We start from the raw sequence: 72,089 nt of genomic DNA on the forward strand, positions 1-72,089 counted from the left end.
ATGTTACTGCTATGATTTTTGTCTTGGTACTTATCTCATTCATTATGTTTATTATCCATTAATCTATTTATTTTATTTTTTATATACATTTTTTATCATCCATGTATTTTTCCCTATGTGCATATGTGTGTATAGGTATATATATATTTTTTTTGGACGATATAGATTTGATGTCATGTTTTATGTGTGTATGTATATGTGTATATATGTATACATATATATGTATACATAAGATACACCCTCCCTTTTATACAGGTGTATATTTATTATTTTATTTTATCAGTGTATGTCTCGGCAATTAGATTCATGCGTATTTTATTCATTTATCTATTTATATATTTATCCTCATAATCTATTTGTCTGTTATATAGGGGAGCACAAATCTAGTGTTTTCCCAACACATGTTTTCTCCGTTTTTTACCGAATTTTATTTTAGACTTGATAAAGGGGACCCTAGCACCCCGAAATGCGTTGTCTTACGAATAAATGGAATACTGCTGAAATCAAAAACATTGTCTTCGACCGGTTGTTCCGTGCGCCCTCTGTGGTCCACACGCTCTACCTAAGGTCTAGCGTACTCTTCTTCTTGTCTTGCCAATGGACGGAACACTGCACGTGTCACAAGAGGCCTGTCAGGTCAGAGGTCAAGTAAGGTCAGGTCACTGGATGACATCACAAGGGCTCTGACGGAACACTCAACAATGGGGCCGTGACATCACAATCAACAATGCATAGATACCTTTTTTATTTATTTATTTTTTTATTTTTTTTCTCTCTCACTACTCTCCATTGACTTCTTATCGGTCATTCTGCTAGGCGCGCTTTGGCACCAGGAATTTAGTGCGAAGAAAAGGCGTGGCCAGAAGTTGTGGGCGGAGCTATGCAGATACGAAAAACACGAAGTAGAGCATGCTGCTGATTCCAGCGCGTAGGACGCACGTTTTGGTTTGTGAGAGAGAGAAGCCTCCCGGACTGTGTTTGGGGCTGAGGCCTGTAGACTGTTGCCTTGAGAAGTGCTCTGCGTTTGCGAACAGCGGCCCCGTTGTCGAGGCCGAGCGGGTTATCGCTTCTCGGCCTTTTGGCTGCAATCATGGCTTGTCCGGACGCAGCCAAGGCTGAGGTTTGAGAAGGCGATCGACGGAGGACGGACGGCGGTCGGACGACGGTCGACACAATGCGCCAAGATGGGTGTGATTATACGCCCTGCTGGGACCGGAGAATTCCGGGTCCGTAACGCATTCGGGATCGACATTGAGGAGGAGAAAAAGGAGAAATTCACCCTGAAACATCTTGTTCAAGAGGTACTTTTTAATATCTTGCATGTGAGGAAAGAGGATATTCTTTGTCTACAAGATCCTAGAAGAGGGCGCTATACTCTGGTCTTGTCATGTGTGCAGGCCTGTCAAAATTTGCATATGTTCCTTAAGGATCATGAGTACAATCCTGAGTTGGATGGCTTAACATTTACATTACTATACAATAATAGTGTGCCGTTGGTTGTTTACATGTACAACCCTATGTGTCTGTCGAATGCATTCCTACAGAGATTCTGCGCGGATATTAAATATATCCATAAGGTTTTAAACTCTGAATTATTATGGACAGGAAAGCATAAGTTTTTCGTCAGATTTAAAATCGATCCGACCTGTGCTGGGGGTATGACATACCCACCAGAGTCTTTTGCTATCGGAAGAGATAGAGGCTTGTTATTTTTTGAAGGTGGTCCGAGTTTCTGCCGAAAGTGCAAAATTTATGGCCATACTGCGGACAATTGCAGAGAGACAAGACTTATATGCTCCAGTTGCAATCAAGAGGGTCATTTGGCTGGGTCCTGCTCTAACCCCAAAACATGTAATGTGTGTGGGAATGCAGGGCATAGTTTCAAAGAATGCCCTATGAACCCTATGGCAAAAAAATCCTATTCGGATGCTTTGAGGAGGGACCCTGGAAGTACCTCCAGGACTCCCGTTGTGGAGAGACCTCAGCCTTCTGGCGCCGACTGTACCACAGCAGGTTTCTGTTGTGTCTGAGACGGAGGCGCATGAGGGGATGGAATTTACCCTGGACTCACTGTTTAACGTTCCTTCTGATGAGGTGACAGGGTTGCAGGGCGAGGGAGAATCGGATATGGCAGTGACCGAGTTCTCGGCCACGGCGGACAGCGAGGACAATGAAATTCCCTGTGGTCAAGCAGAGGTTCAGGGGGATCTCACTAAAAGATCCCTTGCTTCGGAAGATGAATGTGAGGAGATGGCCTTGAAGAGACCCAGGAGTGTACTGTCACCACTCAGTGATAATGGTAGCCTGGAGGAGGAGAGAACCTTCCCTTCAGATTCCCCTAATACTCACCTTTTTTTAGACAGAGCAGGGATTGGGGACTGTATGCAAGGCTTCCTCCCTCAAGGAGAGTTAGGATGATATCCAGATGGCGGGTTGGAAAGTATATAATAAGATGGTGTAAGCTATGGAAAGACGACTTGCCTTTCATGTCCTATCCGTAAATGTGAGACTGCTGACGGCTAGGACAAGAAGAGTGGTGATTTTTCAGTCTTTAAAGGCGGAAGAGTGGCCTTATGGGGAATCTGTGTGGTCTGGGACGAATGATAATAGGAATGATGGGGTGGGAATTTTGTTGATGAATAGAGAAATGAGTGTAGTGTCCTATACAGTGGTTGAGGCAGGAAGATGTTTAGTGGCCGAAGTAAAATATAAAAATTGGAGGTTAAAAGTTGTAAATGTGTATGGATCAACAAAAAAAGAGGAGAGAGTGAACTTGTTGGAAAAGTTGAATGTGTTTTTGTTAGGGAGAATGCCGATTGTGTTTGTGGGGGACTTTAATTGTACGACTGAAGGGGAGAAGTGTGATATATCTGGTAAAAAATTAAATCAACTAATTAAAGATTTTTCCCTTCTAGGTACGGCAGAGGCAAGTTTGGGGAAACCACCACCGCATACATATAAAGCCGATAGAGGGGGTATAGTCTCAAGGATCGATTATGTTTGTATTTCTAAATGTCTTAAGTGTATAAGTTATGTTCAGAATGAAGTGTTTTTTTCAGACCATGTTTATCTGAAAGTCGGTGTGGAAGGTGAGTTGAAAAACATATATGGGTGTGGGGTGTGGAAAATGAATACGAGTTTATTGGATGATGAAAGGGTAATGTATGCTTTTAAGAAAAATTATATGTTTTGGAGGGAAAGAATGAATGATTTTGAAGATATTTTGAAGTGGTGGGAATGGACTAAAGGGAGAATGAAAATTTTCTTTCAAAAATGGAGCTATAAGAAGGCTAGAATGTCAAGAAATATGTATAATGAGTTGAATTTAAGATTGGATTGGTTGAGAAAATTAGGTGGGTTGGGTGTGGATGTAGATGATTTAATTAAAAAGGTTAAAGAAGAGCAAAAACAGTGGATGAGGAGGAAAGGGAAAGAAATTATTTTTCGTGCAAAAGTTGAATGCTTGGAGGAAGACGAAAAGTGTACAAGATTTTTCTTTAAAAAAGTGTGTGGGAAGAAAGAAGAAATGAGTGGAATTTTTAATAATTTAGGGATAAGTGTGGATGGGGTGGAGATGATGGAGGTGATAGAGGATTTTTATTCAACTTTGTATGGAAGAAAGCGAATAGATGTTGGTTTGATGAATGAAATGTTGAAGAATGTAGAAAATAAACTAAGCAGAGAAGATGGAGAGCTTTTGAGTGAAGAGATTACTTTGGATGAGATAAAGAAGATTTATTTCTTTTTGCTCCAAATACAAACACCTGGAATGGATGGGTTACCTGTAGAATTGTATGTTAAAGCATGAGAATGGATGGGTGAAGATCTTTGTAAAATATGCAAATTTATGTGGGAGAATGGTGTTCTGGGAGAATCAATGAAAGATGGTGTGGTTGTGTTGATTTTTAAGAAAGGTGAGAAAAAGTCCTTGAATAATTGGAGACCAATTACTTTATTGAATGCGGATTACAAGGTTTTTAGTAAAATTTTAGCAAATCGTATGCGTGAAGTGATTGGTAAGGTGGTGCAAGAAGACCAAGTATGTGCTGTGCCTGGGAGGAGTATGTCAGAGAACTTGTTTTTGTTAAGAGATTTGATTGGGGATTGTGAAAGTAGAAAACAGAAATGTATGTTGTTGTCAGTGGATTTTGAGAAGGCGTTTGATAGAGTAGCGCATGAGTTTATGTTTGAGGTGTTAAAGAAAATGGGTTATCCCGGGAATTTTTTGAAGTGTGTGAGGTGTTTATATGATGGAGTGGGATGTAAGATTTTGGTGAATGGGAATCTGAGTAAAAAAATTAGAGTACAATCGGGATGTCCATTGTCCCTAGTCTTATTTATTAGTGTGATTGAGGTACTGATGTGTATGGTTAGAAAAGATAAAGTAATGAGAGGTTTGTTAATTCCAGGTAGTATGGGAAAGTATGTGAGTGTATTAGGTTATATGGATGATATTGTAATAGTGAATGGAAATATGGCTGCTATGAGGAGAGGAAGGTTGATTTTGGATTTGTTTTGTGGTGGATCAGGATTTAAAGTGAATTGGGGCAAATGTTCCTTTAAATGTTTTGGAGATGCTGAGATTAAAATGGATGATGTGAAATGTGAAGAAGGACCAATTAAAGTGTTGGGAGTTTTATTGAATGATAAATTGAATGGGGATGAAGGATAAATGGATTGCAGGATAAAACTTACCAGGAAAGGTTAAAAGACCTTAATATGTATAGCTTGGAAGAAAGAAGAGACAGAGGGGATATGATAGAAACTTTTAAATACATAAAGGGAATCAACTCGGTAAAGGAGGAGAGCATATTTAAAAGGAGAAAAACTACCAAAAGAGGACACAGTTTTAAATTAGAGGGGCAAAGGTTTAAAAGTAATATAAGGAAGTATTACTTTACTGAGAGAGTAGTGGATTCATGGAATAGCCTTCCTGCAGAAGTGGTAGATGCAAATACAGTGAATGAGTTTAAGCATGCATGGGATAGGCATAAGGCTATCCTTCATATAAGATAGGGCCAGGGACTATTCATAGGATTCAGATATATTGGGCAGACTAGATGAGCCAAATGGTTCTTATCTGCCGACACATTCTATGTTTCTATGTTTCTATGAAAGCTGGGATGAATGTGGGAAAAGAGTAGAAAGAAAGTTGAATTTCTGGAAGTTGAGAGAGTTGAGTATGACTGGTAAAATTCTGATTGTAAAATCTGTGGTTTTGCCGATTATATGGTTTGTGTATAGTGTGTATCCTCGGAATTTAACGAAGTTTAAAAAAGTAGAGAAAATGATTTTTTCCTTTTTTTGGGGGAGTAGAATGGAAAAATTGAAGAGAGTGTTTTTGTATAAACTAAGAGAGAATGGGGGTTTGGAATTTCCGAATTTTGAGATTTTTTTTGGTTTATGTTATATTAAAACCTTTGTGGTTCTAGTTGGGAAAGAAAGAAAGTGTGCGTATATGATGAGGTACATGGCAGGATGGATGATGTATGGTTTGAGATGGAAGAAAAGAGATGCGAGAGTGCCGGTGGCTTTTGCGTGTCCAAAATGGTATTCGGTGATTGAGGTGTTCATTAGGAAGCATGATTTGTTAAGTGTTAAGATGTGTGAGTTTAAAAATAAGAATTATGTTTCGAATATTTTAAGGAGGAATGAGGTTGCGTGTGATATTGTAAACTTAAGGTCATGGGAGGCAGAAAATGTATGGAAGAAATTGTCAATTAAAGGCACTACGAATAGACAGAAAGATATTGTGTGGATGGGTTTGCAGAATATATTGCCGGTGAGAGAGTTACAGAAGAAAAGAGATTTGGTGAGATCTGAGGTGTGCCCAAGAGATGGTTGTGGAGACAGTGAAGGTGTGAGTCACTTGTTCTGGGAGTGTAAGTATGCAAAGGAAGTATGGGATGGAATGGGAAGATTGACAAAAGAATTGACTGGGGTTACACAGTTAAATTGGAAAGTGCCTCTGTTTGGTATGGGTGCAAATGGAAGGCAGAATACTAGGTTGTTATGGTTTATTGTGGTTTGCATGATGGAAAGTCTATGGGATGTGAGGAATTTGTTGGTCTTTAACCTCTTAAGGACACATGACGTACCGGTACGTCATGATGTCCTGGTACTTAAGGACACATGACGTACCGGTACGTCATGAATGGTTCCGATCACCGCCGCTCGGCGGGCGGTGATCGGAACCCGGTGCCTGCTCAAATCATTGAGCAGGCACCTGGGGCAAATGCGCCGGGGGGTCCTGTGACCCCCCCATGTCGGCGATCGCAGAAAACCGCAGGTCAATTCAGACCTGCGGTTTTCTGCGTTTCCGGGTTATTCGGGTCTCTGAAGACCCGATAACCCGGAACAGGATGGTGATGGTGGTGTGATTTCACTCCACCAATCACCATCCAGCGATCCTGAGTGGTGATGGTGACATCACCACTCAGGATCGCTTTCTGATTGGTCAGTGGGCGGTCCGGCGGCAGATTCAAAAGAGGCAGGCGCTCCTCTCCTCCTCCTTTTGTGTTCCGGAGCCGGAGGAGAGAGGAGCTGCCTGCACGTGTCTGCTGCCGCTGCCTGCACCCGATCTGTGCCCCCAGGACCCGATCTCTGCCACCAGCACCCCCCATCAGGTACATAGGGACAGCTAGGGAAAGTTTGGGTTAGGCAGGGAAAAAAAGGGAAAGTTAGTTTTTTTCACTTTTCATTGCATCACCCTAGTTAGGGTGTCTGGGGTCCACAGCACAGCTGTGTGACCCTAGACCCCCCAGGGGTGCTGCCACTTGCCCCCCCCCCTGCCCCCCCCCCCCCCCACTTTTTTGGGGTGCAGGATTTTTTTTTTTTTTTTGTGTACGCTGACTGTGGCCGGCACTCTTAGTGTCCGGCCACTGTTAGCGCATCGCACACCCCACCGCTGATCAACTTCGGACGGTTGATCAGCGGTTTTGAATTTTTTTTTTCCACATTTTTTGGCCTTTTTTTTAGTCAGTTTATTTTTTTATTTTTTTAGTTTTAGGGTGAGTTCGTGAACACCCGTGCCCCCACACACACGCACACAAAATAAAGAGTTACACACACGCACATATACACGCAGACACACACTCCCCTATGGCCCGCCGGACGTTCTCGGCCGAGGAGGCATACGCCCAGCTTGCCTCCGAATCCGAGAGTCCCAGTGAGGATGAGGATGACCCCACATTCCTGTTGTCATCCGCATCCTCCTCATCATCTAGCGATGATGATGAGCCCCCAAGGCGGCGGAGACGCCGCCAGGCGGAGCAAGGGGACCGCCATGTTAGGGACCCTGTGGCCCAGCCTAGTACGAGCAGCTCTGGGGCTCGTACTGGTTTCCCGGCCCACCAGTTAAATCCACCGGAGCACCCTGCCGGTGAATTTGTCTGGTGTAGCCCAGAGCGATACGAGCCCGTGATTCCTGATTTTGTAGGCCAATCAGGAATCCAGATTTCCACAGTGGGCTACACTGAATATGACTTTTTTCGTCATTTTTTCAGTGACCCACTGGTAAATCTGATGGTGGAGCAGACGAATCTGTACGCCCAACAGTTCGTCGCTCAACACCCGGGCTCCTTTTTGGCCAGGCCCGGTGGCTGGACGCCGGTCAGTGCAGCCGAAATGAGGACATTTTGGGGCCTCGTGCTGCATATGGGCCTGGTCAAGAAACCCAGTGTCAGGCTGTACTGGAGTGGGGACGTCCTATACCAGACCCCACTTTACAGTACAGCCATGACACGCTCCCGGTTTGAGGCCATTCGGAAATGTCTGCATTATTCCGATAATGCAGCATGTCCCCCCCGAGGTGATCCTGCCCATGACCGTCTGTACAAGATACGGCCGGTCATCGATCACTTTGGGGCCAAATTCATGGAGGCCTATGTACCTGGAAGAGAGGTCGCGGTTGATGAGTCTCTCATTGCGTTCAAGGGGAGACTCATTTTCCGCCAGTATGTGCCCACCAAGCGAGCGAGGTATGGCGTGAAGCTATACAAAATTTGTGAGAGTACCTCAGGGTACACTTACAAATTTCGTATATACGAGGGGCGAGATTCCCGGATTCAACCCCCAGAATGTCCCCCCACTCTGGGTGTTACCGGGAAACTTGTGTGGGACCTTATGTTCCCACTGCTGGATAAGGGTTACCACCTTTACGTGGATAACTTTTATACCAGTATCCCCTTGTTCCAGTCCCTTGCCGCCAGATCCACGTTCGCTTGTGGGACCGTGCGGAAAAATCAACGCGGCCTCCCTGCCCTCCCCCTCCAGGTACCTATCCCCAGGGGTGAGACCCGTGCCCTTACCACTGGAAACCTGTTGCTGGTCAGGTATAAGGACAAGAGGGATGTCCTTATGCTGTCCACAATTCATGGTAACGGCATCACCCCTGTCCCTGTGCGAGGTACCGCGGCAACGGTCCTCAAGCCCGATTGTATCGTCGCCTACAATCGGTATATGGGAGGAGTTGATCTCTCTGATCAAGTCCTCAAGCCATATAACGCCATGCGCAAAACCCGGGCATGGTACAAAAAAGTTGCGGTCTACTTGGTGCAGGTTGCCATGTACAACTCTTTTGTACTATCCCGAAGCGCTGGCAGCACAGGGACATTCCTCCAATTCTATGAGGCAGTCCTCAAAGACCTGATCTTTTCGGACCGGGAAAGAGCAGGCCGGAGTACCTCGGGAACTGGAGGCGCCCGGATCGTCCCTGGCCAACACTTTCCAGGTGTGGTCCCCCATACTGGAAAGAAGGGACGAACCCAAAAAAGGTGCAGAGTGTGTCACAGGAGGGGGATACGGAAGGACACCACAACTCAATGTGACACGTGCCCCGATCATCCGGGCCTCTGCATTATTGGTTGCTTCAGGGAGTATCACACTTCCATGGAGTACTAAATTTATATCCCAATTTAGGACTGACATGGGATAAAAAAAAAAGGGTTCTCAGACTTGAGACACCCAAAAAAACTATAATTTATTAAAAGTAGACATATTAGGTATCGCCGCGTCGGTAATAATCTCCTCTATAAAAATACCCCATGATCCAACCCCCCCAGATTAACACGGTCCAAAAAAAAAAAAAAAAGTGCAAAAAAAGATTTTTTTTTGTCACCAAACATAACAAAAAATTTAATAGCAAGCGATCAAAAAGTCATATAGCCCCCAAAATAGTGCCAGAAAAACCGTCCGCTCGTCCCGCAAAAAATGAGCCCCCACATAAGATAATCAGATAAAAAATAAATAAAAAAATGACACCTAGACTTTAGAGATACCAAAAAAATGTTTGGGTATCAAAAAGGATAATATAGTCAAAAACCTAAATAATTATAAAAAAAGTAGACTTATTAGGTATCGCCGCGTCCGTAAGAATCTCCTCTATAAAAATATCCCATGACCCAACCCCCCAGATTAACACGGTTAAAAAAAAAAAATGAAAACGGTGCCAAAAACTCCATTTTTGGCACTTTTTCATTTCAATCCGTTTTTTTCGGTAACAAAACAAGGGTTAACAACCAAACAAAAGTTAATATTTATTACCCTGATACTGCAGTTTACAGAAATGCCATATTTGTGGTCGTAAACTGCTGTATCAGTAAAAGGGAGGCCGCAAAAGGAAAGGACCGACATGGTTTCTGGAAGGCCGATTTTGATGGCCTTTTTTATTGACACCATGTCCCTTTTGAAGCCCCCCTGATGCCCCCCTAGAGTAAAAACTCCCTAAAAGTGACCCCATCTAAGAAACTACACCCCTCAAGGTATTCAAAACTGATTATACAAACTTTATTAACCCTTTAGGTGTTCCTCAACAGTTAATGGCAAATGGAGATGAAATTTCAGAATCTCAATTTTTGGTAACCTTGCCTCACAAAAATGTAATATAGAGCAACCAAAAATCATATGTACCCTAAAAATAGTCCCCCAAATAATGCCACCTTATCCCATAGTTTCCAAAATGGGGTCACTTTTAGGGAGTTTCTACTCCAGGGGTGCATCAGGGGGGTTGAAACAGGACACGGTGTAAATAAACCGGTCCATAAAAATCAGCCCTCCAAAAACCAAACGGCGCACCTTTCCCTCTACGCCCCGCTGTGTGGCCGTACAGTAGTTTACGGCCACATATTGGGTGTTTCTGTAAACGGCAGAGTCAGGGCAATAAAGATACAGTCTTGTTTGGCTGTTAACCCTTGCTTTGTTAGTGGAAAAAATGGGTTAAAATGGAAAATTAGACAAAAAAATCTAATTCTCAAATTTCATCCCCATTTGTCAATAACTCTTGCGCAACACCTAAAGGGTTAACGACGTATATAAAATCAGTTTTGAATACCTTGAGGGGTGTACTTTCTTAGATGGGGTCACTTTTAGGGAGTTTCTACTCCAGGGGTGCATCAGGGGGCTTCAAATGGGACATGGTGTAAATAAACCAGTCCATAAAAATCAGCCTTCCAAAAACCATACGGCGCACCTTTCACTCTACGCCCCGCTGTGTGGCCGTACAGTAGTTTACGGCCACATATTGGGTGTTTCTGTAAACGGCAGAGTCAGGGCAATAAAGATACAGTCTTGTTTGGCTGTTAACCCTTGCTTTGTTAGTGGAAAAAATGGGTTAAAATGGAAAATTAGACAAAAAAATGAAATTCTCAAATTTCTTCCCCATTTGCCAATAACTCTTGTGCAACACCTAAAGGGTTAACGACGTATGTAAAATCAGTTTTGAATACCTTGAGGGGTGTAGTTTCTTAGATGGGGTCATTTTTGGGAGGTTTCTATTATCTAAGCCTCACAATATGACTTCAAACCTGAACTGGTCCATAAAAAGTGGGATTTTGAAGATTTCTGAAAAATTTCAAAATTTGCTTCTAAACTTCTAAGCCTTGTAACATCCCCAAAAAATAAAATATCATTCCCAAAATGCTACAAACATGAAGTAGACATATGGGGAATGTAAAGTCATCACAATTTTTGGGGGTATTACTATGTATTACAGAAGTAGAGAAACTGAAACTTTGAAATTTGCTAATTTTTGCAATTTTGGGGTAAATTAGGTATTATTTTGTGCAAAAAAAATAATTTTTTTGACTTCATTTTACCACTGTCATGAAGTACAATATGTGACGAAAAAACAATCTCAGAACGGCCTGGATAAGTCAAAGCGTTTTAAAGTTATGTGCACTTAAAGTGACACTGGTCAGATTTGCAAAAAATGGCCTGGTCCTTAAGGTGAAATAAGGCTGTGTCCCTATGGGGTTAAGAGGGAGTTGTTGTCTGTACAGGAGTGTGTGAATCTTGTGTTATCTAGGTTATTTTTTTGTGTATAGATGGGATAGTAAGTACGGTGGTGGTTTAGATAGTGAGGGTTTTTGGAAAATAAAAAAATGGAAATTTCTGCTAAATAAATAAAAAAAGATAACCATGATGATGTTGTGATAAGAGCTTGTTACAGTTCTGGTGATGTCTTTCAGATATCGAGACTATGTATTTGAGAGCTCGTATTATTAAACTGAATGGTTTAAAAAAAAAAAAAAAAATCTGTTCTTATCAGTTTAATATCTGATACGTCCCCTATCTGGGGACCATATATTAAATGGATTTTTCGAACAGGGAGATGGAAAAAGAGCTTGCTCTGTCCACTCCACGCCTTGACCTGGTATTGCAGTACCCCCAGGACCGGTGCACCCTTTCGATTCCAGTATAAAAAAACAGAATGAAATTGAGTGATGGATTTCAAGGATCCTTCCAGCAAGCGAGTGGAAAGTTGCTGTGCCCTGCTGCTGCCTCAGGAGTCTGCACTTCAGCTTCTCCTTCCTCTGTGAGGGCTGTGCTGTGCTGCTTTCTGCATCCCTGCAGCTGCATCTAGCCTGCTGTCAATCTCTTAATTGCATCACCTGTGTGTGGGTGGGTTTGTTCCAGCACCAAGCAACCCAGCCAGCCAGTCAGTCACCTCTCCTCACAGTCCAAATCCAATTAAGATTGATGGCTTAATTGTTGTGTTCATTGGCTTATTACCTGAATGAAGTGTTTGGATATCCCCTGAATGCAGTTTTTGGACCTCCACTCACTCCACGCACCTTGGTTTTGATTTGGGCCTGTTGTGCACACCTGGGCAGTCTGCTGAGTTGTTCCTTAGAATTGACCCTTTTGTAGCAAGTTTGCTTGATGTAACCAATTTTGCTTCCCTAGTGCTTTATTAAATAAGTAAAGCTTGTTTGCCTGTGTCTCCCTCTGGTGGATCTTTTAAACTGGGTGACTTGTAGGCTAAAATGTAGTCCAGCACTTCCTATGTATCAGCAACAGCTGGGCCTACCTTGTCTGGCCAATGGACGGAACACTGCACGTGTCACAAGAGGCTTGTCAGGTCAGAGGTCAAGTAAGGTCAGGTCAGTGGATGACATCACAAGGGCCCTGATGGAACACTCAACAATGGGGCCATGACATCACAATCAACAGTGCCCTTATTTTTTATTTATTTATTTTTTATTTTTCCTCTCACTACTTCTCCATTCACTCCTTATCATTTTTTCTGCTTGGCGCTTTTGGCACCAGGAATTGCGTGCCAAGAAAAGGCTTGACCAAAAGTGTTGGGCGGAGCTATGCAGATAGTAAAAACACGAAGAGGAGCATGCTGGTGATTCGAGAGCGTAGGACGCACGTTTTCCCTGGTTTGTCAGAGAAAGAAGCCTCCCGGACTTTGTCTGGGGCTGGGGCCCGTAGGCTGTTGCCTTGAGAAGTGCTCTGCAATGGCGATAAGCGGCCCCGGTGTCGAGGCCGAGCGGGTTATCGCTTCTCGGCCTTTTGGCTCAGATCAAGGTTTATTGCCTTGGTCTTGTCTGGAGGGTCGGTCCGTGGATTTTTTTTCGACGGTGGAGTGGCGATCCGGTGCCTTGGGCATTGTTTTTTTGTGAAGATGGCGTCCATAAGGAATACTATTCGTCTGGTTGTGTCCCCGGAACAAAGGCAGAATTTGAAGCTGGTGCATATCTTGGATAAAGTTCTGATGGAATTGGCTGGTGCAGACCTGGAGAAAATCTATTGCATTCAAGAATCACCATCAACAGGTAATTACAATGTCTCTTTTTATAGAGAAGAATACTGCCTAGAAGTTTTCCAGTTGTTAAAGGCGAATTCTAGTCATAAAAATATGAAACATATTACATTGAACCCTCTTTTTTCTACCATTGAAAAGCCGATAATCGTCCATATGTATAACCCTTTTGTGGAGAGACAGTTGGTGAAGGCTTTTTTGACTCGGTATTGTTCCTCTATCAAAGGTGGTATTGAACAAAAAAATGTCTATGGAGTCTTTAATGGTGATGTAAAATATTGGGTCAAGTTTTGACCTGACCCTGAAGGCATTGGTGGTATTATGCAACCCCCGGCAAATTTCTCTATTGGAGGGAATAAAGGCTATCTGAGATATTTTGGTCAACCTACTTTTTGTCGCTCTTGTAATCGATATGGACATACAAGAGAAACTTGTGGTGTGGGAGTGATATGTAGGAACTGCGGAAGAGCGGGACACGAGGTCGGGATGTGTCCTTTTCCGCGTAACTGTGACCTATGTGGCAGCAATGAACATGTGTGTAAAAACTGTCTGAGTATTACGCAACAATTTGTGTTGGAGAGGCAAGTGCGTGGAAGGCAGTTAATCCGGGACATGCAGGCCAGAGATAAAGTGGCCGCAGACTTGGTTGCTGAATCCAGGCTTAAGGCCATGAATAATGAAGAGGTTTCTGGTACAAATGCAGGACGGGTGGTTGAAGAAATGGAAACTGTTGAGGCCCCTGGGTCTGAAGAAATGGTGGTCCAACCTGTTGTTGGGGCTGAGACGGGGGTTGCTACTGATGTATCTGCTATGGCTGCACTAGCTGAAGTCTCCAGTGTTGTGGAAGAGTCTGGATACCGTCAGGAGGTTGTTGAGGAGAGCCCTGAAGGGGTGTCTCAGGTTATTCCTGATTCTGAGAGAATAGAGTGGTCGGTGTCGGGGGAAGAAGCTGAGGAAGCAAGGATGCCGTGTGCAGAGAATGCAGCTGTGTTTCACAAAGTTGTGTCAAAATCTGGGGAAATCCGCCCAGTGGTCAAGAGACTGAAAAGAAGTGCTGTGGGTGTGGCTACTGTGTCAAACCCCTTTTCTGTCCTGGATCCAGATTTGAATATAGAATCCTTGTCACCTGAAGACCTGATTTGTGCTCCTATCTCTCCTAGTGAAAGTTTTCTGAGCGAGGAGGGGGTGGCAGAGTTGGAGAAAGTACTACAGTTTCCTGATGGGACTTGATGTTTTTTCCTCAAGTATGAGTTTTTTTTCTTTTTCTGTGATTTTTTTTCTATGGGTTTGAGGGTTAAGATTGTATCTCAGAATGTGAGATGTTTTCAGAATAGTAGTAGAAGAGTTGTTATTCTGGATTTCTTATCCTCAAAAGGGGCGATATTGTGTGTGTTCAAGAGTGTGGATTGAATAGACAACCAAAGAAAGGGGAATGGAGTTATCTTTTTCTTTGTTAAATAGGAATGATGGAGTAGGTGTGCTTATTCAGAATAGGGATATTCTTGCCAAGCAAAGTGTCATGATAGAAGAAGGGAGATGTATATGCTTGACTTTTTCTTTTGGGGATTTTCAGTTTAAATTGATAAATATGTACACGCATGCTGTTAAAAATGAGCGTTTAGCCCTTTTTCAAAAGCTACCTTTTTTTTTACAGGGAGATATGCCTGTTATTATAGTAGGAGATTTGAACTGCATCTTGGATAAGCAAGGGAGGGCCAGTACTTATCGGTCAAATGTGGATGTCACTGGTAACTACTGGACGGGTTTAATGCAGGATTTTGGTTTTAAAGATGCAGTAGGTAGTAAGCCTGCGCCTTTTACATACCATGCGGATGATGGTTTGACCGAGTCAAGATTGGACTTTTTTTTCTTTTCTAGGGCTATAAAAGGGGGTAAAGTCCTACAAGAGAGGGTGTTTTTTTCTGACCATGAATGTTTGGTGGGTGTTTTTGATTTTGATTGTTTTGCATGTGGGAGGGGTGTGTTTTGTTTAAATGTGATGTTTTTGCAGGAGGAAAAAGTAAGATTGATGTTCAGTCAGAAATATAAAAGTTGGGTAGGTAGAAAAGAGCAATTTGGAAGTATTTTGCTGTGGTGGGAGTGGGTAAAGAGTAGGATCTCTGTTTTTTTTAAGCGGCTAGGTTGTAAAAAGGCTAGAGAGAAAAGACAGCGGTATGCAGATTTAAATAAGAGATGGATTTTTTTGCAGAGATGTAAGATGATAGGGCTGGATGTGAAATCTGAGGTGGACAAAGTGAAAAGGGATATGGATGAATGGTTTAGGGAAAGAGGAAAATAAATTATTTTTAGGTCGAAGGTTGAGATTAGAGAGAATGATGAGAAATGTTGGCGTTTCTTCTTTAAGAAAATGTGTGGAGGGAAACAAAATATTAAGGAGTTAGTGGATGAAAGTGGAAATGTAGTATGTGAGGAAGATATGTTGAAAGTTGTCAGAGAGTTTTATGAGTCTTTATATAGTGTTAAGGAGTGCGATATGGAAAATGAGGATGTGCTTGGTATGATTGAGGATTTTGTACCTGTTAGTAAGTGTCTGAGCCTGCTTGGGGAGGTGACTGAGAATGAAGTGAAGTGTGTGATTCATAATTCACTGCCAATAATAAAGCGCCGGGACAAGACGGAATACCTTGGGAGTTCTATAAGGAATATTGGGATATCGTGGGTAAAGAGATAGTGGAAATTATGAGGTTTTTGTTTGCAGGTGGAGAAATGTCAGAGGGAATGAAGCAGGGAGTGGTAGTTTTGTTGTTTAAAAAGGGTGATAAAAGGTGTTTGGGGAATTGGCGTCCGATTACCTTACTAAATACGGACTACAAAATGTTTGCTAAAGTTCTTGCAAATAGAATGAGGGATGTGGTGTCGCATGTAATTAAGGAAGATCAGGTGTGTGCTGTGCCGAAGAGGAAAATTCATGAGAATATTTCATTGATTAGAGATGTAATTGATGATTGTAAGGGTCGGAATGAAAGAATGATTGTGTGTGCGCTTGACTTCGAAAAGGCGTACGACAGGGTAGCTCATGGTTTTCTGTTTAGTGTCTTGAGGAGGATGGGATTTCCAGGACAGTTTGTGTGTTTGCTTGAAAAGTTGTATAAGAATGCAAGGAGTAAGGTGCAAGTTAATGGTTTCTTTACGGAATCTTTTGACATTTTGTCAGGAGTACGTCAAGGATGTCCCTTATCACCAGTTTTATTTATTTGTGTAATGGAGCCTCTGCTTAAGTTGATTAGGAAGGATAAAGTCTTTAAGGGGTTTTTGATTCCGGGGTTTGAGGGGAGGTCTTTGAAAGTGTTGGGTTATATGGATGACGTGTGTGTCATGTGTAAGGATGTGTGTGATATGGCTAGAGTGAAGTTGTTGGTTAAAATTTTTTGTATAGTGTCGGCATTTAAGATTAATTGGGAGAAGAGCAAATATAAGTTTTTTTTTAGTCAGGTCTCAATACAGGATGATTGTATAGAAAAAGTGGATGATAGCATTAAAGTGTTAGGGATTGCTTTTGATGAAGAGTTGCAGGCAAAGGAAAGTTGGGAGGAGCTTGGAAGTAGGGTTGCAAAAAAATTAGAGTTTTGGCAGTTGAGGGAGCTTTCCTTTACAGGTAAAGTGCTGGTGGTGAAAAACGTCATTTTGCCCATGATTTTGTACATAGCTATTGTGTTTCCACCGAGCGGAGTGATATTTAGGAAAATTAATAGATTGTTGTTTTTGTTTCTATGGGGTAGTAAGATAGAAAAAGCTAGAAGAGATATTCTCTTTAAGAGGAAAGTGGATGGAGGATTAGCTTTTCCAAATTTGGAGGTTTTTATTGGGTTAAATTGTTTGCGTTTTTTTGTGGAGCTGATCTTGAAGGATTCAAAGGCTGCAGGAATGATGAGGTATTTGGCCGGGTCAATGATTCGTCGTTTAAAGTGGGACATTCTTAGTAAATGTAAACCAGTGGCTTTTTCGCCAACAAGTAGGTATTTGTATATAGAGAGTTTTGTTAAGAAGTTCCGGCTGGAGAAAGTGGAAATGGTGAAATTTGTGTCAGAGAGAAAGATGTTAAAATGGGTGTGCGAAAAGTCAGGGAGCAGAGAGATTTATTATGGATGTCGTTGCATGATGTGTTGCCGGTTAGAGCAGTGCAGAAGCGGAAAGGGATAGTGCCATCAGAAAGATGTCCGAGAGATCGGTGTGGAGATGATGAGGAAGTTAGGCATGTTTTTTGGTCCTGTAATAGTGTGCAGAAAGTATGGTGTAGGTTGGGTGCCTTGTGTGAGGAGTTGACTGGTTTGAAAAGGTTAAGTTGTGATATTGTATTGTTTGGTTTGTGTAGGCTTGGTCGTGAGAAGGATAGAGTGTTGTGGTTATTTTTGACATGCGTGAAGGAAGTATTGTGGGATACGAGGAACTTATATGTATACAAAAAGGAGATTTTTGAAGTGGATGATTGTGTAAGGTTGGTTATGAGTAATTTGTATTTTTTTTATAGGTTGGATTTAGAAAATGGGTTGGATGCAGAAGGGTCTTGGAAAATTTTGAAATGGAGATTCTTGGTTTAAATGTTAAATTTAATAAATTTGTACCATGATGATGAGTTTGAAATGATTTGGTAAAATGGTAGTTCCTTGGTTTAAGGAATATTTCCCGCTGGTGAATCATTTCAACCTGAATGGTTTAAAAAAAAAAAAAAAAAAAAATCTGTTCCTATCAGTTTAATATCTGATACGTCCCCTATCTGGGGACCATATATTAAATGGATTTTTCGAACAGGGAGATGGAAAAAGAGCTTGCTCTGTCCACTCCACGCATTGACCTGGTATTGCAGTACCTCCAGGACCGGTGCACCCCTTCTATTCCAGTATGAAAAAACTGAATGAAATTGAGTGATGGAGTTCAAGGATCCTTCCAGCAAGCAAGTGGAAAGTTGCTGTGCCCTGACTCTGGAGTCAGTCCTGCACTTCAGCTTCTCCTTCCTCTGTGAGGGTTTTGCAGTGCTGCTTTCTGCATCCCTGCTGCTGCATCTAGCCTGTCAATCTGTTAATTGCATCACCTGTGTGTGGGTTTGTTCCAGCACCAAGCAACCCAGCCAGTCACCTCTCCTCACAGTCCAAATCCAATTAAGATTGATGGCTTAATTGTTGTGTTAATTGGCTTATCACCTGAATGAAGTGTTTGGATATCACCTGAATGCAGTTTTTGGACCTCCACTCACTCCACGCACCTTGGTTTTGATTTGGGCCTGTTGTGCACACCTGGGCAGTCTGCTGAGTTGTTCCTTAGAATTGACCCTTTTGTAGCAAGTTTGCTTGATGTAACCAATTTTGCTTCCCTAGTGCTTTATTAAATAAGTAAAGCTTGTTTGCCTGTGTCTCCCTCTGGTGGATCTTTTAAACTGGGTGACTTGTAGGCTAAAATGTAGTCCAGCACTTCCTATGTATCAGCAACAGCTGGGCCTACCTTGTCTGGCCAATGGACGGAACACTGCACGTGTCACAAGAGGCTTGTCAGGTCAGAGGTCAAGTAAGGTCAGGTCAGTGGATGACATCACAAGGGCCCTGATGGAACACTCAACAATGGGGCCATGACATCACAATCAACAGTGCCCTTATTTTTTATTTATTTATTTTTTATTTTTCCTCTCACTACTTCTCCATTCACTCCTTATCATTTTTTCTGCTTGGCGCTTTTGGCACCAGGAATTGCGTGCGACGAAAAGGCGTGACCAGAAGTTGTGGGCGGAGCTATGCAGATACGAAAAACACAAAGTAGAGCATGCTGCTGATTCCAGCGCGTAGGACGCACGTTTTCCCTGGTTTGTGAGAGAGAGAAGCCTCCCGGACTGTGTTTGGGGCTGAGGCCTGTAGACTGTTGCCTTGAGAAGTGCTCTGCGTTTGCGAACAGCGGCCCCGTTGTCGAGGCCGAGCGGGTTATCGCTTCTCGGCCTTTTGGCAAGATCGTGTGTCTTGTCAGGGGTGGTTTGCGAGGGTACCCGACTCCTCGGCCTGGAAGGGGGGCACTGGTTCATAGCCAGTGTCTTACCTCCCTGCTGCTATAGGGGAAGCGGATTAGTCCCGAGTTTACCTGTGATAGCGATCATGAGGATCAAGTACGCCGAGACCGGGGAACCCTGGGTCAAGTATGGCTTTGCCATTGCTATTGACGAGGACAAGAGGAGCATCTTCACGACGCAGTACCTGGTGCATGAAGTTCTGTTTAAGACTTTGGCTTTACGGAGAGAGGACATTTTATGCCTTCAAGATCCTAGAGGAGGTAAGCAAGTTTTGGTCCTGAATTCTTCCGCTGCCTGCAATAATTTCTACTTGCTTCTAAAAGCTAATGAGAAAAATCCAACCTTGGATGGATTAACCTTCATTGTTTTATATAATGAGGATGATGTGCACCTAGTTGTGCTAATGTACAACCCGCATGTAAGAAGGGAATACATAGAAATGTTCTTGCGTAAATACTGCTCGTACGTAAAATTCTCTCACCAAATTAAAAACTCAGAAGGTTTGTGGACAGGCAAATACAAATTTTATGTGCGTTTTGCCGAGGATGTGGATGGGTCGGGTGGTATGCGCTACCCTCCCCAAAGGTTTGCCATCGGGAGAGATGCAGGTCTCCTCTTTTTTACGGGTGCCCTGAAGTATTGTCGGCGATGCAGACAGTATGGCCATACCCAGGAGGGATGTACTGATCTTCCCTTCTGTGTAACAAGTGTGGCAAGTCAAGACACCTGGCTGCTTCATGCACAAACTTACCGGTGTGTAATGTTTGTTGTGGAGAAAGTCATGTTTTTCGTAAATTCCCTTCAAAGTCCGGGGTCCATACATATGCGGATGTCCTTAGGAGGGATCCTGTGGGACCCACCAGGGCGGGGGGCAGTGAACCCCGTGCCTGAAGTGGAAGAGCCTGAAGTAGAAGAGCCTGAAGTAGAAGAGCCTGAAGTAGAAGAGCCTGAAACAGAGGTACCTGCAGAGGAGGAAGGCGGGATTGAGCTTTCTTCAGCAGATGACATCCTTCCGGAAATATCCGAGATTATGGCTGGTCTATCGGGAGTGGTTGAAGGTGAGGGGGAAGTTTCCCTCGCTTGATCTCCTGGAACCCCGGTTATCTGGACTGGAGCTGCAACAGAAACTGAAGAAGGAGAAGGTCAGGGTGACTTTTCTTCATCCCATCTAAAAGTGGCGGAACTCCGAAATGACAGAGATTGACTCCTCCAGTAGGCGGAGAAGACGCAAGCCCAATCAGAACAGGTGTGTATGCAACATCCCAAATCCATCATGCTCATTTTTTAGACCCGATAGGTGTAGGGATCTTCACGTCAAGCTACCACCCACAAGGAAATATAGGATGAGAAAGATCTGGGACCGCTGTTATTATGTTTTACAAAAGATCAATGTATGGAAGCCAAAACTTCACTTAATGCGCTATCCTTAAATGTATTAAGGGTATTAAGCTCTAAGGCGAGACGGATAGCAGTTTTTGATTTCCTTAAAAAACAAGGGGCAGATATTATTGCCCTCCAAGAGTGTGGTATCAGTGACCACTCATGCGAAAATGACTGGACAAATGGTGCGTCAGTTTGGACTGGTTCTTTAACTAATAAGAATGATGGTGTAGGGATCCTACTTAATAATCCAAAGCTTAGTTTTGATAGCTACACGGTGGTGGATATAGGTAGATGTATAATTGCTGTGGTGAAGTATGGTGTATGGAAGATGAGAATTGTGAATGTTTATGGGTCAGTGCGAAAGGATGAACGACTTGACTTGTTTGAGAAACTAAAAGTGTACTTGACTGGAAGAATGCCAACAATTATGCTGGGTGACTTCAATTGCGAGATTGTGGGGGAGAAGAAAGACATCACTGGGAACAAATTGAATCAAATTTTGACAGATTTTTCTTTTTTCTGATGCTGCTGTGTGCTTGGCAAAACCTCCTTTAACAACGTACAATTCAGACAGAGGCAATATCAGTTCTAGGATAGATTACCTTTTCTTCAACAATGGAATAGAATGTAAAGAGTTCACACTCAAGATGGTCCCTTTCTCTGATCATAGGGCTCTATTTTGCCGTTTGGAATGTGTGATGAGGAAGTTACATGGAAATGGTGTATGGAAACTTAATCTAAATCTGTTAGAGGATGAAAGTGTTATGACTGCCTTTCACTTGGAATATGAGATGTGGAGGAAAAGAAAAGATGAGTATAGGGATGTGTTAGAGTGGTGGGATTGGGTTAAATCTAAAATGAAAATGTTCTTTCGTAAAAAGGGATATAAAAATGCAAAAAAATTGAGGAATGAATATAAAGATTTGTGTGCAAGGTATGACTGGTTAGTAAAACTTAAGGTATTAGGTGTAGATGTGAATGACATATTGGATGAGGTTAAAAAAATGCTGTTACTGAGAGGAAGGGGAAAGAAATTATTTATAGATCTAGAGTTGAACATTTAGATAAAAATGAAAAATGCACTAGTTTTTTCTTTAAGAAAGTGTGTGGTAAGAAAACGGATATGGAAGAAGTGATGAACAAAAAAGGGGAATGTCTAAAAGGGCAAGAGGTGATGTCTGCAGTTGAAAACTTTTACCAAGATCTGTTTTCGGTTAAATGGATTGACAAGACTCTTATGGGTGATGTGTTGAAGAATATGGAGATGCGTCTTAATGATGAAGAGTGTGGTGTTTTGTGTGAGGAGATCACTGTGGATGAAGTTAAAAAAGCGGTTGTGGATGCCAAGAAAAATAAAATGCCTGGTTTGGATGGTTTTCCGATTGAGTTATACGTAAAAGCTTGGGACTGGATTGGTGAGGATGTGGTTGAAATTTGTAAGTACATATGGAAGCATGGTAAGTTGAGTAAAAGTATGGAGGAAAGTGTGGTTGTGTTAATTTACAAAAAAGGTGATAGGAAAAAATTGGAAAATTGGAGACCAATTTCACTCTTAAATGTTGACTACAAAATTTTCAGTAAGATATTGGCTAATAGGATGAAGAAAGTGATTGGAAGTGTGGTGCATGAAGATCAAGTATGTGCTGTTCCTGGAAGATGTATGTCGGATAATTTACTTTTGTTACGTGATGTGCTTGGAGATTGTGTAAGTAGGAAGCAGAGATGTATGCTCTTAATGATTGACTTTGAGAAAGCATTTGACAGGGTTGCGCATGAGTTTTTGTTTATTGTTTTGGAACGAATGGGTTTCCCTAATAATTTTTTGAACTGCATAAAAGGTTTGTATAGGAATGCAAAGAGTAGATTTTTGGTGAATGGATGGCTGAGTGAGGTGATTTGGATTAAATCAGGAGTAAGACAGGGGTGCCTAATGTCACCAATGTTGTTCATTTGTGTGATTGAAGTTTTGTTATGTTTAATGAGGAAGGACAAGGTTATGCGTGGAATGTTGATCCCTGGTAGTATGGGTAAATCGGTGAATGTTTTGAGTTATATGGACTATGTTGTGATTTTGAATGAAAATATGTCTGCAATTAGGAGAGGAAGATTGTGTTTAGACTTATTTTGTGGAGTTTCAGGTTTCAAGGTAAATTGGAAGAAATGTACCTTTAAGTGTTTTGGAGATAAAAGTATCAAACTTGAGTCTGTAAGGAATGAGGAAGGTGCTGTTAAAATTTTAGGAATCTGGTTTAATGATGATTTGAAGGGGTATGAAAGTTGGAATGAGTGCGGAAAGAAAATAGAAAACAAATAGAATTGTTGAGATTGCGTAATCTCACTCTGGGAGGTAAAGTGTTAAAGTGTAAAGTGTTAATTATTAAGGCAGTGATACTTCCAAATATTCTGTTAGTTTTTCAGTTTATCCGGTAAATGTGAAAAAAAAATAGAAAAAATTATTTTAACTTTTTTATGGGAGACACACGAATGGAAAGATTGAAGAGAGAGCATGTGTATAAGCTAGTTGAGAATGGTGGTCTGGAGCTTGTTAATCTTTATCTTTTTTTAGGGGTAAGTTACATTAAGTTAGCAGTGGTTTTGGTAGACAGGAAAAGGAAAAGTTCTTGTATGGTGCGATATATGGCAGGTTGGATGTTTTATGGTCTAAGATGGTATGTGCGTGATGCTAGAGTACCCGTTGCGTTCAGGTGTCCGGTATGGTATGTTATGATAGAGAAGTTTATTAAGGAGAATGACTTGTTATCATTTAGTATGAATGATTTTAAAAAATAGGATGTTGGTGATGAAGAAAATTAGGCAGAAGGAGATAGTGTGTGATATTTTAAGTTTGAGGTTGAATGAAGCTGAAAGTGTGTGGAAGAAATTTGCTAAAAGGGTGTAACAAATCGTCAGAAAGACATTGCGTGGATGTGTTTTCACAATATCTTACCGATGCGTGAGGTACAGAAAAAAAGAGATTTAGTTAGATCGGATGTATGCCCACGAGAAGGGTGTGGTGAGTGTGAATCTATTATGCATTTGATGTGGGAATGTGACTATGCACAAGAGGTATGGGAGAAACTTGGAGTTTTGACAAAGGAATTGACTGGGGTTGCAAAAATTAATTTAAGGTGTGCTTTGTTCGGAATGGGAGCATGTGGGAAATTGAAAACAAGAATGTTGTGGTTTATTATGTTATGTGTAATGGAAAGTTTGTGGGATGTCCGTAATTTGATTGTTTTCAAAAGGGAAGAGGTATCGGTTTGTGAATGTGTGAAGATTGTGTTGTCAAGGCTTTATGTGATCTATCTATGGGATTGTCAGAAAAAGGGTATGGATGCAGAAGGTGTTTGGAAGCACTCAAAATGGCGTTTTCTGGTGAAAATCTAATTTAGTACTTTTCTCGAAATAAAATATAACTGCGATGATTAGTTTGGTAACAGCAGGAAGAGTATGAAGCCAGTTTTCGATCTTGCATACTGTATTGCTGATATTTAACCCTGAGCGGTTTTAAAAAATAAAAATAAAAAATCTGTTCTTATCAGTTTAATATCTGATACGTCCCCTATCTGGGGACCATATAGTAAATGGATTTTTCGAACAGGGAGATGGAAAAAGAGCTTGCACTGTCCACTCCACGCATTGACCTGGTATTGCAGTACCTCCAGGACCGGTGCACCCCTTCTATTCCAGTATGAAAAAACTGAATGAAATTGAGTGATGGAGTTCAAGGATCCTTCCAGCAAGCAAGTGGAAAGTTGCTGTGCCCTGCCTCTGGAGTCGGTCCTGAACTTCAGCTTCTCCTTCCTCTGTGAGGGTTTTGCAGTGCTGCTTTCTGCATTCCTGCTGCTGCATCTAGCCTGTCAATCTGTTAATTGCATCACCTGTGTGTGGTGGGTTTGTTCCAGCACCAAGCAACCCAGCCAGCCATCAGTCACCTCTCCTCACAGTCCAAATCCAATTAAGATTGATGGCTTAATTGTTGTGTTCATTGGCTTATCACCTGAATGAAGTGTTTGGATATCCCCTGAATGCAGTTTTTGGACCTCCACTCACTCCACGCACCTTGGTTTTGATTTGGGCCTGTTGTGCACACCTGGGCAGTCTGCTGAGTTGTTCCTTAGAATTGACCCTTTTGTAGCAAGTTGCTTGATGTAACCAATTTTGCTTCCCTAGTGCTTTATTAAATAAGTAAAGCTTGTTTGCCTGTGTCTCCCTCTTGTGGATCTTTTAAACTGGGTGACTTGTAGGCTAAAATGTAGTCCAGCACTTCCTATGTATCAGCAACAGCTGGCCTACCTTGTCTGGCCAATGGACGGAACACTGCACGTGTCACAAGAGGCTTGTCAGGTCAGAGGTCAAGTAAGGTCAGGTCACTGGATGACATCACAAGGGCCCTGATGGAACACTCAACAATGGGGCAGTGACATCACAATCAACAATGCATACAGCCTTTCTTTTTTTTTTTTTTTCTTCACACTACTACTCTCCATTCACTCCTCATGCGTGTTTCTGCTTGGCGTTCTTTGGCACCAGGAATTGCGTGCGATGAAAAGGCGTGACCAGAAGTTGTGGGCGGAGCTATGCAGATACGAAAAACACGAAGTAGAGCATGCTGCTGATTCCAGCGCGTAGGACGCACGTTTTCCCTGGTTTGTGAGAGAGAGAAGCCTCCCGGACTGTGTTTGGGGCTGAGGCCTGTAGACTGTTGCCTTGAGAAGTGCTCTGCGTTTGCGAACAGCGGCCCCGTTGTCGAGGCCGAGCGGGTTATCGCTTCTCGGCCTTTTGGCAAAGATCATGGTCTTGCCAGAAGGTCTTCCGACCATGCTCTTGGCCCTGCAGCTTATCTAAAGCTGCTCGCTGCTATTGGGAGAAGGGAGGACACCAGGAAAGGCGATCAGAAGACTGGAGATGGGCGTACGTATCGACTACGCTAGGACTGTAGATTTCCGGGTCCTGAATGCTTTTGCGATTTCTGTGGAGGAAGGAAAGAAGGACAAGTTCACGGATGAATTCCTTGTAAAAGAGGTACTCTTTAAAACTTTAAATGTCAAGATGCTTGATGTCTTATGCTTACAAGATAGAATTGGTGGACGCCGTGTGTTGGTTTTAACTTCCATTGGCGCTTGCCATAACCTATACATGTACTTGGAAACTAATAAAAATAACCCAGACCTGGATGGGTTGACCTTTACCATATTGCACAATAGAGATGTGCACCAAGTTGTCTTCATGTACAACCCATATGTGGACACCGATGACATTTTCCTGGTTTTGACCAAGTATTGTGAAAAAGTTACTTACTCGCATAAGATCATGGGCAGCCACGGGTTATGGACAGGAAAGCATAAATTTTTTGTGAGATTCCGACCTGATCATTTAAGCCCGGGTGGAATGAGCCATCCTCCGCAAAGTTTTGCGATTGGTAAAGACAGAGGCTTGATCTTCTTTCAGGACGCTCCAGCTTACTGCCGTAAGTGTAAAGCGTATGGACATATACAAGAGTACTGTGATCGAAGTGCTGTTGTTTGCTCAAAGTGCCGTAAAGAAGGGCATATTACGAAGGATTGCAAAAATCCCATCATCTGTAACCTTTGTGAAAAAGAAGGTCACGCATTCAAGGATTGCCCTTCCCGGGACCCCAGACCAAAGAATACCTATGCAGATGCTGTCAGGGCAAGAGCTAAAGGGCCTTCACAGGAGGCAGAACAGGTACCGCAGACGTCAGAGCAATCTTCCCAAATGCCAGTTCAGTCGCAGACCAACACGAGGCCGGCTGAGAATATTCAGCAGTCCACTCATTCTATTGCCTTGGAAGAAATCAGAGAAAACGTGGAGATGGATATCTTTCAAGCGGAAGAGTTTCCCCAAATCTTCGGAGCAGATTCAGATCTCCGTGGGGAAGGGGAGGCGCTCTCTCCCTTAGGTAGTTCCCCGAAGTTTGGGTGGGACGAAATGGAGGAATCACATGATGAGGAGAGAAGAGAGCAAGGAGACATGGCGTCTACTAGTGCCTTTATATCACCTACCCTGAGACCGGCAGAGGAAATCTTGGATGCCGTTGTAAAAAAACCCTGCTTACTACCTCCACAGTGCACCGAACAGGAGCAAAGTCCGATTGGACAGGATGTATATCCTACCTCGTGTATTCCCGAAAATGCTGCCTATTTGAATGATGCAAGGGCCAGAGACTTCGCCTCTGGAGGCCAACCTCCAGGCGGGATAGGATGATAAAAATTGTGGGATACAGACAACTATACCCGAAATAACATCTTATAATGGGTAAAACTGAACTCAATGTTATATCTCTGAACGTGAGGTTATTGAAAACTAAAGCCAGACGAACTGCTATCTTCGACTGGATTAAGAACCAAAAGGCAGATATTGCTTGTCTACAAGAATGTGGCATTGCTGAACCGGTGCCTGCTAGTGAGTGGACTTATGGGGGCCCAGTATGGTCTGGCTCCTGTGTAAATAGAAACAACGGTGTTGGGATTATATTATGTAATAAAGACTGTTCTTTTGAGAATTATACGGTGGTGGAGGCGGGAAGGTGTGTTATTGCCATGATTAACTATAAAGGGTGGAGGGTGAGGGTAGTCAATGTTTACTGTCCTACGGAGAAAAAGGAGCGATTAGAATTGTTAGAGAAGTTGAATATTTTGTTGTTAGGCAGGATGCCGACAATTTGGTTAGGGGATTTTAATTGTACGGTTTAAGGGGAGAAGATAGACATAACAGGGAATAAGTTGTGTAAAATAGTTGCAGATCTTTCTTTAGTTGATGCAGCCTTGACGCTAGGAAAGCCACCACCTGCCACCTATAAGGCAGACAGGGGGGGGGGGGGGGGGGGCATTACGTCCAGGATTGATTTTGTTTTTTTGTCCAAGTGTTTAAATTGTAAAAAAAAATGCTACAGTTTGATGTTATATTCACTGATCATATGTGTTTGTCTGTTTGTGTGGAAGGTGATGAAGAGACTAGGTATGGTAGGGGTGTATGGAAAATAAATATGGTTCTGTTGGAGGATGAGATCGTGATGAGAGGTTTTAAGTGTCAGTATGAAAGGTGGAAGCTGAGAAAGAATGATTTTGTGAATGTGTTACTTTGGTGGGAATGGATAAAGTCAAGAATTAAGCTCTTTTTTAAGAAATGGGCCTATAAAAGAGCAAGAAGGTTGAGAAATGAATACAAGGAACTAAATTGGAGGATTGAGTGGTTGAGGAAATTGAGTGGTATGGGAGTGGAGGTGAAAGATCTGTTAGAGGATGCAAGAAGGAAGAAGAATTTGTTTATGGAAAGGAAGAGCAAAGAGATTATTTTTAGGATGAAAGTTGATATGATTGAAAAGAATGAAAAATGTTCTAGATTTTTCTTTAAAAAAGTATGTGATAAACGGAAGGATATGGGGGAACTGATTAAGAACAGTGGTGAGTGTGTTAGTGGTAAAAGTGTGATTGGTGTAGTGGAAGAGTTCTATGAGAAGTTGTATGAGGAAAAATGGATTGATGAAGGTCTAATGTGGGAGTTATTAAATGGTTTGGATCAGAAACTTAGTGTGGATAGTCAAGTCTTGTTGTGTAAGGATATCTCGATAGAGGAAGTAAGAAAGATTGTTTGGAGCTGCAAAAAAAATAAGACGCCGGGTAAGGATGGATTGCCGATTGAGTTGTATATGAGAATGTGGGAGTGGATTGGGAAAGATTTTGTGGAGGTTTGTAAGTATATGTGGGAGAATGGAGAAATAGGTAAGTCTATGAAGGAGGGTGTGGTGGCTTTAATTTTTAAAAAAGGTGATAGAAATAAGGTAGAGAACTGGAGACCTATCACGTTATTAAATGCAGACTACAAAATTTATACTAAGTTGTTGGCGACTCGGATGCGGGATATGGTTGGTGAGGTTGTGAATGAGAGTCAAGTGTGTGCTGTGCCCGGTAGGAGTATGAGTGGGAATTTAATTTTGTCGAGAGATGTGATTGGTAACTGTATGTATAGAAAACAGAAATGCATGTTATTTTCAATTGATTTTGAAAAAGCGTATGAAAGAGTGGCTCACCGATTTATGTTTGTTGTGCTAGAGTGGATGGGGTTCCCAAAGAGTTTTGTGGATAGTGTGAAGAGTTTATATAAGAATGTGTTGAGTGAATTTTTGATCAATGGTTGGTTGAGTAGAAAAGTGAATGTGCAGAGTGGTGTGAGGCAGGGCTGTCCTATGTCGCCTGTACTTTTTATTGTTGTGATTGAGTTGTTAATGTGTTTGGTAAGAAAGGATAAGGTGATGAAAGGTATGTTGATTCCAGGAAGTATGGGTAAAACTGTTAAGGTACTAGGATATATGGATGACGTTGTGATTGTTAGTGATAATTTGGCTACTATGAGGAGAGGGAGGTTATGGCTGGATATGTTTTGTGGGGTGTCTGCTTTTAGAGTGAATTGGAGTAAATGTAGTTTTAAATGTTTTGGTGATAGGAGTATCTGTTTGGAGAATGTGAAGAATGAGAGTGGGGATGTGAAGGTGTTGGGTATCCGATTTAATGATGATTTGAAAGGGAAGGAGAGTTGGGAGGAGTGCGGAAGAAAGAAAAAAAGATACATTTTTGGAGAATGAGAGACCTTTCGCTGTCAGGGAAAGTGTTAATTATCAAGGCAGTCATTTTGCCAATAGTTCTTTTTGTGGCTGGAGTTTATCCCGCGTGTTCAAAGAAAGTTAAGAGGGCGGAGAAATTGGTTTTTTCTTTCCTTTGGGGAAGTTGTATGGAAAGACTGAAAAGAGAGCATGTGTATAAAAGATGTATGAACGGGGGCTTGGATTTCCCAAACTTTGAAATTTTTCTTGGTTTAAATTATATAAAAAAATTTGTGTGTCTGGTGGAAAAACAAAACAATTGTGCTTATATGATGAAGTATATGGCTGGATGGATGATGTATGGTCTGAGGTGGTGTAAAAGGGATGCTAGAGTGCCTGTGTCGTTCAAATGTCCGGTGTGGTATGAGGTGATTGAGAGTTTTATCAGAAAATATGATTTATTGGCTGTAGGAATGAATGAGTTTAAGGATAAGAGGAAAGTGATGGCGAAAGTTAGATAAAGTGAGAATGCATGTGATATTGTGGGGCTGAGTTCAGATGTTGCAGTAAGTGTGTGGAAGAAATTGTCGACTGCTGGTATATAAAACAGACAAAAAGACATTGTGTGGATGGGGTTTCAAAACATCTTGCCAGTACGTGAGTTTCAGAAAAGAAGAGATCTAGTGAGAACAGAAACTTGCCCAAGGGAAGGTTGTGGGGAGGATGAATCTGCAAGACATTTGTTTTGGGAGTGTGGGTATGCAAATGAGGTATGGAGAAGTGTGGGTGGTTTAGTGAAGGAATTGACGGGTGTGGCGAATTTGGATTGGAAAGTTGGGTTGTTTGGTATTGGTGCAAGTGGGAGGATAAATGAAAGAATTTTGTGGTTCATTATGGTTTGTATTATGGAATGTCTGTGGGATGTAAGAAATTTGTTAGTCTTTAAGAGAGAAATTGTGCCTGTGAATGAGTGTGTAAAATTATTTTTGTCTAGGCTCTATGTAATTTATGTGTGGGATAAACAGTACGGTGGTGGCTTGGATTCTGAGGGAATGTGGAAGTTCAAAAAGTGGAGATTTTTGATTAAGTATTAATTTAGACGATGTACGGGTCTTGTATTTGGTTTTGGTGTTGTTTTTCTGTATGGTGTTGAGTCCTGTATATGTAAACTTTGAATTTTTGTTCTAAAATAAAAAAATAAATTAAAAAAATTATCTGTTCTTATCAGTTTAATATCTGATACGTCCCCTATCTGGGGACCATATATTAAATGGATTTTCCGAACAGGGAGATGGAAAAAGAGCTTGCTCTCTCCACTCCACGCCTTGACCTGGTATTGCAGTACCCCCAGGACCGGTGCACCCTTTCGATTCCAGTATAAAAAAACAGAATGAAATTGAGTGATGGATTTCACGGATCCTTCCAGCAAGCGAGTGGAAAGTTGCTGTGCCCTGCTGCTGCCTCAGGAGTCTGCACTTTAGCTTCTCCTTCCTCTGTGAGGGCTGTGCTGTGCTGCTTTCTGCATCCCTGCAGCTGCATCTAGCCTGCTGCTGTCAATCTCTTAATTGCATCACCTGTGTGTGGGTGGGTTTGTTCCAGCACCAAGCAACCCAGCCAGCCATTCAGTCACCTCTCCTCACAGTCCAAATCCAATTAAGATTGATGGCTTAATTGTTGTGTTCATTGGCTTATCACCTGAATGAAGTGTTTGGATATCCCCTGAATGCAGTTTTTGGACCTCCACTCACTCCACGCACCTTGGTTTTGATTTGGGCCTGTTGTGCACACCTGGGCAGTCTGCTGAGTTGTTCCTTAGAATTGACCCTTTTGTAGCAAGTTTGCTTGATGTAACCAATTTTGCTTCCCTAGTGCTTTATTAAATAAGTAAAGCTTGTTTGCCTGTGTCTCCCTCTGGTGGATCTTTTAAACTGGGTGACTTGTAGGCTAAAATGTAGTCCAGCACTTCCTATGTATCAGCAACAGCTGGGCCTACCTTGTCTGGCCAATGGACGGAACACTGCACGTGTCACAAGAGGCTTGTCAGGTCAGAGGTCAAGTAAGGTCAGGTCAGTGGATGACATCACAAGGGCCCTGATGGAACACTCAACAATGGGGCCATGACATCACAATCAACAGTGCCCTTATTTTTTATTTATTTATTTTTTATTTTTCCTCTCACTACTTCTCCATTCACTCCTTATCATTTTTTCTGCTTGGCGCTTTTGGCACCAGGAATTGCGTGCCAAGAAAAGGCTTGACCAAAAGTGTTGGGCGGAGCTATGCAGATAGTAAAAACACGAAGAGGAGCATGCTGGTGATTCGAGAGCGTAGGACGCACGTTTTCCCTGGTTTGTCAGAGAAAGAAGCCTCCCGGACTTTGTCTGGGGCTGGGGCCCGTAGGCTGTTGCCTTGAGAAGTGCTCTGCAATGGCGATAAGCGGCCCCGGTGTCGAGGCCGAGCGGGTTATCGCTTCTCGGCCTTTTGGCTAAGATCAAGTGTAGCATCGAAAGGTGTCGGATTTGGTCTTGGTCGGCAAGGAGTTTTCGGGGTCCTCATTACGGGGGGCCCTGGGTGCTATTGAGTGCGATCCAGTGGTTGAGCTGTTTTTGGTGAACCTGCGCTATTTAAAATGTCTCGAGGTCTCGAGGACACTGTGCGGTTGGAGGTAGAAGATGGGTTCCGGATGAACATCGGTCTGGATAAAGTCGTTGGAGAGGTGTTGAAGAAGTTGGAGTACCTACATGTAAAGGATGTATTGGCTTTACAAGATTTCCCTAAACAGGGTATTTACGATTTAACGGTTTGTTCCGAGGGGTTGTGCCAAAGAATATATATGGATTTGCTGAAGATGAAAGAGGAGAAGAAGCCGGCGTTTCTGCAACATGTTAAAATTATTCCTTCCTTTCAAATGGTGAGACAAACGTTAGTGGTTCATATGTATAACCCTAAGGTTGGTGATATGACTGTGGTAGCCTTTTTAAGACGGTATTGTGACGAAGTGAGCTTTGACCAAAGATTAACAAACAAACATGGATACCTTAATTGGAAGAGGAGATTTTTTGTAAAATTTAAAAAGAATATGGTGGTTCCTGCTGTTTTTTCTATAGGGGGAGAGAGAGGCTTCTGTTTTTATCAGAGGCAACTCAAATACTGTAGACACTGCATGAATTATGGCCATTTACAAGAGGAATGTCCACAAAAAGGTGATGTGTGTAGGAATTGTGGGCAGACTGGGCATATGGTGAAAGACTGTACTGAAAAGCGTTATTGTGATGTGTGTGGAAGTGGGGATCATCTGGCGCGGAAATGTTTGTTGTTTGATAACAGGCAGTCACGTGCAGAAATTGTGGAGAAAAAAAGTAGGGTGCAGCGGTCAAGTGGTGGGACATATGCTGAGCGTGTGAAAAACAGTGCAAGTGTTATTGTCCCAAATGTTACTCATGAGAAGGAGAGTGGAAGTGGTGAAAATGAAAACAAAATGGAGACTGTGTTTGGTGACCACATGGAGGGAGAGGCGGTTTTGGAGGGAAATTCAAATGAGGAGGAGTGGCAGAGGGCTTCTGGGAAAAAAAAGAAGAAGAAGGTGAGATCTCAGGAGACTGTTGCTGCCCTTGAAAGGAATTTTGGTGGTGAAATTTCTAGCAGTGATGAATGTGATGAGGGAGAGGAGGAGGAATGTCCAGATCATGTTGTGGGAGAAGGTGAAGATATGGAATACCAGATGAGTGGATGTGATTCAGATGCTCCCATAACTCCTGGGCAAAAAGTAAGTAGTGATTATGAGGAATTGGAAATTGATTTAAATACTCCTGGTTCTGTTCCAAAAAGACCAAAGAAAGGAGAGGGTGGAGTTTGGTCTGGAAGCCAGGAGGATCCTGTGTGGTCTAATACTACTTTCAGGGATTCTGATGTAGGATCGCCTACAGTCAAAAGAAAAGTGGATAGCCAATAGTCATTAAAATAGTTATGGATTTTACAATTTTTAACATCTTAATAATGAGTTTGGTTTTAGCTACTTTGAATGTGAGAAGTATTGGATCCAGTAATAGGAGAGCTGCGGTTTTTGATTTTTTAAAAGGTGTTAAGGCTGCTATCTTGTGTATACAAGAATGCGCAATAAGGTCTGCCCCTCATGAGTCAGAGTGGGAGTGTGGCAAATCCTTTTGGTCACCTTGTACGGAGAATAAAAACGAAGGTGTTGGGATTTTAGTGAAGAATAATAATATTAATGTGTTGGAGTTTAAAGTTGTGTTACCAGGTAGATGTGTCTTTTTAAGTTTGGAGTTTTTAGGACAACGTTTTAAAGTTTTTAGCTTGTATGCCCCTGCTTTGAAACGTGAACGTATTTTATTCTTAGAAACCCTTAGGCCTCTTTCACACGGGCGTCAGTTTTTTTGCCCGGATAAGAGCCGGGTGCAAAACATTGTCATGCGTTGCACTCGCGTGAGAAAAATCGCGCATGTTTGGTACCCAAACCCGAACTTCTTCATAGAAGTTCGGGCTTGGGATTGATGTTCTGAAGATTGTATTATTTTCCCTTATAACATGGTTATAAGGGAAAATAATAGCATTCTGAATACAGAATGCATAGTAAAACAGCGCTAGAGGGGTTAAAAATAAAAATAAAAAATTTAACTCACCTTAGTCCACTTGCTCGCGAAGCCCGGCATCTCCTTGTGTCTCCTCTGCTGATGAACAGGACCTGGGGTGAGCTGCTCCATTAAATACAGGTTAAGGACCTTCGATGACGTCACTCCGGTCATCACATGGTACATCACATGATCTTTTACCATGGTGATTCACCATGGTAAAAGACCATGTGATGACCGGAGTGACGTCATCGAAGGTCCTTAACCTCTATTTAATGGAGCAGCTCACCCCAGGTCCTGTTCATCAGCAGAGGAGACAAAAGGAGATGCCGGGCTTCGCGAGCAAGTGGACTAAGGTGAGAAATTATTTATTTATTTTTTTAACCCCTCTAGCGCTGTTTTACTATGCATTCTGTATTCAGAATGCTATTATTTTCCTTTATAACCATGTTATAAGGGAAAATAATAATGATCGGGTCTCCATCCCGATCGTCTCCTAGCAACCGTGCGTGCAAATCGCACGGCATCCGTACTTGCTTGCGGATGCCATCCGATTTTTACACACCCCATTCACTTCTATGGGGCCTGCGTCACGTCAAAATCGGACGATATAGAGCATGCTGCTATTTCAACTGAACGCACAAGTGATGCGTTAAAAACATCGCTCATGTGCACAGCCCCATAGAAATGAATGGGTCAGGATTTAGTGCGGGTGCCATACGTTCGCCGCACGGAAAACTCGCCCGTGTGAAAGGGGCCTTAAGCTTTTTATGTCTGGTCGTGACCATATTATTCTTTTAGGAGATTTGAATTGTATTCGGAGTATACAAGATAGACACAGTAATTCAGATGTGAAAATTGATGCAACCTCTACCTTGCTTAATGAGATGATCCAAGATTTGCATTTTAAGGATGCTGGGCTGATGGTCAATGGGGATGACAAATTTACATATGTTGCTGATAGTGGTCGTTCCAGGTCCAGAATTGATTATGCGTTGGTGTCTGATGGAACGGAGGTGACCTGGTGTGACCATGTGATGACCAGTTTTTCTGACCATAAGATGGTTCTTATTGAAATAGGTCTTTCTGAGTCCATTATCTTTGGTAGAGGGTATTGGAAGTTAAATGTTGGATTGTTGGAGGAAGAGGGAATTAAAAACAGTTTTACAGAAGTGTTTTTATCATGTGTCAGCAAACAGAAGTGTTTTAATTGTATACTTGAGTGGTGGGACTGGGCGAAAGGAAGGTTTGCTTCCTTTTTTAAAAATATATGTGTGAAAAGAGCACAGGAGAGGAGGGAAAAGGAAAATGCTTTGATTGGTAGAATTGAAGCACTTTATAAGCTTAAAAGCTGTGGTTGGGAGGTGGATGATGAAATTAAAGAAATAAACGAGGCAAGGAAAAAGGAGTTTGTTGCAAGAGGAAAAAATATTGTGTATAATTCCAAGGTAAGACATTTGGAGGAGGATGAGAAGTGTTCCAGGTATTTTTAAAAAAAAGAGTTTTAAATCAAAGGGTGTTTTTAAGTCAGTTTTAACCCCGGATGGTGAAGTTTTTGGTGATAAGATGGTAGATCATATTTGTGGTTTTTACGATGCACTTTTTAAAAATGAAAGTAAAGCTTCTGATAGTGAGATAAAAGAATACTGTGAAGTGATTTCAGATAATATTCCAAAGGAAGAAAAAGATGTTTTAGTAGGTGATTTAATGGATGATGAAATTAAAAATACAGTGCAAAGGATGGCGAGTGGGAAGACCCCTGGAAGTGACGGTCTTCCTGTAGAATTTTATTCATTGTATTGGGATATTATTGGAGAAGAAGTTTGTCGTGTAGTACGTTTTATTTTTAATAATGGGGTTTTATCTGATACCATGAGAGAGGGGATGGTGACTTTAATTTATAAAAAAGGTAATTAAAAAGATATTAAAAATTGGAGACCAATCACACTTCTCAACTGTGACTATAAAATTGTGGCAAAGGTAGTGGCAAGTAGGTTGAGTGAAGTGGTGAAATATATGGTGGATGAATATCAAGTATGTGCTGTCCCAGGTAGAAGGATATCAGATAATTTAATTTTATTGAGAGATATGATTTTTTATGCTGATCTTAATAACATCCCTTTATTTATTGAAACCACGGACTTTGAGAAGGCTTATGACAAAATATCACATACGTTTTTATTTTTTACTATTGGAGAGGATGGGGGTCCCAAGGAAAATTTTAGATTTGATTGGAGGCATGTATTTTAATGTTTTTAGTCACATCTTAATTAATGGAAGGGTGGGCCCAGCAATTGAAGTTAAGTCTGGAGTTAGGCAGGGCTGCCCTCTCTCCCCGATCCTTTTTATTTGCGCCATGGAACCACTTTTAAAATCGATCCAAAAAGATAAACGTATTCAAGGAGTTTTTATACCTGGGAGTTCTGGGAAGAAGATCAAGTCTTTTGGATATATGGACGATGCTGTTTTTTCTTGTCAAAATCAAGCGGATCTTAACCGGGTGAATTTGCACATGAAAATATTTTGTAGTATGACTGGGATGAGTGTTAACTGGAACAAATGTCAATTAGTGAACTATGGTAAGCAAGTGGAGGTGAATGTGGAGGGGATCCCTATTAAAGAAGAGGCAGAGATACTAGGAATTATATTCGAGAAGAAAAGTAAAAATGAGAAGAGTTTTGTAAGATTGAAAGAAAAGGTGGAGAAAAAACTGAACTTTTGGAGACTTAGGCAGCTATCTCTGAAAGGGAAAGTTTTAATTACAAAATCCATGATTTTACCTTTGCTTTTATATACTTGTATTATTTTACCACCCGGAAAGTTGTGGATGAAGAGGATGGAAAGAAGTATTTTTGTGTTTTTTTGGGGGTCTAAAATGGAGAAAATGAGAAGAGCTGCTGTTATGACTAAAACTGAATTTGGTGGGTACGACTTCCCAAATATAGACTTTTTTATCCAAAGGAATTATTTTTTACTTATTTTTAAAATTTTAAAGTGCAATGGTAGGACGGCAGGTATGTGCAGATTTTTAGCAGGATGGTTGTTTACTAAATGGGGCTGGTGTGAAAGAGAACTGAGTAAACCCATTGCTTTTGTCATCCCGAAATTTTATGTGGTACTCAGATCTTTTTATGATCAGTACGAATTAGGCTCTATAAGTAAACCTGAAAAAAATGAGATAATAACAGCTGGAAGGAAGAAGGAATTGTTGTATGATGTACCGTTCTGCAATTCTGCGCAGTCTGCAAAAATATGGAAGCTTTTTAATTTTTTAGGCCTCTCAAACAAGCAGAAAGATGTGGTATGGCTCAGTTTTCACGGATGTCTCCCGACCAGAATGTTTTTGAACACTAGGGGCATTAGAGTGGTGGAGAGATGTCCAAGAGAAGACTGTCGAGAAAGTGAAGACCTTTGCCATTTGTTTTGGGAGTGCTGCTATGCGAAAGAAGTTTTTAATATTTTAAAAGTCCTTTTTATAGCACTGACGGGATGGAAGAGTTTTAGCTATGAGAACGTTTTTATTGGTCAGGATCTCAAGATTTTAGCAAACTCACGTGTGTGTTGGCTTTTATTCTCAGTTTTTAAAGAGGTATTGTGGGATGTTAGAAATTTACAGATTTTTTAAAAAGTCGTTTTAACACCAAGGAAATGTTCTAAAGTCTTTTTATCTAGGATTTTTACTATATATTTATTGGATAAAAAGAGGATCGGTGAAAATGAAGCGGAAAAAAACTGGAAAACATCTCAATGGAGCCAATATGTCAGTAGATCCTGAATTTATGTTGGGTTTTATTTTAATTTTTGTTTTGTAGGGTTCCAATGATGTAAAATAGACATATTATGTGTTGAGCCACGTTGGAGTGGACTGATTGAGTATGGTTATGTCTACTTACTGAGAAAAAAAAAAATCTGTTCTTATCAGTTTAATATCTGATACGTCCCCTATCTGGGGACCATATATTAAATGGATTTTTCGAACAGGGAGATGGAAAAAGAGCTTGCTCTGTCCACTCCACGCATTGACCTGGTATTGCAGTACCTCCAGGACCGGTGCACCCCTTCTATTCCAGTATGAAAAAACAGTATGATCCTTCCAGCAAGCAAGTGGAAAGTTGCTGTGCCCTGCCTCTGGAGTCAGTCCTGCACTTCAGCTTCTCCTTCCACTGTGAGGGTTTTGCAGTGCTGCTTTCTGCATCCCTGCTGCTGCATCTAGCCTGTCAATCTGTTAATTGCATCACCTGTGTGTGGGTTTGTTCCAGCACCAAGCAACCCAGCCAGTCACCTCTCCTCACAGTCCAAATCCAATTAAGATTGATGGCTTAATTGTTGTGTTAATTGGCTTATCACCTGAATGAAGTGTTTGGATATCACCTGAATGCAGTTTTTGGACCTCCACTCCGTGCACCTCTCTTTTGATTTGGGCCTGTTGTGCACACCTGGGCAGTCTGCTGAGTTGTTCCTTTGAATTGACCCTTTTGTAGCAAGTTGGCTTGATGTAACCAATTTTGTTTTCCTAGTGCTTTATTAAATAAGTAAAGTTTGTTTGCCTGTGTCTCCCTCTTGTGGATCTTTGAAACTGGATGACTTGTAGGCTAAAATGTAGTCCAGCACTTCCTATGTATCAGCAACAGCTAGACCTACCTTGTCTGGCCAATGGAAGGAACACTGCACGTGTCACAAGAGTCCTGTCAGGTCAGAGGTCAAGTAAGGTCAGGTCACTGGATGACATCACAAGGGCCCTGACGGAACACTCAACAATGGGGCAGTGACATCACAATCAACAATGCATACAGCCTTTCTTTTATTTATTTTTTTCTTCACACTACTACTCTCCATTCACTCCTCATGCGTGTTTCTGCTTGGCGTTCTTTGACACCAGGAATTGCGTGCGATGAAAAGGCGTGACCAGAAGTTGTGGGCAGAGCTATGCAGATACGAAAAACACGAAGTAGAGCATGCTGCTGATTCCAGCGCGTAGGACGCACGTTTTCCCTGGTTTGTGAGAGAGAGAAGCCTCCCAGACTGTGTTTGGGGCTGAGGCCTGTAGACTGTTGCCTTGAGAAGTGCTCTACGTTTGCGAACAGCGGCCCCGTTGTCGAGACCAAGCGGGTTATCGCTTCTCGGCCTTTTGGCTAAGATCAAGTGTCTTGGCCAGAGGTGGTGGTGAGGGTACCCGACTCCTCGGCCTGGGAGAGGGGCTCAGGTTCATAGCCTGGGTCTTACCTCCCTGCTGCTATAGGGGAGCGGCCTAGTCCCAAACCACTGGAGAAGCGATCGTGGGCGGCATCCTGCCGGTATGGAGCGTCAGGGAGTACGTAATACTCTGCGTTTTCTGGTCAAGCCAGCTTATATGTTTCAGATTGGAAGGCAAACCTTGGTGGAGGACGTCATCGTGAAGACCCTGGAGCTCGATTTTGGATACATCCTGTGCCTGCAAGATTTCCCGAAGGTTGGGCGCTTCGATCTTACTCTCATCGAGGAGGGGATCTGCGTGGACATTTATGAGAAAGCGAAGTCCCTGAAGGAGGAGGACCCCCAGTCGATTCTGCACAAATTCGACATTCTTCCGGCCTACTTGATGGAGGAAAGAGTGGTAACTGTTCACCTCTTTAACCCCTTTACCCCTATGGAGTTGGTCCGTGCTTTTTTGTTACAGTATTCTACTACAGTCAGAGGCCCGCAGAAGTTGTATGACCGTTGGGGACTGGCCACCGGCAAGCATCGGTTCTGGGTAAGACTGTCTCCCTCCCCCGAAGGGATAGGTGGTGTTAAACACCCACCAGGGAACTTCTCTATTGGGGGCTATAGGGGTTTCCTGTATTATGAAGGGCAGCCAAAAAATTGCCGCCAATGTTTCAAGTTCGGCCATGTGATGAGCGAATGCACAATTGGGAAGTATTGCCGTAACTGCAAGGAACCTGGCCATGAAGCTGGGGCGTGTGATAAGGCACGCAAATGCGACACATGTGGTAAGGCGGGGCATGCTTGTAAGGACTGCCCAAAGACCCTAATTCAGGGCACCCCATCTTTCGCAGATGTGGTCAAGAAAACAACCAGGCTGATCGAGAAAAGGTGGAGCCCTAGTAGACCGGACGGTAATATTGTGGACCCTGTAGTGGAGGTGGGGGCCCAATCTGAGGGTGAGCAGCCGTCGGGGCCGGAACCTATGGAGGCGGCAGGGGGTTCTCAGCAGGGGCAGCCAGCCCAGGCCCCTCTTGTCCTCCAGATGGAGCCGGTTATTCCGGAAAGTTCTGATGGTGTATTCCAGTTTGGGGAGGATAGATGGGAGTTAGTAAAAGGGGCAAAAAGGCCCAGAAGGGACCCGGTTCCGGAGAGCCAAGGGGATGATACTCCTCCTTGTGGACAACAACTGCCGGAGTCCCCAGAATTTGTTTCAGAAAATTCGTTCTCGGCATTGGAGTTGGCAGAAGCGATGTTGAGTCCGCTAAGTGGGGGCTCTTCCCCCTACTTGGGTGCTGAGGAGGTGGAACATCTTGCAGAGGTAATGCAGATGCCTCCCAATTCGTAATCTTGTGTGTTAATTTCTTAATGTTTAATCCTTAGTAATTTTTCAGTTTGTTCCCTCAATGTGAGGGTCTTTAAAAATAAAGCCAGACGGACCGCCATTTTGGAAGATCTGGCCAGTAGGCCAGGGGATATTTTTTGTTTGCAGGAATGTGGACTGGATGAAAGTCCTAAAAAAGAGGAATGGCGTTTTGGTGAATCAGTTTGGTCCACTTCATCAAGGAATAAAAATGATGGGGTGGGTATTTTATTTAAAAATAAGAGTTTTGTTATTGACCATTATATTAACATTGAATCAGGAAGATGTATTATGGTTTTTGTTAAATTTAGAAATATTATGTTTAGAATTATTAATGTATATGCCCCTGCAGACAAAAATCTTAGAAAGGATTTATTTGAAAAAATTCAGCTCTTTTTACCAGGTAGGATTCCTTGTTTATTAGTCGGGGATATTAACTGTCAACTAGAGGGTGATAGAATGGATGTCACTAGTACATTATTCAACCAAAATATGAATGATAATATTTTGAGGGATGTTGTTAAGATATGCAAGATCAAGCCAATCCCGAATACATACCATGCAGACAGAGGGGGCATACATTCCAGGATAGACTACATTTTTGTTTCCAGTGCTTTTTTGGTTAAAAGGTACTCACAAGTAAGAGTGGGATACACGGATCATGAGTGTTTGCAGTGTGAATTGGAACTGGAGAGAGTGAAGAATTATGGAAGAGGGGTGTGGAAGATGAATGTGAGTATGTTAGACGATGAGGGTGTGAAAGAGGAATTTAAGAAAATTTACGGTGTATGGTGTCGGAAGAAGCGTGAGTTTGGATGTGTTTTGGATTGGTGGGATTGGATGAAAGAGAGAGTGAAAGTTTTCTTTAAGAGGATGGGATATAAATGGGCAACGAGGAGAAGGAATAGGTATGTTAGTTCTAATATGAAACTGGATTTTTTGTACAGTATGAGGGAAATGGGTTATGATGTGGATGAGAGATTGTGTGAGGAGAGGAAGGTTTTGAGTGATCTATTGCGAGAGAGAGGGAAGCAAATAATTTATCAAACAAAAATGGATGTGTTGGAGAAAGATGAACGTTGTTCCCGTTTTTTCTTTAAAAAGGTAGTAAGAGGAAGGATGGAGTTAGAAAGGGTGAAAGATATGAATGGGGTAGAGATAGGTGGGGATGGGGTAAGGGGAGTGGTTGAGAATTTCTATAAGGAGCTTTATAGGGAAAAATGGAGGGATGTGGGTTTGGAGGAGGAGGTCCTTGGGGCATTAGAGCATAAGATAGGGTTTGAAGATTTAGGAGGGTTAGAGAAGGAGATATCTGAGGAGGAAGTTAGGATGATAGTTGATAGTATGGCTAGAAACAAAACGCCAGGGAGGGACGGAATTCCAGTGGAATTCTTTATTAAATACTGGGATTTGTTGGGTAAAGATTTAGTTGAGGTGTATAAGTATATGTGGAGAGAGAGTGTGATTAGTATGTCAATGAAGGAAGGAGTGGTGGTGTTAATTTTTAAGAAGGGTGAAAGAAGTGACCTGCGTAATTGGAGGCCTATAACGTTACTGAATGCTGATTATAAGGGGTATGCTAGGTTGATTGCAAAGAGAATGAGTAGAGTGGTTGGGCAGGTTGTGCAAGAAGAACAAGTGTGTGGTGTGCCTGGACGAAGTATATCTGGGAATCTGAGTTTGTTGAGGGATGTTTTGTGGGACGGATTGCAGAGGGACAGGAGTGTGAATGTGTTTTCGTTGGACTTTGAAAAGGCCTTTGACAGGCTTTCACACAATTTTCTGTTTAGGGTGATAGAAAGAATGGGGTTTCCGAGAGTGTTTGTTAGTGCGATTAGAAGTTTGTATGATGGGATAGGTAGTAGACTTTTGGTGAATGGAATGGAGAGTGATAGAATTAGCGTTAGATCTGGGGTTAGACAAGGATGCCCGCTTTCGCCGGCGGTTTTTATTTGTGCTATGGAGCCTTTGCTCTGTTTGATTAGGAATGATAAGTTTATGAGAGGTGTAAGTGTGCCTGGGAGTGGTGGTATGAGTGTTAAAGTGCTTGGGTATATGGATGATGTATGTGTGATAAGTGAGACTAAGGCTGAGTTGCAAAGGGCTAAGTTGATCTCAGATATTTTTTGTGGGGCCTCAGCCTTTAGAGTGAATTGGGATAAGTGTGAGGTGAAGTGCTTTGGTGGTGGATGTGATGTGTTAGATTTGGGTGTGAAAGTAGTGGATGATATAAAAGTGTTGGGTGTTAGGTTTGATGAAAGGATGAATGGCCAGAAGAATTGGGATGAAGTGAGGAATAAAATAGATAAGAAATTAAATTATTGGAAAATGCGAGAGTTATCATATACTGGGAAAATATTGGTGATAAAGTGTGTGATTTTGCCAATTTTGTTGTATATTGGGAATATTTTCCCACCAACGCACATTGAGTTGAGAAAGATTAATAGAGTGTTGTTCTTGTTTTTGTGGGGTGTGAAAATGGAGAGAGTTAAACGTATGAGTGTGATGAAGTCTAGTAAGAATGGTGGTTTGGGGTTTCCGGATGTTGAGTTGTATTTGCATATGAATTTTATGGTGAATATTTTGAGATTGTTGAATGGGGGTGGTAAGGTAGTTTGCATGTTGAGTTATACGGGGGGTTGGCTGTTGTGTCGATTGGGTTGGCGTGAAAGGAATTTGAGGCAACCGGTGGCCTTTATTAGTCCTTATTGGTATGTTAAAATGGAGAAATTTGTGAAAGAGAAAGGTTTGTCTGGTCTGAGTATGAATGAGCTAAAAAATAAGAAGAAGGTATTGGATGTATGTAAGAAAGATGAGGTGGTCGCAGAGATTAATTTGTTGACTTCAGCAGAAGCAGAGAAGGTGTGGAAGAGTATAGGAACGGATGGGATGACGAACAAGCAAAAGGATTTGGTATGGTTGAGTATGCATGGGGCTTTGCCAGTGAGAGAGGTGCAAAAAAATAGAGACTTAGTGAGGAGTGATGTGTGTCCAAGACAGGGTTGTGGGGGGAGAGAAAGTATTGTGCATGTATTTTGGAACTGTAAGTTTGCCCAAAAAGTTATTAAGAGGGTGGGTGGGTTAGTTAAGGAATTAACAGGGTTAAGTTATGTAACTTTTGCTTTTGTTCTGTTTGGTATTGGTTTGTCCGGCCAAAAAGAGAGCCGAATGTTGTGGCTTATAATGGCTTGCCTTAAAGAGGTATTATGGGAGGCAAGGAACTTGTACATGTATAGAAGGGAGGTATGGGATGAGGTGGATTGTGTTAAATTGTTTTTAAGTCGTCTATATGTTTGTTACTTGTGGGATAAAAGGAAGGGGTGCATTGATGCTGAGGGTATATGGAAATTCAAAAAGTGGAAACAACTTGTATTTTTGTAATTATGTTGTTATAAATTTTGAAGTAAAAGAAGCCTGATGATGATTTGGTTAACGAGCTTGTTTACTTGCTAGTGTTATCCAAACCTGAAAGGTTTTAAAAAAAAAAAAAAAAAAAAAAAAAATCTTTGGTTTCCCCCGGGCCGTGGGTCCTGGAAGCTGAACTGCGCACTGCTGAATCGTGAGGATGTGCTGGCGGAACTTAGAGAGGTCTACATAGCCTGGCGGAACAACAAATGCTTGTTTAAATGTACTAGTGACTGGTGGGAGTATGTTAAAGTCCAGTTTCGTTGTTTCTTTCAGGCCAAGCAACAACATCAGGCGTGTGAGAAAAAGAAGGCCTTCAGAGCACTGCAGCGTGAGTTGCGGTCCCTGCAGGATCTTCACCGGTGCGGCTGGGACGTGAGGGGGGACCTGGAGAAGACCAAAAAGAGCCTGAAAAGGCACTTTGAGGAGGAATCCAGACGAATCGTCTTCCGTTCCAAAGTGGAAAACCTGGACAAGGATGAGAAGTGTAACTCGTTCTTTTTCAGGAAACTCCACGCCGGCCACACGCCCCTGAACGAACTCCGAGACGGCAACATGCGTTCAGGGAAGGAGGAATTAATGGGAGTCGTCACAGACTTCTACAGCGACCTCTACTCCCTGAAGAACACCGACCGGAAGGCCACCGATAAATTCCTGTCAGGTATCACTAACCATCTTGATCCGGCAGGTGCGGAGGCCATGGATGACCCTCTGACGGTGGGGGAGGTGCTCTCTGCCGCTAGATCCTTTAGGTCCGGCAGGACCCCGGGTAGTGACGGCCTCCCAGCGGAGCTCTACATAGCGCTGGGGGACCTGATCTGTCCGGACCTGTTGGAACTCTATGAGGAGATGGTGGTGGAGGGTGCAATGCCCCCATCCCTGAGGGAAGGAATGATCACGATCCTGTATAAGCGGAAGGGGGAGAGATGTGACCTGAAAAACTGGCGTCCCATCTCTCTCCTGAACATGGACTACAAGATCCCCGCCAAGGTACTGGCCAACCGGCTGAAGGTCGTCATCGGCGGAATCATCCACCCGGACCAAACCTGCGGCATCCCAAACCGCAGGATCGCAGACAGCCTAGCTCTTGTGAGAGACACGGTGCACTACATCCAGGACCGCCGTGTTCATGCCGCCCTGGTCAGCCTGGACCAGGAGAAGGCATTCGACCGGGTCTCTCATGAGTTTATGGGCAAGGCGCTGCGCAGGCTAGGTCTAGGCAGGAGGTTCTGTTCTTTTGTTGACCTGATGTATTTTGACATTTTCAGCACGGTGTTGGTGAACGGCTGGAAGACTGACCCCTTCTCGGTTCGCTCTGGGGTCAGACAAGGCTGCCCTCTTTCACCTCTCCTTTTTGTTTGTGTTATAGAATCCTTTGCGGAGGCTATCCGGTAGAACGGAGAGATCAGAGGGATCACCGCACCAGGACCTGAACACTACGAGGTCAAGTGCTCGCTGTACATGGACGACGTGACCGTCTTCTGCGCTGACCTGCGTTCGGTGACTGCACTCGTCCAGACCCGCGAGGAGTTCGGACAAGCTTCAGGGGCCAAAGTCAACTGCGGCAAGTCAGAAGCCATGCTCTTCGGGGACTGGCAACTGGCCTCTTCTGCCCCCTTCCCATTTACCATCAAACCAAACTTCATCAAAATCCTTGGAGTCTGGTTCAGGAAGGAAGGCGCAGCCCTCAAGTCTTGGGATGAACGCTTGGCCAAAGTCAATCAAAGAATCGGACTGTGGAGCCTTAGACAACTCACGATTGAAGGGAAAGCACTCGTCCTGCGCAACGAAGTTTTGCCTGTGCTCCAGTACACCGCACAGGCATGGCCCCCTCTTGCCACCGTTTCCAGGGCCATCACCAGGACAGTGTTTCGCTTCATCTGGGGATCTAAGATGGACAGAGTGAAACGAGCCATCATGTACAAAGAGCCCCGCAAGGGCGGAAAGGGCATTCCAGACCTGCACACTTTACTGCGGATCGCCTTTGTTTGTGACAGCGTTCGTCGGACTTTGAGAACTGCTAACGGCTCTGCGGGCAAGGCTATGTCTCGCTTTTTCCTCCTGCCCCTCTGGAGGGGTCTGGGCTGGGACAAGTGGGACAGCTCCATCCCCTATAACTGGCACGCTCCCTGGTTCTACGGGGACGTCGTCAGGTTTGTGAGGGAACACCAACTGGAGGGCCTCAAGCCCGACTTGTGGAAGCCAAAAACTATCCACAAGCTCATCAGAGCAAAGGATGTGGTGGAGTCAATTCCAGGGATCCACGACGACACCGTAGAGACAGTTTGGACTAATGTGTCGTCAAACAGGTTGACCAACGGGCATAAGGACTTATCATGGATGGCCATACAGGGAGGACTGCCAACTCGGTCATTCATGGGTGCCCGCAACCTGTGCAAAACCCGGTACTGCCCCAGGTGCCCTTTCGTAGAGGAAACACCTTACCACCTGTTTTGGGAGTGCCGCTTTGCACAGCGCCTGTTGGATGCCCTGGAACATGAACTCAAAGACTCTGTGCCCAGGAACAGCCTGCAATGCACTTCGGTGCTGTATGGACTATTTCCTGGGATTCATACGGTTGAGGCCATCCAGGAGGCCTGGCGGCTTATGAACTGTTTTAAGGACGCTATTTGGGTCTCCAGGAACCGGCTTGTGCTCAGGAGGGAGAACATGTCCGTCCTCGACTGCCGCAGACTTATCCACAGCCTGCTGCGGGATTACAACATCTCTGAGGACGTCGAAGAAGAAAAGGACTGAACCCCTCTCCTCCCCCCCCCCCCTCTCCCTCCGTGTGTTTTTATGTCAATAAAGCTTCGGGCACGTGATTTCCCCCCCCCCACCCCCTCCTTCCCACCTCCCCACCCACATCACTGTCTGAATGCTTTATTGTAAGGTTTATTGTGATTGAATAGGTATGATAGTGTAGCATGCATTGCGATGTACAGCGTAGGTCAGCCTGTGTCTTTATATAACAATGCCATGCTCGCCAAGACGAATATCTGTAATTTATTGAGTGCTGTGCTGCGCCACAGTACCAAAGTATGTATGTATGACGACTGATTGTAATAAAGACGTTTCAATCTTTGGTGCTGCACTTGGTCAGACGTCAGAAGGTAGCTCTCGGGTACCCTCTCTCTCGGCCTGGGGGGATCGTCCAGGTTTATTGCCTGGGCTTCACCCCCCTGCTGCTATTGGGAGAGAGGCTTAGTCCCGGGGGCGTCGGGTTGCGATACCCCTTACCTCTGGGAGTCTCAGGACTGTCAGGGGAGCATTTTGTCTTTGCTTTCTAGAAGACAACAAGCGCCATCTTTCCAACTATGGCAGACGACAACCCGGGAGGAGGAGTAGTCGGAGGAGTCGGAGGAGGTGGAGGAACCGGAGGAGCCGGAGAATTTGGATATGGAGACGATGATGGATTTACTACTCAAAGAAAGAAAAAGAGAGGCGGAGCTGCAAGGAGAAACTCAAAAGAAGACGAAGCCCGAAGGAAGGATGAATCTCGAGGCGGAACAGAAAATCTTAAAGAAAATGTACCGAGGAAAGAAGGAGATGACGAGCACCAGATCCCGGATTACGCCTAAATTAAAGATACCATCCGTTTTTTGTCACCGAAGGGAAAAAATAAAAATATAATTTGCTTTATTTAGTAGACAAAGTCCTGTATGGCGTATTTGGCGTACAGAGGCAGGAGATTCTAGCCATACAGGACTACCCAAAAAGACGTGTCTATGATGTAACTTTTACTCAAAATGGTATCTTTAAAAGCGTTTTAAATAAGGTTCCACAGTGCATAAATGATGAGAGATTACAAGGTCTTAAAATTTATGAGCATGAGATTGATGAATCCTTAACTATTGTTATAAAAATGTATTCGCCCTTTGCCAATCTTAACATCATTACTGACTTTTTATCTCAATATTTTAAGAAAATTATTTCAGTGTCGAAAATTTTAAACACCGCCGGGATCTGGACATCAAAGTGGCTTTTTAAAGTAATCGGTAACCGTGATCCCAAACTTCCAGGAGGTCTGCTCTTACCCCCAGCACGTTTTAAACTTGGGGACATGGTAGGTGACATGTTTTTTTCTAATATGCCACCTTACTGCAGATTGTGTAAGAATTACGGGCATTTTAACACTGACTGTATGAGTACATGCAAAAATTGCGGTAGCACCCAGCACGATATCCGAGAGTGCACCGCTGGAAAACGATGTTATGCATGTACTCGTATGGGTCACCTCTCACGTGATTGCCCTTTTAGGAAATCCGAGGCACAGCCAGGACAGCAGAAGCGGCCAGAGAAACAAACAGATCCAGAAAGACGCGACCGTGCCAAACCACAGTCCCAAAGAGAGGAGCCGGAATGGATGGATACTACCAGCGGACCCCCCCAAACAGGTGAACCGAGGGAGAAGCGGAACAAGAGAAAGTCCAGTGATCAGCCGACGAGTATGCCCCCTCCTGAGATAGAGGCTGGGGGCGGATCGAATGAAGCTGATCCGCCTGGCCCGCACTCGGTCCCTGGGCACACTCCAGAGGATCCAGGTGGAGCCACGGCGTCCAAAAAGAGGAGGGACCAAACACCGGTGGTGAAAAACCAAGGGGGGATGCCAACTGGGGGACCAGTGGCGGATCCCGGAGGTAGCCAACCAGGTCCTTCCTCTCACCCGAGTGGTGACCCTGAAGAAATCACTATGGTGCCAGAGACTATCCTCAGTGGGTCCTCTGCCCTGGAACGGGAGAGGGTTGACGCTGCGGCTCCGGGACCTGAAACAGAGTATGTGGATCCTGTGGTGCAGATGGCTCTGGGGTGTTTGCTAAATGAGGGCGGGGGTCTGCTATGCGATGGTGGCTCCTCTCCTGCAGAATCCGAGTGTACAGTAACACCTGGGGCATCTGATGAAGAAGAAAGCGAAGGTGATTTCTCTGGTCCTGCTGATGCTGTCTGAAGCTGTGCCGAGGTAAGATAATAAACTCCCTTTTTAATCTTTTATTATGGCTATTTTAATAGGCATTTCCCTGAACACCAGAAGCGTGCATTCTAAAACTAGACGAATCACACTTTTTAATTATCTGTCTATTTTATCAGCTTCGGTGTTCTTTTTACAAGAGTGCTGCATCCCCCACAGTCAGAATTACAAAAAATATAAAAGTGACTGGAAGCTCGGACCTTCCATTTGGTCCGGGTCAAACAAAAACAAGTTGGGGGGTGTAGCTATTTTATTTAAGGGAAATGTTTTAATAGACCATATTAATAAGATTTTACCGGGGAGGATTTTATTGGTCAAAGCTTTTATTGATGGTTTTAGATGGCAGTTTTAAAATTTTTATGGTTTTACTGATAAAAAAGAGAGGGCTGAGATGCTTGAAGTTTTACCTCTTTTTATCAACGATTCCGAGCCATTGATTTTAGCAGGAGATTTTAATTGTATTTTAAGAGGTGAACGCCAGTTCTCTAACGCAGTGAGCAGGAACTATGACAGATCCTCCTCTCTGCTCAAAAATATTGTCATAGATTTCAAGCTCACTGACGTTTTTAAAAAGTGTAACAGTCATTTATCTGAAGAGGCCGGCGTCACCTGGGGTAACGCTACCTGTAAATCTAGAATCTATTTTATTTTCTGCTCTAATCAAGTACTGCCTTTTAATTGTAAGCTTTTAACCAATATTTTTTCAGATCATAAATTATTGTCTTTTAAGGTGCAGTTAGGTGGCAACCACAAAAAAAAAAAAAACATGGAAACTGAATGTCTCCCTTTTAAAAGACCCCAAAATTTTATCATATTTTATTGTGTTTTACAAGTACTGCAGGCGGGTAAGGAACCCCAGAAGACCTATTACAGAATGGTGGGAAAGTATGAAGAAGAAAATCAAGACCTTTTTTATTAATAGGGGGAAACTCAAGGCCCAGGAAAGAAAGAAATTTTATGATGATCTAAATACCCGCCTGCAGACACAGTACAAGTTCCGCGATTTGGGTATGGATGTTAAAAAATAAATCTCTGATATAAAAAAAGAGATTTCACAGTGCCTGGAGCAGAAAAGTAAGGAAATAATGTTTCGCTCCAAAATTCAACATCTTGAGGAGAACGAAACCTGCTCCAGGTACTTTTTAAAAAAAAATACAAGAAAAACGTGCCCAGATCGAGGAGCTTGGGGGGGTAAGAAATATAAATGGCATTCTCAAAAAAGTCCATGAATTTTATTCTGAACTATTTAATGAGAAAAAAATTGATAAGCATTTTATGAAGGACTCGCTGAAGGGGATTGAGAATGTTTTAGATTCTGACTCTCAAAGATTTTTATTAGAGGATATTACCGAACAAGAAGTTTTAGAAATGGTCAAGAGTTTTAAGAAGGAGAAGGTGCCTGGCCCCGATGGTATACCTATTGAGTTTTATATTACATTTTATGGCATTTTAAAGGAAGGTTTATTTTCTCTTTTAAAAGAAGTTTTTAGGTCTAAGGCTCTCCCGGGATCCTGGAAAAAAGGCGAGGTCTCCCTTTTATACAAAAAAGGTAACAAAACAGACATAAAAAATTGGAGACCAATCACATTGCTTTGCTGTGACTATAAAATCATGGCAAAGCTATGTGCGAATAGACTGAAGAAAGTAATTAATAAAATCATACACCAAAACCAGGTCTGCGGGGTGCCCGGGAGAAGCATCTGGGACAATATTAACCTTTTAAAAGATGTTATTAACTATACGAATGAAAGAAACGGAAAAGTTGCCATTTTATCTTTTATCTGCCATTTTATCGCTCTGAGATGAGGAGGCTCGTCTCCTCAGCACTCCCTCAGTGCGCCTGCGCCGATGACGTCTTCTATTTCGGTGATGTCATCGGCGCAGGCGCACTGAGGGAGTTCTGAGGAGACGAGCCTCCTCATCTCAGAGCGCCTGCGCCGAATCCACAGAGGCGCGCGATTTTTGAAATGCCGACAGGGCTGGCCGGAGGAGGAGATCCCGGCTGGCCCTGTCAATCAACACGACGAGAGGGCGGATTTCTGCAGCAGCTACCAGCAAGTAGCCGCCCTACTTGCTGTTAGAGACCGAATTTACATATGATAAAACTTCATTTTTTGAAGAAACTGCTGGATCAAAGTAAGTGACACAATTATATTGTGATATATCGCAATATAACTAATTTCACCAGCCCAAAAAAAAAATATCACTTTAGTGGGGTGACAGAAGCCCTTTAAAGATGGTTTTAGACGAAATGCATAATTACTATTTGACAAAAAAAAACGCCTTTTATGTGCCACAAGTGTTTTTTAAGAGAGTGGGCCTCAGTTATATGATTTTATAAAACCTGTAATTTTTTTATGATGTCACCTATAAAAACGGTTTTATATTTTCTGATGTAATATTGTTATGATTTTAATAAACGATTTTTACCCCTCGATGGGTAAATATCAACTGAATAAATCTGCTCTGTCCACTCCACGCATTGACCTGGTATTGCAGTACCTCCAGGACCGGTGCACCCCTTCTATTCCAGTATGAAAAAACAGAATGAAATTGAGTGATGGAGTTCAAGGATCCTTCCAGCAAGCAAGTGAAAAGTTGCTGTGCCCTGCCTCTGGAGTCAGTCCTGCACTTCAGCTTCTCCTTCCTCTGTGAGGGTTTTGCAGTGCTGCTTTCTGCATCCCTGCTGCTGCATCTAGCCTGTCAATCTGTTAATTGCATCACCTGTGTGTGGGTTTGTTCCAGCACCAAGCAACCCAGCCAGTCACCTCTCCTCACAGTCCAAATCCAATTAAGATTGATGGCTTAATTGTTGTGTTAATTGGCTTATCACCTGAATGAAGTGTTTGGATATCACCTGAATGCAGTTTTTGGACCTCCACTCCGTGCACCTATCTTTTGATTTGGGCCTGTTTTGCACACCTGGGCAGTCTGCTGAGTTCCTTTGAATTGACCCTTTTGTAGCAAGTTTGCTTGATGTAACCAATTTTGTTTTCCTATTCCCATATTAAATAAGTAAAGTTTGTTTGCCTGTGTCTCCCTCTTGTGGATCTATTAAACTGGATGACTTGTAGGCTAAAATGTAGTCCAGCACTTCCTATGTATCAGCAACAGCTGGACCTACCTTGTCTGGCCAATGGACGGAACACTGCACGTGTCACAAGAGGCCTGTCAGGTCAGAGGTCAAGTAGGGTCAGGTCACTGGATGACATCACAAGGGCCCTGACGGAACACTCAATAATGGGGCCGTGACATCACAATCAACAATACATAGATACCTTCTTTTTCTTTTTTTTCTCTCTCACTACTCTCCATTGACTTCTTATCGGTCATTCTGCTAGGCGCGCTTTGGCACCAGGAATTTCGTGTGAAGAAAAGGCGTGACCAAAAAAGGTGGGTGGAGCTATGCAGATACGAAAAACACGAAGTGGAGCATGCTGTTGATTTCAGAGCGTAGGACGCACGTTTTCCCTGGTTTATGAGAGAAAGAAGCCTCCCGGACTGTTTCTGCAGCTGGGGCCTGTAGCCTATTGCCTTCACAAGTGTTCTGCATTGAGGACCATCGGCCTGTAGGGCGAACCCTTTTCTGGTTATCGCTTCTCAGCCTTTTGGCTAAGATCAAGTGTAGTATCGAGAGGTGCTGCCTTGGTCTTGGCCGGAGGTGCCCCGGGTACCCGGACCCTCGGCCTCTGGCGGAAGCCGTAGTTCATAGCTGCAGTGGAAGCCGGTGCTGCTTTTGGAGGGACGGCTTAGTCCCGGGGCAACGAGAGGCGATCATCCTGTCACTTCACATAGCTGAAGGGGCAGTTATTTGGACCTGCTAAAATGGATCTGAGAAAGAAGAGGAATTGCCTACGGCTGATTTTGAAAGAGGATGTGTTGGAAGAAGACCGGGATTATTTTGTCCTGAATTTTTTTGAAGAGTCTCTGGGAATTGGAAAAGGAGATATCTACTGCATGCAAGAGAACCGTCTAAGAAGGTATTTTGATGCGAGATTAAATATTGAAGAAATGTGCAGGAACGGTTTTGCAAAATGGACAGAGATTGAGGGAAAGATGAGAAAGTATTGTGTATTGCAATCGTCTATGGTCAGTAAGAAGAGAAATTTAGTAGTTGCTATGGAAGATCCCTTTATTGAAACTAAAGAGATATTAGACTATTTAAAGACTTGTTTTCAGTTTGTAATTTTTCAGAGGTGTTTTTTGAATAGAGATGGAGTCTGGAACGGCAAAAGAAGGTTTGTTGTTTGGGGAGAAAAGCAAAGAGATGATTTTTTGGACAGTAGGATCGTTATTAATGGAAAAGCTGGTTTTTGCTTTTGGGAAAAAGAGGTTGAGAAACTGCAAGTTCCTAGAAGAGTATTAATAAAATACGTTTTGGAAAAAGAATGTAAAGAAGTAAAACATGAGGTGGAGATGGAAGTCAAAGGAAAAGAAAGGAAAACAGATGAAAGTGCTAAAGTTAAGAAAGTAAAGTTTTTTTCTGATGTTTTGAAAGAGGAGGAAAAAGTTAAAGAGAAAGGGAAAGATGATGTAAAGTGTCCTCTTATGGGGAAGCTGGTGTGTTTGAAAGCCAATTCTGATGAGTTGGAGCTGGAGAAGGTGGTTATGAAAGCAACACAGGTTGTGGAAGAAATAGAAGAGAAAGATGGAAATGAAGAAAAAGAAGGAATTTCGGCTTTTGGAAAAATGTGGGAAATTTGTTCTGTAGAAAGGAAAAAGAAAAAGGCAAAAATGAAGACTTAGAAGAATAGGAGGTTTATGTTAGAAGAATAGAAAGTTTATGTAATGTTATGTTTTGTGTTTATTTATGTTTGTTAATAATTTTTTAAAGAAAAATAAGAAATATAAATAAAAATTAAAAAATAATAGTTGGTATGGATGATGAGACGTGGGACATGATTTGTCCAATTCAATTATGCCGCGTCTTCTGACGCATCAACTTAAAAAAAATCTGTTCTTATCAGTTTAATATCTGATACGTCCCCTATCTGGGGACCATATATTAAATGGATTTTTCGAACAGGGAGATGGAAAAAGAGCTTGCTCTGTCCACTCCACGCATTGACCTGGTATTGCAGTACCTCCAGGACCGGTGCACCCTTTCTATTCTAGTATGAAAAAACAGAATGAAATTGTGTAATGGATGGCAAGGATCCTTCCAGCAAGCAAGTGGAAAGTTGCTGTGCCCTGCCTCAGGAGTCCTGCACTTCAGCTTCTCCTTCCTCTTTGAGGGTTTTGCAGTGCTGCTTTCTGCATCCCTGGTGCTGCTGCATCTAGCCTGTCAATCTCTTAATTGCATCACCTGTGTGTGGGTTTGTTCCAGCACCAAGCAACCCAGCCAGCCAGTCACCTCTCCTCACAGTCCAAATCCAATTAAGATTGATGGCTTAATTGTTGTGTTAATTGGCTTATCACCTGAATGAAGTGTTTGGATATCACCTGAATGCAGTTTTTGGACCTCTCTCCACTCCGTGCACCTCTGTTTTGATTTGGGCCTGTTGTGCACACCTGGGCAGTCTGCTGAGTTGTTCCTTAGAATTGACCCTTTTGTAGCAAGTTTGCTTGATGTAACCAATTTTGTTTTCCTATTTCTTTATTAAATAAGTAAAGTTTGTTTGCCTGTGTCTCCCTCTTGTGGATCTATTAAACTGGATGACTTGTAGGCTAAAATGTATTCCCATGTATCAGCAACAGCTGGACCTACCTTGTCTGGCCAATGGACGGAACACTGCACGTTATCGGTCATTCTGCTAGGCGCGCTTTGGCACCAGGAATTTCGTGCGAAGAAAAGGCGTGACCAAAAGAGGTGGGTGGAGCTATGCAGATACGAAAAGCACGAAGTGGAGCATGCTGTTGATTTCAGAGCGTAGGACGCACGTTTTCCCTGGTTTATGAGAGAAAGAAGCCTCCCGGACTGTTTCTGCAGCTGGGGCCTGTAGCCTATTGCCTTCACAAGTGTTCTGCATTGAGGACCATCGGCCTGTAGGGCGAACCCTTTTCTGGTTATTGCTTCTCGGCCTTTTGGCTAAGATCAAGTGTAAGGAAACAAGGGGTAAACCCAGGGTGTCCCTAAGAGAGGGGGAGGGGCAAGAACACAGTGTTCACCCAGTACACCCCCAATGGGGACACTCAAAAATGAAACTCGGCAAAAAGCTCCCGAGCTATAAACAGAAACAAAGGAATCGGAGCTCATAGTACCAAAAAATAGTATATAATTTATTGAAGCATGATAAAATAACATGGATAAAACACATGAATAAATGATGCCATAAACGAGATTTAGAAGCGGAGGACAGAAAAAGGAAAAGACGCCACCCTGGGGGCACAAGCACACGGATCCAAAAGACACGGTACAAAAAAACGTAAAGTACATGAATATCAAATAAGGAGTCAATGCTCAGAGTCATGTACAGTGTGCAGCTGATATATAGTACCTGGTGAGTCACCTGTCAAACGCTAAAACACCTCTGTGTATGTAGTGTAATCTAGTCATTGGTGTGCAGACAGCCCATGCAGTATAGAGCTGTACTGCAGACCAATGAAAAAAAGGGAAAGGATGACAGTAATAACAATGGCCAGAGGGAAACAGCAGGAGACAGGAACTCACCAAAGATAGGAGCCGTGTGCCAGGACGACCAGGGTGGCGCTACCCCAACGCGCGTTTCGGCTTACCTTCGTCAGGGGGTAGCGCCATCACTGTGAATTGAGCATAAAAAGGTTCCCACAGCCAATCGGAGAGCCAGTACTCACTTGTCCCCAGGTGTGTATGAGTATCGGCGCGCGCAAACCCGATCAATACCGAGTCCAGCCACCCCACGGCCGGCGTCCCATCGGCACGCCCACATCACGTGATGAAATCACATGATCGGGCGGTTCCGACGTCAGGACGCACGGGCGTGAGGCGCCGGAGGCCTGATTGGCCACAATAAAAAGAGTCTAGAACAGCTTGACACAGAGATCGATCAGCTACAGACACGACTGTCAACTGTTTGCAGCACTGAACTGCTGAAAACGTTTCAAGAACAATTGGACACTAAATATCCCATCTGGGAGAAAGAAATCCAAGAGATAAAAATCCAAAAATTCGCCAGAGACAACAACGATGCACAGTCGAACCGTATATATAAATGGAAAAATAGAGACTCTAATAGGAATAGATCCCGTAGTAGATCTTCATCCATTTCTTCTGTGTCATCCATTGGCGACTCTCAACCACGAGGCGGCTATTCGACTCGACAGACCTGTAATAATAAAAACAACAAAGGAAAAGTAGAACAAGAGTCTGGCCCGGGAAAGAAAAAACAATCAGAGACAGCTTCAAACTCAAAACATCTGGATAACACACCAAAGGTAATTAATTTATCTGGCCATACCCTCTCCAACACGGATAACTCCCTGCTGGAGAGAGGCCTATCATATGTACCTAGTAGCAGGTTCGATTGTTTCACTGCCATTAAGGATTTGCACCTTTTCGGGCGCTCCTTGATGATGAGGAGATGGCATGCTAGAGGCCACTCATCTGATTCCCTCAATTCTGAGGATGAACAGAGAGCATTGAAGATCTTGGAGGACTTGCTGTTGGAACAGGAGAGACCGGATTTTAGTGTGGTCGATGAAATACCATCGGCCATAAAAAAGAGGTCTAAGAAATTTCCCCCCCTGTCACTATGTCCGGCGATCGACTTGTTTGTGAAGACGGTCAGCAGAGATTTTGAACGGATTTCTACATCCATTCCAAATGACAACTTAAATAAGGCACAACGGTTGAGTCTTTCCAGACTTAAAAATATTCCGGACGTGGTCTATAAACCCGCTGACAAGGGGGGAAATCTGGTGTTGTGGCCTCGAGACATGTACTTGGCGGAAGCGTACCGACAACTTCGAGACCCCATATGTTATCGAAAGTTAACTTTTAACCCTTTGATCTCTTTTAGAGGTGAACTCATGAAAATACTGGATACCGCATTGGAAGAAAACCTTATTTCCAAACAGATACATGAGGCTCTCATCGTTCAGGAACCATCTATCCCTACCCTGTATCTACTACCTAAGGTGCATAAGAATGCCTCCACACCACCAGGTAGGCCCATTATCTCTGGGTGTAATAGTATGGTGGAGAATATCTGTAAATTACTAGATTTCCACCTAAAACCTATTGTGGAAACTCTACCATCATACGTTAGAGATACATCAGATTTTTTACAAAGGATACAGGGTATCATCCTAGAGGAGGATAACATCATGGTGACCTGCGATGTAGAATCCCTCTATACGAGCATCCAACATAATGAGGGTCTACGAGCAGTTGAATTTTTCCTGACTGCCAGCAATCTTCCGAGGGAATTTTCCCATTTTCTATTACAATTGCTAAAATTTGTACTCACAAGGAATTTCTTTTCCTTTAATGGGTCCTTCTTCCTACAGCTCCAGGGGACAGCGATGGGGGCGGCATGTGCGCCTGCATATGCCAACCTGTTCCTGGGGCTGTGGGAGAGGGACCTTTTCCTGTCAGACAGGCACGTCATCATGGACCGCGCCATTTTATGGGCGCGGTACATTGATGATGTTTTCTTGATCTGGCAGGGCACGGAGGAGGAACTCCATGGTTTCTTTCGGGTGTTGAATGCCAACTCTATTAACATCAAGCTGACTTATAGCTACAGCAGACAAAGAGTGGATTTCCTGGATGTCTCGGTGTTCAGGGATGATGGCGGTCGCCTCAGGACGGATGTCTTCCGGAAAGAGACGGCCGTCAATGCATATTTGCATGCAACATCTTTGCATCCCAAAAATACGATCTCTGCTATCCCTGTCGGTCAATTTTTACGTATTCGGCGAATTTGTTCCGATAATGTAACATTCGAAAAACAGGCTAGTGAATTGAAGGATCGTTTTCTCCAAAGGGGGTACAGTCATCGGTCTATAAAAAAAGCCTATTGGCGTGCGAAAATTCAGGATCAATCCCAGTTGCTACAAACCAGAAAAAATAAAATTACGGATGATAAAATCAGGTTTGTGAGTACATACCATTCACAGTGGAATAAAATGAGAGAGGTTCTTGCCTCACACTGGTCCATCTTACTCACAGATCCAGTGTTGGAAAGGCTGTTACCCACACGGCCTTTAGTCACGGCACGTAGGGCCAGCACCCTACGGGACAATTTAGTTCGAGGTTATCTACAACCTATAGTACCTCAACTGAATGCCGGACAAGGTGGCCCTAAGATTGGTTTTAGACCGTGCGGCAGTTGTGCCGGGTGCCCCAATATGGAGCGCTCCTTTGATTTTGCAGACTCTTCTGGAATTAGATCTTTCAAAATCTATCAACCCCTCACATGCTCCAGCACACGGGTGGTGTATTATGCTACATGCCCATGCCCCAAGATATATGTAGGCCTCACAACTCGTGAGTTGAGGGTCCGTGTGCGGGAGCATGTGAGGGATATTCTTAAAGCGCAAGATACAAAGGAGGTTGAGACTCTTAAACCAATTCCAAGACATTTCAGGGAATTCCACTCCTGTAATCCTAGAGGTCTAAAAGTCAGGGGCATCGACTGTATACAAGTTGACCTACGTGCAGGTAATACATCCAAACGGCTGGCTCAAAAAGAGAGCCGCTGGATTTGGACCCTCGGGACTCTTCGTCCAAAGGGTCTCAATGAGAATTTGGGTTTTTCTTCCTTTTTGTAGTCACTGGATCCACAACTGTGGATCTCTATCCGTATTTCTTTTAACAGATTGTTTATATACTTTATCCTAATTCTATTTTTCTTTATTTTATTTTTCCCCCAGCCTTCATTATTTATTTTTTGGGACTTTGAGCCATGCTTCTTCCTTCTCTTGATTCATCATGAAGGGACTTCTTTCCACATATTTCGACTCAACGGATGCGCAATTGTTGTGTACATTATTAGTGCACATCTTATGTATATACACAGTGTATATGACCTTTAGTGCACATGAATTGTCTATACATATATTTACCTTTCCCCTTCTTCCCCCCTTCCCCCCCCCCTTCCCTCGTGTCCTCTCCTCCCCTCCCCCTTACCCTTTTCCATTGTTTCGCACTTTGCACTTTATGCCTTCTAAGTATCAACGCTGTAAATATATATTGCAGCATCTAATCAATTAATTAATTGATTCTTCACGTATATAAAAAATGTCGTATATACACATTACAGCACGCATCACTCACCAATGTGTACACGTATGCACATGTATATATGTACATATACATATGTGTATATATATCCATGTGCGTGTATATATATATATTTCATTAATTTTCTCACTATTATATGAATTGTTGTTTTATGTATTTATTGAGGGATCTGTCATTCCCTCGTTATTTTGTCACTTTCTCACCTCACTATTCTCTTATGCACATATATATTTTGTTCATTGTGTGTCTAGTCCTGGATTATTTTCCTACCATTATTCCATTCATTCTCTCATCCCTTCATTTCTGAACTTTTTCATTTTTTCATTTTTTACTTTTCAGTATTATTACCAACATTTCTTATGACTATGTATGAATACGTTTATTGCATGTATACTTATCTGATATAATTATTTATTTATCTATTTATTCATTCATACTCATATTACTGCTTTCTATAAATTTCGTTGATCCTGTTGTAATTATGTTATTGATTATTGTGATTCTCTATACTGTGTTTAAATTGTATTTTGGTGGCTTTAATCATGTACACACATTTCCCCTCGTTTAGATTCCTTTCTTTTCTTTTATTTATTTACCCAACTTTGGGTTTACGTTATGCATGATATGATATGCACTATATGGTCTTTTACAAGGTGTATTACACTCATGTATATAGACGTACTTCTGGTACTGCAGCACTCGTTCTTCGTTGTGTATTTCGTTGTGTCTCCATGGTGATCATCTGACTCCTCTCCCCTAGTGTGATGCGTGCGCGCGTCACCCAGGGCCGCCTCCGGCGCCTCACGCCCGTGCGTCCTGACGTCGGAACCGCCCGATCATGTGATTTCATCACGTGATGTGGGCGTGCCGATGGGACGCCGGCCGTGGGGTGGCTGGACTCGGTATTGATCGGGTTTGCGCGCGCCGATACTCATACACACCTGGGGACAAGTGAGTACTGGCTCTCCGATTGGCTGTGGGAACCTTTTTATGCTCAATTCACAGTGATGGCGCTACCCCCTGACGAAGGTAAGCCGAAACGCGCGTTGGGGTAGCGCCACCCTGGTCGTCCTGGCACACGGCTCCTATCTTTGGTGAGTTCCTGTCTCCTGCTGTTTCCCTCTGGCCATTGTTATTACTGTCATCCTTTCCCTTTTTTTCATTGGTCTGCAGTACAGCTCTATACTGCATGGGCTGTCTGCACACCAATGACTAGATTACACTACATACACAGAGGTGTTTTAGCGTTTGACAGGTGACTCACCAGGTACTATATATCAGCTGCACACTGTACATGACTCTGAGCATTGACTCCTTATTTGATATTCATGTACTTTACGTTTTTTTGTACCGTGTCTTTTGGATCCGTGTGCTTGTGCCCCCAGGGTGGCGTCTTTTCCTTTTTCTGTCCTCCGCTTCTAAATCTCGTTTATGGCATCATTTATTCATGTGTTTTATCCATGTTATTTTATCATGCTTCAATAAATTATATACTATTTTTTGGTACTATAAGATCAAGTGTAGTATCGAGAGGTGCTGCCTTGGTCTTGGCCGGAGGTGCCCCGGGTACCCGGACCCTTGGCCTCTGGCGGAAGCCGTAGTTCATAGCTGCGGTAGAAGCCGGTGCTGCTTTTGGGGGGACGGCTTAGTCCCGGGGCAACGAGAGGCGATCATCCTGTCACTTCACATAGCTGAAGGGGCAGTTATTTGGACCTTCGGTGCTGCACTTGTTTCTGCATCAGAAGGTAGGACCCGGGTACCCTCTCTCTCGGCCTGGGGGGATCGTTCAGGTTCATTGCCTGGACTTCACCTCCCTGCTGCTATTGGGAGAGAGTCTTAGTCCCGGGGATGTCGAGTTGCGATCCCCCGAACCTCTGTAAGTCCCAGGACTTGCAGGGGAGCATTCGTTTTTTTTGCTCAGCAGAGAGAAAAAACAAGAACGCCAGATAACACCATGGCAGAAGACCCCGGAAGAGGAGGGGACCCGATGGAGGAAGGAGGAATCGGAGGAGGAGGAATCGGAGGAGGAGGAATCGGAGGAGGAAAAAGTTCGGAAACCAGAAGTTATGCAGCAGTAGCAAAGGAGAAAAAAGAGGAACTCCAAAAGAAAAACCCTATTGATGGAAGAACCCAATGAGGAGAAGGAACCAGTGGAGGAGGAACCAGAGGCAGTAAAGAAGAAGGAGATGACCACCAAATCCCAGAATACGCAAGAATAAAAAATACAGTCCGTATTTATGTTACAGAAAGGAAAAAAGAGCAATATAATTTGATGTATTTAGTTGATGAAGTCCTGTGTGGCATGTTCGGCATTCAGAAACATGAGATCCTAGCCATACAGGACTATCCTAAGAGAAGAGTATATGATATAACCTTTGAGCAAGTCGGTGTTTTTAAAGATTTTATCGCCAAAATTCCATCCAAATTGAATGATAGTCGCCTAGAAGGTTTAAAAATATATGAACATGAAACGGACGAAGTCAAAAATATAATTATAAAAATGTATTGCCCCTTTGCAGATCTTAACGATATTTCTAACTTTTTATTTCCCTATTTTAAGAAGATCATTGCAGTAAGAAAGGTTTTTAATGCGGCTGGGATTTGGACCTCCAAGCGGGTATTCAAAGTGATCTGTCGCCGTGACTCAGCACATCCTGGAGGCTTCATGTTACCCCCTGCCCGTTTTAAACTGGGAGACATGGTAGGTGACATGTTCTTTGATAGAATGCCGCCATACTGCAGAATTTGAAAAATGTACGGCCATGATAATCTCAATTGCCCAGGTACTTGTAAAAGATGCGGAAGCACAACACATGAAAGCAATAGTTGTACAGCTGGAAGAAAATGTTTTTATTGTTCCAACTTTGGCCATTTTGCTCGCAACTGTCCCCAAAAAACAGGTCCTAGGGCACAACCAGGGCAGCAGAGGCAACCGGAGGAGCAGACGGAACCGCAGCCCCAGAGAGAAGAACAAGAGAAGCCACAAAAACATGGAGAGGAGCCAGAACATATGGATGTAACAAGTGGTCCCCCGCAACCAGGTGAACCCAGGGAGAGGCGGCACAAACAGAAGCGGAAGTCCAGTGATCGGCGGACGAGTGACCCCGCCCCGGAAACGGGGAGTGTGGGCCACCCGGATGATGCCGATCCACCTGGCCCGCACTCGGTCCCTGGGCAGCCTGTGAGCCTGCCAGAGGATCCAGGTGGGGTCGCGGCGTCCAAAAAACGGAAGGACAGTGGTAAAGTGGTGGAAGAAAGGGCCCGGGGGAGAGTGCTGTTGGGGGACCTGAGGTTTGCACCGAGGGTGTCCCACAGATTTCTCTTCCCCGGCCAGATGGTGAGAGAAACACACCAGAGTATACAGTCCTAGAGACAAGTCTGGAGGGGTCCCCCGCCCAGGAGTGGGGGGGGGCCCGGCGCCGTGACCCCGATACCTGAGGAAAGGCTGATGAGATCAGTCTGGACTGGCGGGGTGAGGCAAGAGGGGGACCAGCTGAGTGACGGTAGCTCCTCTCCTGCGAGTACAATGATGTCGGTAACATCTGGGGTTGCGGGCGGTGAGAGCGAAAGTGACTCCTTCGGTGAGCCGATGCTGTCTAAAGTCGTGCCCAGGTAAGAAGAAAAAGCTTCCCTTTTAATTTTTTATCATGGCCATTTTAGAAGGAATTTCCCTGAACACTAGAAGTGTGCACTCAAAGACAAGGAGAATCGCGATTTTTAATTATTTATCTGTTCTTGCCGCTTCAGTGTTCTTTTTACAGGAATGCTGCATCCCCCATAGACGAAACTATAAAAAATACAAAGAAGACTAGAAACCCGGGCCATCAATTTGGTCCGGGTCAAACGAAAACAGTTCGGGGGTGTAGCCATTTTATTCAAAGGGAATGTTTTAATAGACCATGTATGTGAAATTTTACCGGGGAGAATTTTGATAGTGAAGGCTTTTATTGATGGTGTTAGGTGGCAGTTTTTAAATTTTTACGGTTTTACAGAGAAAAAGAAAAGAATAGAAATGCTAGAGATGTTACCTTATTTTATTAATGACTCTGAACCTCTGATTTTAGCAGGCGATTTTAAATGTATTTTAAGAGGTGAGCGCCGGTTCTCAAACGCAGTAAGTAGAAATTATGAGGCCTCCTCCTCTCTGCTAAAAAATATTATTTTAGATTTTAAACTTACTGACGTTTAGGGATGAGCGAACTCGAACTGTATAGTTCGGGTTCGTACCGAATTCTGGGGTGTCCGTGACACGGACCCGAACCCGGACATTTTCGTAAAAGTTCGGGTTCGGTGTTCGTCGCTTTCTTGGCGCTTTTGTGACGCTTTCTTGGCGCTTTTTGAAAGGCTGCAAAGCAGCCAATCAACAAGCGTCATACTACTTGCCCCAAGAGGCCGACACAGCCATGCCTACTATTGGCATGGCTGTGATTGGCCAGAGCACCATGTGACCCAGCCTCTATTTAAGCTGGAGTCACATAGCGCCGCCCGTCACTCTGCTCTGATTAGCGTAGGGAGAGGTTGCGGCTGCGACAGTAGGGCGAGATTAGGCTGATTAACTCCTCCAAAGCACTTGATTAATTGATCGATCTGCAGCTGTGGATCATTGAGCTGCTGATAGTCAATTGCTCACTGTTTTTAGGCTGCCCAGACCGTTTGTCAGTCACTTTTTTCTGGGGTGATCGGCGGCCATTTTGTGTCTTGTGCGGTGCTGCGACCAAGTGCATTTAACCCTCAATGGTGTGGTTGTTTTTTGGCTAAAGCCTACATCAGGGTGAAGCTGTCACACCAAGTGCATTTAACCAGCAATAGTCTGTTTATTTTTTGGCCATATACTACATCAGGGGCAAGCTGCGCCCGTCACCAAGTGCATTTAACCCTCAGTAGTGTGGTTGGTCAAGCTATCACATCAAGTGCATTTAACCAGCAATAGTCTGTTCATTTTTTGGCCATATACTAAATCAGGGGCAAGCTGCGCCTGTCACCAAGTGCATTTAACCAGCAATAGTCTGTTCATTTTTTGGCCATATACTAAATCAGGGGCAAGCTGCGCCCGTCACCAAGTGCATTTAACCCTCAGTAGTGTGGTTGGTCAAGCTGTTACACCAAGTGCATTTAACCAGCAATAGTCTGTTCATTTTGTGGCCATATACTACATCAGGGGCAAGCTGCGCCTGTCACCAAGTGCATTTAACCCTCAATGGTGTGGTTGTTTTTTGGCTAAAGCCTACATCAGGGTGAAGCTGTCACACCAAGTGCATTTAACCAGCAATAGTCTGTTCATTTTTTGGCCATATACTAAATCAGGGGCAAGCTGGGCCCGTCACCAAGTGCATTTAACCAGCAATAGTCTGTTCATTTTTTGGCCATATACTACATCAGGGGCAAGCTGCGCCTGTCACCCAGTGCATTTAACCCTCAATGGTGTGGTTGTTTTTTGGCTAAAGCCTACATCAGGGTGAAGCTGTCACACCAAGTGCATTTAACCAGCAATTGTCTGTTCATTTTTTGGACATATATATACTACATCAGGGGCAAGCTGCGCCCGTCACCAAGTGCATTTAACCCTCAGTAGTGTGGTTGGTCAAGCTGTCACACCAAGTGCATTTAACCAGCAATAGTGTGGTTATTTTTTGGCCATATCCCAGTCTAATTCTGTCACTAAATCCATACCGGTCACCCAGCGCCTAAATACTAGGCCTCAAATTTATATCCCGCTAAATCTGTCGTTACTGCTGTACTGTTCTGGCTGGGCAAGTTATTTAGTGTCCGTCAAAGCAAATTTTTTGTTCTGGGTTGAAATACAATTCCCAATTTAGCAATTTCATAATTTAGTGGTTTCTGCTATATCAGAGCTATTTGAAATCTATCCCTAAAAAGGTATATAATATTCAAGGTGCACATAGGGTCATTCAGAATAACTTCACACACACGCTACTGTGCATTTCCAAGTCTAATTCTGTTAGTAAATCCATACCGGTCACCCAGCGCCTAAATACTAGGCCTCAAATTTATATCCCGCTAAATCTCTCGTTACCGCTGTCCTGTTGTGGATGGGAAAGTTATTTAGTGTCCGTCAAAGCACATTTTTTGTTCTGGGTTGAAATACAATTCCCAATTTAGCAATTTCATAATTTAGTGGTTTCTGCTATATCAGAGCTATTTGAAATCTATCCCTAAAAGGGTATATAATATTCAAGGTGCACATAGGGTCATTCAGAATAACTTCACACACACGCTACTGTGCATTTCCAAGTCTAATTCTGTTAGTAAATCCATACCGGTCACCCAGCGCCTAAATACTAGGCCTCAAATTTATATCCCGCTAAATCTCTCGTTACCGCTGTCCTGTTGTGGCTGGGAAAGTTATTTAGTGTCCGTCAAAGCACATTTTTTGTTCTGGGTTGAAATACAATTCCCAATTTAGCAATTTCATAATTTAGTGGTTTCTGCTATATCAGAGCTATTTGAAATCTATCCCTAAAAGGGTATATAATATTCAAGGTGCACATAGGGTCATTCAGAATAACTTCACACACACGCTACTGTGCATTTCCAAGTCTAATTCTGTTAGTAAATCCATACCGGTCACCCAGCGCCTAAATACTAGGCCTCAAATTTATATCCCGCTAAATCTCTCGTTACCGCTGTCCTGTTGTGGATGGGAAAGTTATTTAGTGTCCGTCAAAGCACATTTTTTGTTCTGGGTTGAAATACAATTCCCAATTTAGCAATTTCATAATTTAGTGGTTTCTGCTATATCAGAGCTATTTGAAATCTATCCCTAAAAGGGTATATAATATTCAAGGTGCACATAGGGTCATTCAGAATAACTTCACACACACGCTACTGTGCATTTCCAAGTCTAATTCTGTTAGTAAATCCATACCGGTCACCCAGCGCCTAAATACTAGGCCTCAAATTTATATCCCGCTAAATCTCTCGTTACCGCTGTCCTGTTGTGGATGGGAAAGTTATTTAGTGTCCGTCAAAGCACATTTTTTGTTCTGGGTTGAAATACAATTCCCAATTTAGCAATTTCATAATTTAGTGGTTTCTGCTATATCAGAGCTATTTGAAATCTATCCCTAAAAGGGTATATAATATTCAAGATGCACATAGGGTCATTCAGAATAACTTCACACACACGCTACTGTGCATTTCCAAGTCTAATTCTGTCACTAAATCCATACCGGTCACCCAGCGCCTAAATACTAGGTCTCAAATTTATATCCCGCTGAATTTGAATACAATACATTGGGCCAAATAATATTTTTGTTGTTGTGGTGAACCATAACAATGAGGAAAACATCTAGTAAGGGACGCGGACGTGGACATGGTCGTGGTGGTGTTAGTGGACCCTCTGGTGCTGGGAGAGGACGTGGCCGTTCTGCCACATCCACACGTCCTAGTGTACCAACTACCTCAGGTCCCAGTAGCCGCCATAATTTACAGCGATATATGGTGGGGCCCAATGCCGTTCTAAGGATGCTAAGGCCTGAGCAGGTACAGGCATTAGTCAATTGGGTGGCCGACAGTGGATCCAGCACGTTCACATTATCTCCCACCCAGTCTTCTGCAGAAAGCGCACAGATGGCGCCTGAAAACCAACCCCATCAGTCTGTCACATCACCCCCATGCATACCAGGGAAACTGTCTGAGCCTCAAGTTATGCAGCAGTCTCTTATGCTGTTTGAAGACTCCGCTGGCAGGGTTTCCCAAGGGCATCCACCTAGCCCTTCCCCAGCGGTGAAAGACATAGAAGGCACTGACGCACAACCACTTATGTTTCCTGATGATGAGGACATGGGAATACCACCTCAGCATGTCTCTGATGATGACGAAACACAGGTGCCAACTGCTGCGTCTTTCTGCAGTGTGCAGACTGAACAGGAGGTCAGGGATCAAGACTGGGTGGAAGACGATGCAGGGGACGATGAGGTCCTAGACCCCACATGGAATAAAGGTCGTGCCACTGACTTTCACAGTTCGGAGGAAGAGGCAGTGGTGAGACCGAGCCAACAGCGTAGCAAAAGAGGGAGCAGTGGGCAAAAGCAGAACACCCGCCGCCAAGAGACTCTGCCTGCTACTGACCGCCGCCATCTGGGACCGAGCACCCCAAAGGCAGGTTCAAGGAGTTCCCTGGCATGGCACTTCTTCAAACAATGTGCTGACGACAAGACACGAGTGGTTTTCACGCTGTGCCATCAGAGCCTGAAGCGAGGCATTAACGTTCTGAACCTGAGCACAACCTGCATGACCAGGCACCTGCATGCAAAGCATGAACTGCAGTGGAGTAAACACCTTAAAACCAAGGAAGTCACTCAGGCTCCCCCTGCTACCTCTTCTGCTGCTGCCGCCTCGGCCTCTTCTGCTGCTGCCGCCTCGGCCTCTTCCTCCGCCTCTGGAGGAACGTTGGCACCTGCCGCCCAGCAAACAGGGGATGTACCACCAACACCACCACCACCTCCATCACCAAGCGTCTCAACCATGTCACACGGCAGCGTTCAGCTCTCCATCTCACAAACATTTGAGAGAAAGCGTAAATTCCCACCTAGCCACCCTCGATCCCTGGCCCTGAATGCCAGCATTTCTAAACTACTGGCCTATGAAATGCTGTCATTTAGGCTGGTGGACACAGACAGCTTCAAACAGCTCATGTCGCTTGCTGTCCCACAGTATGTTGTTCCCAGCCGCCACTACTTCTCCAAGAGAGCCGTGCCTTCCCTGCACAACCAAGTATCCGATAAAATCAAGTGTGCACTGCGCAACGCCATCTGTAGCAAGGTCCACCTAACCACAGATACGTGGACCAGTAAGCACGGCCAGGGACGCTATATCTCCCTAACTGCACACTGGGTAAATGTAGTGGCAGCTGGGCCCCAGGCGGAGAGCTGTTTGGCGCACGTCCTTCCTCCGCCAAGGATCGCAGGGCAACATTCTTTGCCTCCTGTTGCCACCTCCTCCTTCTCGGCTTCCTCCTCCTCTTCTTCCACCTGCTCATCCAGTCAGCCACACACCTTCACCACCAACTTCAGCACAGCCCGGGGTAAACGTCAGCAGGCCATTCTGAAACTCATATGTTTGGGGGACAGGCCCCACACCACACAGGAGTTGTGGCGGGGTATAGAACAACAGACCGACGAGTGGTTGCTGCCGGTGAGCCTCAAGCCCGGCCTGGTGGTGTGTGATAATGGGCGAAATCTCGTTGCAGCTCTGGGACTAGCCAATTTGACGCACATCCCTTGCTTGGCGCATGTGCTGAATTTGGTGGTGCAGAAGTTCATTCACAACTACCCCGACATGTCAGAGCTGCTGCATTAAGTGCGGGCCGTCTGTTCGCGCTTCCGGCGTTCACAACCTGCTGCTGCTCGCCTGTCTGCGCTACAGCGTAACTTCGGCCTTCCCGCTCACCGCCTCATATGCGACGTGCCCACTAGGTGGAACTCCACCTTGCACATGCTGGACAGACTGTGCGAGCAGCAGCAGGCCATAGTGGAGTTTCAGCTGCAGCACGCACGGGTCAGTCGCACTACAGAACAGCACCACTTCACCACCAATGACTGGGCCTCCATGCGAGACCTGTGTGTCTTGTTGCGCTGTTTCGAGTACTCCACCAACATGGCTAGTGGCGATGACGCCGTTATTAGCGTTACAATACCATTTCTATGTCTCCTTCAGAAAACACTTAGGGCGATGATGGAAGAGGAGGTGGCCCAGGAGGAGGAGGAGGAGGAAGAGGGGTCATTTTTAGCACTTTCAGGCCAGTCTCTTCGAAGTGACTCAGAGGGAGGTTTTTGGCAACAGCAGAGGCCAGGTACAAATGTGGCCAGCCAGGGCCCACTACTGGAGGACGAGGATGAGGAGGAGGTGGAGGAGAATGAGGATGAAGCATGGTCACAGCGGGGTGGCACCCAACGCAGCTCGGGTCCATCACTGGTGCGTGGCTGGGGGGAAAGGCAGGACGATGACGATACGCCTCCCACAGAGGACAGCTTGTCCTTACCCCTGGGCAGCCTGGCACACATGAGCGACTACATGCTGCAGTGCCTGCGCAACGACAGCAGAGTTGCCCACATTTTAACGTGTGCGGACTACTGGGTTGCCACCCTGCTGGATCCACGCTACAAAGACAATGTGCCCACCTTACTTCCTGCACTGGAGCGTGATAGGAAGATGCGCGAGTACAAGCGCACGTTGGTAGACGCGCTACTGAGAGCATTCCCAAATGTCACAGGGGAACAAGTGGAAGCCCAAGGCCAAGGCAGAGGAGGAGCAAGAGGTCGCCAAGGCAGCTGTGTCACGGCCAGCTCCTCTGAGGGCAGGGTTAGCATGGCAGAGATGTGGAAAACTTTTGTCAACACGCCACAGCTAACTGCACCACCACCTGATACGCAACGTGTTAGCAGGAGGCAACATTTCACTAACATGATGGAACAGTACATGTGCACAACCCTCCACGTACTGACTAATGGTTCGGCCCCATTCAACTTCTGGGTCTCTAAATTGCCCACGTGGCCAGAGCTAGCCTTTTATGCCTTGGAGGTGCTGGCCTGCCCGGCGGCCAGCGTTTTGTCTGAACATGTATTCAGCACGGCAGGGGGCGTCATTACAGACAAACGCAGCCGCCTGTCTACAGCCAATGTGGACAAGCTGACGTTCATAAAAATGAACCAGGCATGGATCCCACAGGATCTGTCCGTCCCTTGTCTAGATTAGACATTAACTACCTCCCCTTAACCATATATTATTGGACTCCAGGGCACTTCCTCATTCAATCCTATTTTTATTTTCATTTTACCATTATATTGCGAGGCTACCCAAAGTTGAATGAACCTCTCCTCTGTCTAGGTGCCGGGGCCTAAATATATGCCAATGGACTGTTCCAATGTTGGGTGACGTGAAGCCTGATTCTCTGCAATGACATGCAGACTGATTCTCTGCTGACATGAAGCCAGATCCTCTGTTACGGGACCTCTCTCCTCTGCCTGGGTGCTGGGCCCAAATTTATGACAATGGACTGTTGCAGTGGTGGGTGACGTGAAGCCTGATTCTCTGCTATGACATGAAGACTGATTCTCTGCTGACATGAAGCCAGATTGTCTGTTACGGGACCTCTCTCCTCTGCCTGGGTGCTGGGCCTAAATATATGCCAATGGACTGTTGCAGTGGTGGCTGACGTGAAGCCTCATTCTCTGCTATGACATGCAGACTAATTCTCTGCTGACATGAAGCCAGATTGTCTGTTACGGGACCTCTCTCCTCTGCCTGGGTGCTGGGCCTAAATATATGCCAATGGACTGTTGCAGTGGTGGCTGACGTGAAGCCTCATTCTCTGCTATGACATGCAGACTAATTCTCTGCTGACATGAAGCCAGATCCTCTGTTACGGGACCTCTCTCCTCTGCCTGTGTGCTGGGCCTAAATATATGCCAATGGACTGTTGCATGCAGTGGTGGCTGACGTGAAGCCTGATTCTCTGCTATGATATGAAGACTGATTCTCTGCTGACATGAAGCCAGATTGTCTGTTACGGGACCTCTCTCCTCTGCCTGGGTGCTGGGCCTAAATATATGCCAATGGACTGTTGCAGTGGTGGCTGACGTGAAGCCTCATTCTCTGCTATGACATGCAGACTAATTCTCTGCTGACATGAAGCCAGATTGTCTGTTACGGGACCTCTCTCCTCTGCCTGGGTGCTGAGCCTAAATATATGCCAATGGACTGTTGCAGTGGTGGCTGACGTGAAGCCTGATTCTCTGCTATGATATGAAGACTGATTCTCTGCTGACATGAAGCCAGATTGTCTGTTACGGGACCTCTCTCCTCTGCCTGGGTGCTGGGCCTAAATATATGCCAATGGACTGTTGCAGTGGTGGCTGACGTGAAGCCTCATTCTCTGCTATGACATGCAGACTAATTCTCTGCTGACATGAAGCCAGATTGTCTGTTACGGGACCTCTCTCCTCTGCCTGGGTGCTGGGCCTAAATTTATGACAATGGACTGTTGCAGTGGTGGGTGACATGAAGCCTGATTCTCTGCTATGACATGCAGACTGATTCTCTGCTGACATGAAGCCAGATCCTCTGTTACGGGGCCTCTCTCCTCTGCCTGGGTGCCGGGGCCTAAATATCTGAGAATGGACTGTTCCAGTGGTGGGTGACGGGAAGCCAGATTCTCTGCTATGGGACCTCTCTCCAATTGATTTTGGTTAATTTTTATTTTTTTTATTTTATTTTAATTCATTTCCCTATCCAGATTTGTTTGCAGGGGATTTACCTACATGTTGCTGCCTTTTGCAGCCCTCTAGCCCTTTCCTGGGCTGTTTTACAGCCGTTTTAGTGCCGAAAAGTTCGGGTCCCCATTGACTTCAATGGGGTTCGGGTTGAAGTTCGGATCGGGTTCGGATCCCGAACCCGAACATTTCCGGGAAGTTCGGCCGAACTTCTCGAACCCGAACATCCAGGTGTTCGCTCAACTCTACTGACGTTTTTAAAAAATGTAACAATACACTACCAGAAGACGCCGGCGCCACCTGGAGTAATAGAAATTGTAAATCAAGAATTGATTTTATTCTCTGCTCTTATCAGATACTGCCATTTTATTGTAAGCTTTTATCTAATATCTTCTCGGACCATAAGTTATTGTCTTTTAAGGTGCAGTATGGCGGCAAGTACAAAAAGAAAAGAACATGGAAACTAAATGTCTCCCTTTTAAAAGATCCAAAGATATTATCGGATTTTATTACATTTTATAAGCGCTGCAGACGGGTAAGAAACCCTAATATATCTATTGTTAAGTGGTGGGAAGAGATGAAGATTAAAATCAAAACATTTTTTATAAATAAAGGGAAATGTAAGGCCCAAGAAAAAAGAGAACACTATGAAATGTTAAATACCCGTCTGCAGACGCAGTATAAGCTCCGAGATCTGGGTATGAACATGGGAAAAGAGATCTTAGATACTAAAAAAGAAATAGCCCAGTACCTGGAGCAGAAGGGAAAAGAAATAATCTTCCGTTCTAAAATTAAACACCTAGAAGAGAACGAGACCTGCTCCAGGTACTTTTAAAAAAAAATACAAGATAAACGTACCCAGATCGAGGAGCTTGGGGGTGAAAAAAATAGAGGGAATTTTAAAAAAAAGCCCATGATTTTTATTCAAATTTATTTAGTGAAAAGAAAATTGATAAATTCTTTTTAAAGGACTCACTGAAAGGGATCGAAAATATTTTAGACTGTGAATCACAACAATTTTTATTACAGGATATTACCGAAAAAGAAGTCTTAGAAACTATCAAGAGTTTTAAGAAGGAGAAAGTTCCTGGCCCTGACGGTATACCCATTGAGTTTTCTGTTACCTTTTATGGCATTTTAAGAGAAGATTTATTTTATCTTTTTAAGGAGGTTTTTAGGTCCA

General features: G+C 43.7%; 3 non-coding genes and 4 pseudogenes across 3 annotated transcripts; all 7 read left to right on the forward strand.

The window, feature by feature from the left end:
• Positions 1 to 11,507: 11,507 nt before the first annotated feature.
• On the forward strand, positions 11,508 to 11,684 carry LOC122942763 (annotated as a pseudogene).
• Positions 11,685 to 17,699: 6,015 nt separating this feature from the next.
• LOC122942743 lies at positions 17,700 to 17,895 on the forward strand. Its single transcript, XR_006390682.1, has one exon. It is a non-coding gene; the product is annotated as a U2 spliceosomal RNA (small nuclear RNA).
• Positions 17,896 to 23,938: 6,043 nt separating this feature from the next.
• On the forward strand, positions 23,939 to 24,119 carry LOC122942729 (annotated as a pseudogene).
• Positions 24,120 to 30,176: 6,057 nt separating this feature from the next.
• Positions 30,177 to 30,368, forward strand: LOC122942721. The gene has a single exon (XR_006390666.1). It is a non-coding gene; the product is annotated as a U2 spliceosomal RNA (small nuclear RNA).
• Positions 30,369 to 37,471: 7,103 nt separating this feature from the next.
• Positions 37,472 to 37,651, forward strand: LOC122942671 (annotated as a pseudogene).
• A 14,449-nt stretch (positions 37,652 to 52,100) lies between these two features.
• LOC122942886 lies at positions 52,101 to 52,243 on the forward strand (annotated as a pseudogene).
• Positions 52,244 to 53,426: 1,183 nt separating this feature from the next.
• On the forward strand, positions 53,427 to 53,614 carry LOC122942633. Its single transcript, XR_006390606.1, has one exon. It is a non-coding gene; the product is annotated as a U2 spliceosomal RNA (small nuclear RNA).
• The last annotated feature ends 18,475 nt before the right edge of the window (positions 53,615 to 72,089 follow it).

This window comes from Bufo gargarizans, chromosome 6, assembly GCF_014858855.1.
Source record: "Bufo gargarizans isolate SCDJY-AF-19 chromosome 6, ASM1485885v1, whole genome shotgun sequence".
In the NCBI taxonomy this organism is placed as follows: Eukaryota; Metazoa; Chordata; class Amphibia; order Anura; family Bufonidae; genus Bufo; species Bufo gargarizans.